The 72089-nt window shown below is 39.2% G+C and overlaps 1 protein-coding gene across 3 annotated transcripts; it reads right to left on the bottom strand.

Moving 5' to 3' along the window:
- Positions 1-14662: 14662 nt before the first annotated feature.
- On the bottom strand, positions 14663-61334 carry DKK2 (dickkopf WNT signaling pathway inhibitor 2). Of its 3 annotated transcripts, none has more exons than XM_083861972.1 (5): positions 61254-61334; positions 54431-54639; positions 19664-19814; positions 18854-19003; positions 14663-18322 (listed from the first exon to the last, which is right to left on the bottom strand). In XM_083861972.1, the coding sequence occupies exons 2-5, from the start codon at positions 54563-54565 to the stop codon at positions 18072-18074; spliced, it is 687 nt and encodes a 228-aa protein (XP_083718098.1). In that variant the 5' UTR covers positions 54566-54639; positions 61254-61334; the 3' UTR covers positions 14663-18071. The 3 variants fall into 3 exon arrangements, with proteins under 3 accessions (XP_083718098.1, XP_083718097.1, XP_083718096.1); XM_083861971.1 differs by lacking the exon at positions 61254-61334 and adding an exon at positions 56291-56356; XM_083861970.1 differs by lacking the exon at positions 61254-61334 and having other exon boundaries at positions 54431-55283.
- Between the last annotated feature and the right edge of the window lie 10755 nt (positions 61335-72089).

The following is a 72089-nucleotide window of genomic DNA, read 5'->3' as shown; positions in this document are numbered from 1 at the left end:
CCAAAAAATCTGTTTTCACAGAATCATATGTTTGAAAAATTATTTTGTAAAGAAACTTAAATTAATTTTATAATACTGCATACAAATTTCAAATTAGTAAATACAAATTCTCAGTAAAATCAGGTTCATAATCTGTTACACATGGTTAAGGAAAAACTTGTTTTCCTTAGACCACAGATTTATGTCTTAAGCACTCTTTCTGATTTGTCCATATATACTTCCTGGTGTTCATTGTTTTATAACTATATTTGAATGCCTGTGGCAAAAACAAAAGCCAAGCATTTCAGTATGTAAGAATATATTTAGTCTATATTTATATATGGACCAAAGTTCCTGGAAGAAAAAGTTGATAGGTTCAAGCATGAGTCCAGTATAATGATAAATTTTGACTCCCTGCAGATTGCTTAGTGCTGACAGAAAAAATACCTTGGAATTCTGCTGACCTTTTTCCCAAAGGACCTGGCCCCAGTTACTCCTAGTTACTGGCTTCATATAGTACTGTCAGTAAGAATAACTGCTCTTCATTCTGTGCAAAACTTTGTAACTTTTCCGAAGCACAGTATTTGTGCATTAGGTACAAGCAGGTAGGTAGGGAGAGGGAGGGAAGAGGAGAGGCAGGACTTGTACTTTGAGAAATTGTTTATTTTACTTTTTGACAATCACTTCTTCTTCGATTATTCTTCTAGCATTCCTTTCCCCACAATCATTAATGCTTTTTGCTGTACTGTAAGATGAGCAGTGTACAAAACAGAAGATGGACAATGCAGTAGCCCAAGTGTGATTCTTTGAAAAAAAATGTAAAGTGTCTCTGAGAAGAAGTTTTTTTGTTAGAAGCACTGTTCAGTGGGGCCTTCCTTCAGGTGAATGGGCTGACAGACAAGAAGGAAAAAACAATAGAGAAAGCAGTTAATAAAGCCTATAATTCTTAGGACATACGTGTCTGAATCTTCAGAGACAGTTTGGGTGTGGTGGACATTTCTGGCTTCATTCTCGCTGGACGCGGCGTTGGGTGTCAATAGCACGCAGAGCAGCACATCTGCATTTTCTGGCCTGAGACAGCTTATTTCATTACTACATCCGTTTGTGGGGAGCAGAGAAAGAGAGTGAATCTGCTCCTTAGGGAAGCAAATCCAGTGAAACGCTTGTGCCAGAGCTGTTCTGTGCTCCATGCACAAACTATGTAAGCCTCAAACTGTGTAACTGAGAGCTGACTGCAGTTCTATTCATATTAACCTATGTAGGTTTCTTCATTAATATGTTTAAACTTTATTGTGTGAGAGTGAGAAAGTAATCTTCAGAGGAAAAGTGAAGCATTCAGTAAAACCTGAGGATCTGTGCAATGCTCTGCTACCTCTTTATCTGGACAAAGAGCATTCCAAGGATGTGGCAGAAGGGCTGCCAAGCCTCAGGGTTGGTGCTTCCTGCAGTGGAGGAGACCTGCCAGGTGATGATTCAGACCACCTGAATTAAGAACTTAGCCTCCCCCCAGTGCTGTCAGGAGCCCAGCTTCCTCGTGTAAGCACTTGATTTAGATGCTTTACAGGAATTACGTGTTCCTCTACTATTTCTGAGCTGAAGGTTTGTTTCTGAAAATTTTGGATCTACACATGCTATAAATCAGCATAGCTCAGTATCAAGTTTGATTCTGGATGACATTTCCTCGTGTGGACTGCAGTTTAGCACCAAGGCTAAATGTATTCTTATGCTTGTGATGCATTGAAATAAGTGGAAATCCTGACAGTGCTGAAGCTAAGGGCAAAATTATTTGGCTTCAGTCTATATTCCAGCTACACAAAGATGAATTTAATCTCTTGTTAACTTCTAGGGGCTTGGGGTGCGCATCCCCAGAGAGCACTTATTTGCTCTTCTCTGCTGACCACCAGTAACTTCTTTCTGATTTTATTATTTCCTCTCTGTCATAGCTTAACATCTTTATGATGCTGTCCCACTTTCGATTTGTCAAACACCAAGGATCTGTCTTTATGTTTGGAACAACTTTTCTCTGTGTAAATCTCTCATAGTAAAACTGTTTTTGTCTGTGATCTTATGTTCCTACTTCTTTGGGAACAGGGAGAGATTGCATGTTTTGTCTGGTGAGTGAGATGTGACAGTAGTTTAGACCATAGAGTCTTGAGGCATACGTCGTTATCTTCCCTCTTGTTGAGATGTTAGATACAGGTACAGTTCTCAGCTCTTTTTAATTCTTGTTTCTTTGATTTTCCATAAATATTTCATACTCTCCAGTGTCAAATCATGATTCAAATGAGCACATAGTCTATAAAAATATTACTCCAAGAAAGGATTGATTTCCATTGCATTCAAGGCCAATTTTTTGCATGTCGTATGGGCACAAATCAAGATACAGTGCTTTTATGATTTATACCTTTTTAATAGCAATAGATTGTGTCAAAACTACCATTTCATCCTTTATAACATTTTTCTTTTTGTTTCTTTACCAGTAAATGATGAAAATTGCAACATTGAAAACAATGTAAGCATAAAACTGAAAAAAAAATTATGCTTTTGTACAATTTCTTTACTGGTCTTTCCCCAGCCTGCTTGGGTAAGAGCCTTATCCTTTATCCTAAGGCAAAAAATGAGGTATTTGTTATAACATGCAGTGGAAGATACATGATCTGTTTCATCGTTGTTGACCATGCAAATAACTATTTCTACTCTGTAAATTGGTCTTCTTGATTATGGTAGTTAGGAAAACATCTGTTTCCATTTTCACATGTTCACTAATTTTTATGGTGAAGAGCACCATTAATGTTTATCAGAATTTGATTAGGTATTGCACTGATGAAAACAAATCAGTTTGCATGGACATAAGTCTCACTGGCACTTGTTGAGGACCAGGATTTATTATTATAATAAAGACAGTGGGTGGGTCTGTTAGGTGAACAGATGTGAGTACAAGAGCCCCTAAAACTTTGGTTTGGATATTTATTAAGATTTATGTAATTTGACCGGTTTATATTTTAACATAATCTGTTAAACTACAGTATATTTTATGCAAGTTCTGTAGCATAAATGTAAGCACATTTTAAAAGCTGATCTTCAATAACAGTTAATACTGGCAAGCAAAGAGAAGTTAAAATGAAGAAAAACATTGTAACTTGCATATATAGAAGTGAAGTGATTTGTTAAATGATCAGAGAAATAAAGGACATTTTAGGAAAGGGTTGTTGCCAAAAGAAAATTTGAGCAAACCAATAGACCTAAATAGTCTCATGCCTGAGACTGAAGGAGAACTGCAGATTTCCTTCAGGTTTTCTCTGACTGTCTCTGTCTTCTACAAGCTGCCATGCCTTCTGTCCTTTCCACAAGCTGGGAATTAGTAAGCACAGTATTATCTCACCCAAGGGAGAAGCAACTGACATTACCTAAAATGAAGAAGAGGGGAGCCTGAATGAATTAACAGTGATGAGCTGAAGGCACGGTGGTTGCAGATGAGTTTTACAGTTGGGCTTCTTCACAGCATGGATGTTATTTATAGCAATGCAGGTAGAGGCATGATCACCTGGGGATTTCATGGGGTTTAACTCAGGGAAGCTTGCTCTCACCACAGGTTGGTCTGGATCAAGCATTTGTTTTGCAGGTAATTCAGACTGTCACAGTTAGAGTGACAATGACCCGGATTGCTAATTGGAGATAAAGTTCAGAATATGGTAAAGTGTGTGAAGGCACAAGTCGGCTATCCTCCCACCTTAGAGTACCCAATCTCCATGCTCTGTGGTGACTTGCTGTGCTCCACCTAATATCCAGGAAATGGCTATTAGCTGACCATTATAACTAAAATTAATATGGGATGAGAATAAACAATACACTGTGGGACTCATTATTTGTCTTCCAGATGGAGGGGGTGAGGAAAATATGGGAGTTACTGTTTACCTTACAGTACTCGTATTCTGATGGCCACAGTCCAGGCCCTGACTAATGGTTTTGAAATGCTGAGGACAGAAGTTAAACAGGCATCTACATCCCAGACCTCACTAGGGAACCTCTGATTAGTGTGTGGAGGGTGAGAAGCAAGGGAAGCGCTGGAACTTGAAGCCTGGCCAAGAGCATAAAACCCACAGGGCTTGTGGCTATTGCAGGTAATAACAAAGGGACAGTGTCCATAGGAGGGTAAGAGAGACGGTTCAGGGAAGGGCAAGTCAAGAAGGCAGAAGGCTGAGGAGTCAGAAGGTCTCTGCTGCACGTTTCAGCCATGGCTTGGGGAAGGCACAGTGCCTGAGCAATGGATCTGCAGTGAGATGTGCCCACAGGGGTGTCCCTGTCCCCGCTGCGCAGGACCCTGCACAGGAGCGATGGTCGGGGCAAATGGAAGCTCTGAAGAGCCCTAAGTGCCTCTTGAGAAAGCTGATGGGTAAGAACATTAGGAAACCTGGCAGACACTGCTGGCAGTTTATTTTTATAGCTTTGTTGAAACAAGTTTCACAGGTTTCCAGAATGCTGCACTCTTCTCATACTGTCTGATTTCTCACTGTGTTACATAGATTATCTGGTTCTTGGTGTAATTATTCTGTTTAAAAATGTCATAGAAAAACGACATGCAGAGTTTGGGACAAATGCAGGTCCGGGTTGGTTTAGGTTTTAGATTTTCAAGAAACAAAGTATTGTAGCTGTACTATCTGAGTAGTGAAGACAAATTCAAAGAGAAAATGTGGTAAACTTCAGAAACTGAAGTATTTTATTAGGCCATGAGCAAAGAACTATAGCCTGTGCTGAGAGTACAGACAACTCTTCCATTTAAGACAAATGACTAAAAATATAATTTTCTACTTAGTGAGACCATGGTACCTTCTGTCAGAGTACAACTTGAGAAAATATCTCATCACCATCAAAAATCCTGGTGAGGAAATTTCCTGGATTTTTTTCTTGCAGAGATTTTACTGATTGTCTTATTTATGAGGGACCAACCAAAACCAGGCACAGTTCGCTGGACATTATACAAAAGGTAGGGTAAGGGGCAATCTTCCTGCCTTGAAGAGTATAGGAATGGATAAAAGGGGAAGGGAGAGTGGTAATGTATAGCTATTAATGTGATAATAAATGGCATGTTAATTCTCTCTTTTTGACAGAAGAATATTGTTTAGGGATTAGAAAACCAAGGAATAGGGGAAATCTGTAGTAAATAGGGAAAGAGAAGAAGATAAGAAGGGCTGTAGAGCACTGCAGAGTTGGAGAGACTGAGGCTGGAACAAGCTTGGATCAAGCATTAAGAATGGCTTAAACCCAATCTGAATAGAGGGAATATTTTCAGTTTCTGCTTTAGCTTTTTCTACAGCTTCTCTGCTGGTGTCAGTGCCTGGTTGTTGACTCCATGCAGTTTCTTTGGCAAAGCTTCTGTGGCTTAAGCCAGAGGAAATCCTGTCTGAAGGGAACACATTGCCCTTGAGGGTGACAATTGACAGAGGGCATCCAAGCCCCTGGCATGGAATGCTGCAGGTGGGGAATGGGCTGTGCCACCAGGACTCCCCCATCTCCTCCAGACTGAGCCCTTGAGAAGCTGCTCTCCCAACCTGAGTCAGGCTTTTAAGCATGCAGAGTGTATCTTGCACTTGAGTAAGAAGTGTGGCATGATATGCAGGATTTGTAAATTTTACAAAAGTAAATGGCCTCTTTTTATACCCGGGTTGTTAGAAGTTTATCAATAGGATATAAATTCAAGTTGCAATTCTGAAGGTATGTCTGCTAATGATATGACAGGTACAAGGGTTGTAACAGCAATGTAACCATTACATAAGTCATTAAAATATATTTAATCTAAATTCTTTAAAAATTCAACTTATAGCCAGGAGAATTACTAACAATAATGTTTCTGAAAAGTCTCACTTAATTCAACATCATCAGATATCTTAGACAAATCAAAAATGTCCCCCATTTTAGAACTGGTATCATAGGTCTTATGAATACTAAATTAATTGTTTTCTCTCTGTCTCTACTTATCTTGTAAAAAAAAGTACTGGAAAGTTTCTTTTCCTGGAATTGTAAATTCAATTAAATCATTATAACAATTTTAAATGTGATCTCATTCAAAGACAAGATTGGTTGAACTTACTGCATACACAGGAAAAAAACACAGTAGAAATCTAGCCCTTGAAATTTTTTAGGTAAGATTAAAGTAATTTAAAAGCTTAAGCCTTTTTTATTAAGCTCAAAATACGTATATTAGATTGTTGGATCTGTGGTTTTAAACCCTGGCTAAGAACATGCCTTGCTTTAGAACAGCTAACTAGTGTTTTCCTCACCCTGTTTATTGTCTAGTATATTCCAAACCCATTTTTACGTATTGTATTAAAGTGGCTGTCTTTACTTTCACCAATCAAAAACATTTCCAAAATATTGTTTCCCAATTTGTGTCTCTAAATACAGATTTTTTAAAATTTGTCCTTGGTTTTCCTGGATCAGATGTGTTTGAAATACAACAAAAAGGTCTCTGAGGGACAAAACTAATACGAGTAGAATTATACTTCTTTTGTTAGAAACATGATGTCAGTGTTTGAAAATATTTAAAAGAGGTTGAAATTTTTTTTTAATTATGTGGAAATATGGTCTTTAAGGCTTTTTTTTTTTTTTTTCTAATGAAACCACAGGTGCACATGGCTTCTTCTTTTCCTGAGGAGACCCCTCCCCATGTGCTGTGATGGCTGGGTTGTGTCACTTTTCTCATCCAGGGTGGCTGAAGCTGATGGCTCAGCTCCCATGGCCACACCAGCATGCGAGCAGCTCCTCTGAGACACACTTGTCAGGAGGAAAGTAGGAATGCACCTCTCCAGCTTATTTCCACCTTGGGTCTCATTATAAGAAAATTGAGATTGCCAGTTGGACCGAAGCTGAGAACTTGACTTCTCTTGGAATAGGTTCAAGACCCCCGGCCCTCGGGTGTGCAAAACCCTTTACCAGCACATCATCAGGAAAAGGTCATGGTCCCTTGGTCATGGCTGGACTGAGACCAGGTGAAAGGTTAGGGGGTTTGAAACTGGCTACACAAGGCACCCTGTTCTTATCACCCTCATAATTAGTGAATCTGTCTGGACTCTTCCTTCTTACAATCAACTCCTCCACCTGCTTAGCTGGCCAAAGCCGGCACCTGTCCTCACTTCTCCAAGCAGGCTGTTTTTAATTCACAGCCCTGAAGTCTCCCTTCCATCTGTCCAGGCTTTTGTTGCTGTATTTTCCAGGCAATAGATAAAAAAATAAGATTGACGAATGAGTTTAGCATATGACCATCATGCATCAGTTATTAAAAAGAAAGAATAGCTGGAAGGTCCATCTACAGCTTGTTTGCCTTGTCCATATGGGAAATGGAATTTAAATTACCACATTGCTTTAGGAGCAGTTTGTAATCCCAGTATAGTGAAGTCATGCTTTTCATGGGATGGGAACAGCAGATAGTAAGAGTTTCTCCAGCTAGCATGATATCAAGTGTGACGGCAGGATACTTTAAAGTATTTTTGTTGTAGATGGAAATGTTCAGTTGCAGAACCAGCAGTTCTACTTCCCTGGGACAACACACTGAGGAGCTGCCATCAGCTTGCTTGTGGTGTTTGCAGCATGTCTTCCAGGATACCCACAACTTGGTTCACATTCTTACTGGAAAGGTGGAACAACTTCCTAGAGCCTGTAATGGGATCACCTTTATGCAGAGTATGAAGTTGTTTTTTCTGGTTTTTTTTTGTTTGTTTGTTTGTTTGTTTTTTGTTGTTGTTGTTTTTTGTTTGTTTGGTTGGTTTTTTGTTGGTTTTTTTTTTTTTTTTTTTGTGGTTTGGTTTGTTTTGTTTTGTTACAGTACTTTTCTAGCCTTTTTTCATGTGGAAGCTCCTCATTCTTCTCATTCTTTTCCAGCTCACCGACAACAGGCATACTTCCTAGTTTAAGGTCTCTGAACATGGAGGTTTCATGGACCACAGCTTGAAAACTGTTGTAGTGTGAGGCAGGACAATGCTATGTATTATTTGGCCTTAGGAATTGTTAACAGAATAATCCTACTTGAAATTCCTGTTTCAAATCATATATAGTAATAAAAATAGGAATGATAATAGACCATTAGCTGTGAATTTGCATGTTCATATACAGTACAAATACAGAAGAAAAATACAGTCCCAGCACCAAGGGGTGCAAAGACTTCAGAGAGGTGGCTGCAGACTGGTGGGGGAATAAGTAAAACAAAACAACAGGGCCATGCTGGTGGTTCAGCTGATGTCAAAGGTGCTTGTGGGTGTCCTGGTTGTCTACAGGGAGTCTCTTCCAGACACAAAGGGTTAATGAGAGTCAAAACCCTGGCTGAAAAATTAATGATTAATTAGTGAAGGGGGCATCATCAGGCAGAGCCAGAAAGAGGGAGGGATGCTCAGGAGGGCATGATAGATGTCTCTCAAGCGTCAAGACAGCATGGTACTCTGCTGGAGGTTTCTAGAACAGATCAAGAACCAGATGCAAAGAGAGACAGTTTATAAAATTTCATTAGGTGCAAAAACTGCACCATGCTAGCAAGAGACGGGAAGGTTAAAATATAAATAGTGATAGATCTTCAGATATTGATCTTAAGCAGTATTTGACCCACTCTTCCTGCTGTGCATACACTGCTTAAAGCTTTCCCATCTATGCACAAAGCATACTATTTGTATTCTCTGAAAGCTACAGATGTGGTATGAACTCAGTGTTGAACTGAGTTCAGGTGTGGTATGAACCCTCCCTCTACTCAGTGGAGAAACAGAGGCAAGCACCAAGCACCAGGCAGTCTTCTACAGAGGCAGGCTCTGACATGGGGCAAGTGAATTATTTTTTCAGTCTCTCGTCTGTATAATCTTGTCATAACACTTAGCTTTCAGACAGCTAAAATTTGTTGTGCCAAGTCTTCTCTTTGACTAAATCTTTTATTAAGTCCTGTATTATTTTTCAGCCTTTAAAATAACAAATTTAAAAATGTAGTAAAAAAATTCCAGAAAACTAGAAAAATATCCTTATTACTGTTGTTGTTATTATTGTTAATTTTTTTGTTATTATTGTTATTGTTAATTCATAATACAAAAGTTTTCTGGTAGAGTTTTTTCAATAAAGTTCCCAGGGATAATCCAAACTACTTTTTCTAGAGAAAATGTGGTTTTCAATCCATATATCAAACAGAAAGGAAGTTACAATCCATTTCTCATTGCTAATATTTCCCTGCTAAGAACTGGAAACCATTCCTGTGACTTAGACAGGGAGGCATGAAGTCTACATTTCTTGTTATCATGTAAGGAAATTTTCCAAATGTCAGTGTTGTAGTGAGATGTTTGTTTGTTTGTTTGTTTGTTTGTTTTTTACAAAAAAAATACAACGCCAATATTGAACACTTGGTTAAGGATAAAATAAAAAATATTGTTTACTTGGAAGTGGCTTTAAAGATCATCTAGTTCCAACTCCCCTGCCACAGACAGGGACACTTCCATGAATTCTGTTTGCTCAAAGCCCCATCCAACCTGGCCCTGAACACCTCCAGGGATGGGGCGTCCACAGCTTCCCTGGGCAACCTGTTCCAGTGCTTCACCATCCTCACAAGAAGGACTTTCTTCCTAATATCTAAACTAAACCTGCCCTCTTTCAGTTTAAAGCCATTCTCCCTTGTCCTATTACTACATGTCCTTGTTAAAAATTCCTCTCCATTTTTCTTGTAGGCCCCCTTTAGGTACTGGAAAGTGCTGTAAGGTCTCCCCAGAGTCTTCTCTTTTTCCAGCTAAACAGTTCCAGCTCTCCCAGCCTGTCTGCAGAAGAGAGGTGTTCCAGCCCTCTGAGAATCTTCATGGTCTCCACTGGACTCACTCCAACAGGTCCATGGGCTTCTTATGTTGAGGAGACAGAGCTGGACGGAGTACCCAAAACAAAAGGAATTTTTATCTAGAGCTGTCCAAAACCAAAAATCTTTTCCATAGATTTTGCCACTAGTTCTAGCTCTGATGAGCTTTAAACTACAGTAATTGAGTGTGTCCACAGTTATTAATTTAAGTGTCAATGAAGCTGATTTGAGCTGTTGATCACCTTAGCAGTTTCTGTGAATGTTTCAGTCTCAACAATTTCCCTAGATGCATTGGAATGTGAGGGGCTTAGATGTGTCTTCTTCATCTAGACAGAAAAAAAATCCAGTTAAAACCAGATGGGGATAAAACAGATGTATTTAAACACGAAACAAGCAACCTTCTATCTTAGTGATTTCAAAGTGAAATGACTTTAAAATCAATATTATTTGATACCATGTGCGAGCTGTGTTTTAGGACAGTATGCTTGACTGTTTAAATGGGATATGCAGGTAAGATACAGTAGCCTGTTATGTACATGAATATTATGATGATCTACTGCTTCTTTCTAAAATGAAGAATTTTTAATTCCTGCATTTATTTCAAACTGTTGCAAAATTCATCTGACATTTCCCTGACAGTCTGTCTACTTGATTTTTTTAGTGCTCAGTAGATATTAGAAATGATCGTTCAGTTCTACTTACTTCTACATTCCATGCAATTACTTTGATTTAAATTCTGAAACTGGGCTAGAGGTAGAATAAACCTGAAACAGTCTGAAAATTATAACAGTTTATATTTTTTAAAAAATGTAGATATGTGAATTAATAATCAAAAATAAAACAGATTTGAACTCAAAGAAGAAAATTAATTTCCTATGTTGTTTTTAGGACATGTAAAATTGCCCTGATAACATAGCTGAGAAGCTCATTAAATATGGTTGGTCATATAAAAATGAACCTCTTTGTCCAGATGGGAAAGGCAACACCAGGGAAGTTGACCCTTGTTATAGGTAAGTAATTCCATCTATTGTTAAAATGAATGTATGCAAAGCAACATTTCTTCATATGAGTGTCTTCCTGTTTCCCTAATTTAGAGAGATTGTCACTAATGATAGTAATGACTATCAACACACAAACTGTATGGACAGGTTTATGGCACCATGATGGGAATTGCCTGTTTACAATCAAATATTTTCAATAACTAATTTTCACCTGGGTGAAATCCTGTTGCTGTAAATACTCACAGGTATATAGCAGTGCAATGATTAGGACATGATGATTATTTATTACATATATATTTATATATTTATACTTTTATATTTTTATATTATATTACATGTAATATTACATTTTTGTAATCAATCTAGCATTCAGGTGACTTGTACTAACACACTTCTCTATTTTTGGTTTGAATTATTAATATAGTCTCTGTACAATACAAGCTGAGTGCTAAATAATTGCACTCTGGCATGGGTAACTTTTAGTTTTCAGTATCAAATTTGGAAAGAGAATTTCTTAATTTGATCTTTTCTGCTTTTTGAGTATGTACTTTGTGCATTGCACAATATGGTATTCAATTGCAATGACATAAGGATACATTTCTACAAGAGCTTTAACATGGGAATCTCAATATATTTCAGAGTTGGTAATTGAATAAACATAAAGAATTCTGTAATCTGCTTCAAAGCTTCTGAACATTTTGGATTTATGTTTTGAGCTGGAAATATCATGGAAACAAGTTCTGCAATGGCATTTATTATTGTGAGATTCTAATTGTTGTCAGGCTGGAGACAGCATGAGAATTCTATTTTGGCATTTTCACATCTGACTCTCCTAAAATTAAAAATCCAGAGATGCAGAGAAATCAAAATTAATGTGATGAATTCACAAGTTTTGATACATTTTGAGTTCTCACTGGAAGCTGTGGTAGCAGAGGAAAGGCCTCTTGCTTCAGTTACTTACAGCCATCCTGACAAATTTCTAATGTAGGCCAACTATGATCTGCAGAATGATCCCTCCATAACCATTGATATCTACACAGGTTGGAAGGAAGCTCCAGGAAAAAGAGCACTGGCTTTAAAGTAATTAAATTTTTTTATAACTTAATCCAATAGGACTCCAAATTTACAGTATTACCAGCTAGCAGTGCGCTGCATTGGCAAGGACAGTTATCCCCCTCTTCTGAACTTCACAGAAGAGTTAAATGTTTTTTGAAACAGAAGAGTTAACTGTCCTTTGAGACCACATATATTAGGATTTTCTTTTAAGCACTGTTGCAATATCTGAAACTGCTCAGATATTGAGAAAAAGACATTGCCCAAGTAACTTTGAGGTGGATTTTTCTAAAGCTTTGGGTGGTCATTGGATTCATTTGTGTGCTGCATTCCAAAATTCCTGGCAAATTTCTTCCAGAACCCTTTGTGAAATTCAGTACTTTCAATGTATCTATATACTTTGATGGCTTCATAAAAATTACTATCACTAAGGAAAGAAACAATACTTGTGAGCCCTACAATTAAAATTGTACTAAATAATTAAATGTTTAATACTTGATTACAAAGAAAAAAAAAAAAGATTTGCAAGTTTTGAGTGAATATTGCTGAATAAGATAGTCTCAGAAATAAATAGTTTATGAGGAATAGAAAATTGGAACAACCATATAACAGCAACCACACTGATATACATTTCTGATTTGTTAACTGCTCTAGGGCCAACTTTGATAACAGCAGTGGAGAATTACAGTAAAAGCTTTGCCAAAGATCCTAAAACTATAATTTGTGTCAAGAAATCTTTGTGTGTTGATGGTGTTTTCTTCTTTTTTTCTATTTTTTTTCCTAAAAAGGAAAGAAAAAAACCAACCAAACAAACAAACAACAAAAAAAAACACCTCACCCTTGTGCTTATGAAAATTTTAGTTTCCTCTAAAAGATTATTTCCTCTGCTTCAGGAAGTTGACAGGCAGCAAACCACTTCTAAATCAAGCTGCAAGCTGGTACTGCAAAAAGCAGAGTTTATTGGTACCAGACATTTGCAAATAAGTAATTGACACTCATGCTATAACAATAAGCAATTCCAAAAAAAAAAAAAATCCCAGGGAGCTGCCAGAACAAACAAATTTGCAGTGAGCTCTATCCAATGCTATATCCATGAGGGTCAGCGGCATCAGTGGTGGTCAAAATAACAGCTCTGAGACCAGCTGGAGTTCTGTAAAGAGCAGTCATCTCCTGCTTTTGCCTCTTCCTTCCTTCTGCACTGACTTTCAGTGGGATCCCTAGGCACAGGCAGGCTCTGACTTTTAGCAACGTTATCCAAACAATGTGCCTGAGTCCAAAGCCTCTGGAATTACCGGGATTTGGATGCACAGAGGACCAAGGTGAGAGGCATACTGCTTCCAGGGGAAATAGGCTCAACACCTCAGTCTTTAAAGCACCTGGGTCACTAAAACATGCCTCTCTTTGGGTCAGTATTGTCAGGTCATGGCTCAGGAGCAAAGAGAAGGCATTTGCCCTTCCCCTGCTCTTAATTATTGTATGGGTTACCATTAATGTTCACAGTGTTTCCAATAGCATCTAACTACATTTTGAGGTAGGTTGCCCCCTGTACCCACTGTTTCAAGCTTTGGGCTTGTTCCCACCCTTGCCACCTTCAGCTTTTTTCGTGCTTTCCCCTTACCTCCTGCATTTTTGCCACAAGCAGGGCTGTATAAAACTGGCAGAGCCATGAGAGGGCTGCAGCTGACATCTGGGGCTTCTCAGTAACTCATAGAAGCCATGTAAAGTTGAACCTAAACAAATGGTAAGAATGGATACAGGGTCTGTGTTGTACTGGTAGTGGTGGCCATGCAAAAAACTGTATTAGCTGGTAAGGCACTTGAGCTGGAAGTCTTTATCTCAGTGAAACACTAGGATTTAAATGAGGGAGAACAGACCTTGAAGCTAACTCTGTTTCTCCACCCCTGTCTACTGCAGCAAAAGAGAAATATCATACTTCAGACTGGTGAACAAGGTAAGAAACCATAACTTTATTATTAGTGTGATTTAAAACCAAACTGAATGATTCCTTTGTGTACACTGTGTCCAGAGCAAAAGAAACCCAAAACAACTACTTTCCCTTTATCAGGAACTACAGGTAAGGTTGCCTGGGTGAAGACGAAGTGTTTGTTTTTTCTCCCTCACTGTGGGCAGTTATTTTCAGAACAGATGACTGACAATCCAAAGAACTAGATTTCTTTATTTTTTAGAAACGTGGTCTTGGTATTACATAATTTTCTTAGCAATTAAGTTTTTGAAACTTAGAGGATGATCTCAAAATTCCTAAAAGCCAGAGCTTAGACCCTCTGTTATATGAGTTTTTCCTGGTTTTGACCTTCAGGATCTCTTTCTTAAATGGCTTTCCTAGAAGGAAAGCAAATTGGAAGGGACAAAAAATACAAATTTTCTTTGATACCACTTACTATTGCTAGTGGGGGTGGTGATGTGGGGCTCTAAAGTGAAAGGAGAGAGGGCTGGTGACAAGGAATTGTTTAGGAATGTCTATTCTCAGCCTCTGCCCAAGACCTTTATGGTGTTTGGTGAGGGTGTTTTTGCTGTTGCTGAGACAATGACCTGGAAAGTCAGAATATGCAGAAGATGGCTTAAATTTCAGTGAATTTCTGGCTTAGGTGTCAGATGCTGGATGTATGCTGTTGAAAGTGTTGTTATAGAAATAGATAAATCTATTTTAGTTGTTTTCATTAAAAAATGTTTAAAATCATAAATACTATAGGTTGCAAACAACATGAGACAAAGCAAATAGTACAGTAATAGATACACACCCACATTTATAATGTAAATCAAATATATGTAGTTATAGTGTAGAAATCTATTATTTTTAGAAAAGTAAATAAGTATTTCCAAAGAGATGTTGCATTGTTGAGGCTATTCTAGGCTAATAGGAAAATTATTTGAATTGTTCAGCAATAACATCTTGTGTACTTGTGTCATGACAGCAGATTTCTGAAACCAAACTCATTCTCGTTACTGAACCAAACTCATTCTTAATTCCCATGATGAGTGACACAGTGAGTGAGAGCAATTATTCCCAAATTTAGCTGTTCTTTTATTCTCAAACTGATGTATATTTCCACAAAACACTGTCTGACTGTCTTCTAGGCAACCAAAGTTCAGTCTTACGAAACTGCTTGCATGCTACTCTGTTCTGCTGTGTGGCTCAGTATTTGTGATGGGCAAGGAACTGCCTGCGCCTATTGTTTTTGTTCCCAGATTAAATCTCTGAAGGCTTTTTCAGTCTCTGTTGAAGTCATTGGGCCCTGAAAATGCTCACAACTTTATTATGTTGAGGTTAAAAGTGTTGGAATTTTCAAAGGCCTACCAACCAAATATTGCAAATGGCAGTAGCTAAACTTTTTCATTTTATACAATCACTCGTGTGACTTGAAGAGCATTCCATCCATCAAATGCTCCATCTGTTGGAGCAAAAGTTTGCCAGAAACAACTACCAGGGGTATCAAGACCATTGCTCAATAACCACAGCCATTATTTTGCAATATTTATTGTGCTCTGCAGGAGTTTTCCTGGGATCAAAACTTGGCTGGTTTTATGAACAGTATTTGCAGTTATGCCACATGGATTGTTTCATGTTATTAGAGCTGAATGCTGTAAGTTGCCATTTCGGAATTGCTAGTTATAGATTTTGCAGGAGTGCACTTGCATGCTGTAGCCTCTACCAAAATCCTGTGTAATTTGAATACCATCTTTATCCATCGTGAGTCCCTCTGGTAAGTATCATTATCCAGGAAATGTGTCTGGATATCTTTCCTAGTTAATCTGGTTGATTTTATATTACACAACCAGGTGCATTATTTTCAAAAGGTATTCTTGAGTGGTTTTAGGTGTAAACTGACCCAAGAGAAGCATACAGGTAGTTGTCACTTAAACCAGTTTTGTAGAAATGATGTAGGGGGATTTTAAGATGACCTCCATGTTTTTTACCAAAACTCAGCCTACACACAGACACAAGTACAATCAGATGTTTTTACTTGGATAGCTAAGATATACAAGGGTTTTTTTCAATTGATTTGCATGTCCTTCTGTAAAGAACTACTCTTAAGCAGCAGGTAAGGAAACGAATATGGGTAAAATATTTGAGGAGGAATGTGAAAGGAAATTTAATATATTTAATCTTATTATACATTTTTCTACATTAAAGTCAACAGGCTGCAAATATATTTTGCTACAAAGATTTGTGTAAGAAATATCTCTATAAGAAAATACATCTCATTAAACATTTCCTGTAAATAAATTATCCCAAATAACTGTGTTTTGAAGAGCAAAATGGTGGGTAGGCCAATAAGAAGAGTTTAAAAATGCTGGGGCCCCATTTCTGCAACCCCTCTGCTCATGCTGGTTATCATTTTCTTTTATATGTAGTGACAATAAGAGCACTTGAGTTCTTCTTCTGAATATGTGCTGTGTCAGTGTAAATAAAACTTGAAAAATTGGTTCCTGAACTTTTTTAGTATCTTGAAATTTCTGAGCCTTAGTCCTGTTCCAGTGACATTGGAAAATGCTGGAGTAAGAAGACTTGTTTCCAGTGGGGGAAGAGGTGTCTTCTGCTTTAGACTCTAATGAAAGACATGGGCAATGAAGCTGAGGTCTGTGTTCTAATAAGAAAGGCTGAATCAAGTGGTGTAGCTAAGCTAAAGCTTTAAAGCATCCCATTGTTGGAAAAATGTGTCAGGTAATGGTGACGTGGTCTTCAAAGTTAAACTACATACTGGCTTACCCATGTTGTGAAGAACTGAGTAAACAGAAAAGTCTCTTGTATTACAGAACATGAAAATGGGTAATTATAAATGGGTAATTACAACTTAGCAGTAGGTCAATTATAGAATCAGACTTCTTTAAAGTAATATCAGTCTCTTTACCAAAGTTTATACATAGGAATATTTGCAAATAAGTAAAATTTAAAAAGTTTGAAAAGACCTGGAAGACAAGTCAAGGGACAGAGGCTGTCCATTTTTTTAACCAGTACACAAACAACATAGGGTTGGCAGCTGTTTCCACAGTCTATATATTTCTATCATCCCTGGCAGAACACTCCAGAGTGAGAGGACATCAGTTTCAGGCTGAATACATGCTGGAGGCTGGTATGCTATGACATCACATGATGTTTACAAGTGGTCATGCCATCTTCTTACATCCTCTTCTGTAGGAAAGAAGGTGCTCACAAGACCCAACTTCTCTTTCTTTGCTGTCTTGAGAACAAATCCATTATACTGCTGCAGAGTGCCATAAAATGGAAAAAATTGAGTTTGTAGCAGTATGCTCAAAACACCTCAACAAATGCTGAGGCGTTATATGTATTATATTAAAACAGCAACAGAGAAACAACTTCAAAGCTCTTCATGTTAAGCACTTCAAGACTGCTGTTTCTTTCAGAAATGTCTATAATGCAAGAATGCTTATGCAAGGAAAGTATATTTAAGACTAATGAGGAACTGCCTGTATATAATTCTGGATTCAGCATGCACACATTTGCTTCATCTGTTCAACTCAACATATCTTAGCAGTGAACTGAGGCAAATATAAGTGATTAGGTGCCTTACTATGACTTTGAACTATATAAAGCATTTCAATTTACCCACATATAGGAAACAAAACCCTGTTAAAATGTCTCCTCTTAGATAAACTGCTGCTCTCTTGAAATTTTGAGATGGACAATTTTCATTTTCTTCATAAGGGCCTGCAAAATATAGCACTCTTGTCCTGCAGGAGTGCTTCCTTGCTGAAGTGTCAGCCCTGAATGATGAGGGCATGTGGACATTCACAGTAACTTTATTTCCATTTCTCACACCTGCAATGTGGCCAATAATGTGTTGACAGATGAGTCTTCCTGGCATGCACTGCTTCCTATAGGAGTAAAATGTATACAATTTCTGTAGAAAATCCTTACTGTGCTGCAGACCCACTGTAGCCCTAACACTGAACCCCTGAAACATCATGGGACAGCACAGCAAGGTAAGTGACATTCATTTCCACTCTACTTGTTTGCATACTAGTATTTCCACAAACTGTAGAATTATTTACAGGAGAACTGCGTGGTAGGTGAACTCCAGCTACACTTTTGTTTACCAGCAGCTCAAAAAGAAATGCATTTGGTGTACTTCTACTCATGCTCTGTTACTTTAGCCATTCCACTTTCATTTCCAGTCCCCTTTTTCCACCATGCCATAATGCATTAAACACATAAAGCCACAGTCACTTCTTACTGTCTTTCCAATTTTAATTCAGATCTTCTGGCACACATGAAGTCTTGACTTAGAAGAGGAGGTTGCATCTTTCCATACTTTACAAGACAAACCCTTGGCACAGTCACATCGTTGGAAAATCTCCAGTCCATGGGACCCTTTCTTGCGCTGTTTGGTGCACACCTCCCCCTGATGCAACACAGGCTTGCAAATTTTGGTCCAGAAATGGCGAGCACAGCAGTGTCCCTCAATACAGTCTGATGACCGTAGGCAGGGGTCGCCTTCGTGCCCTAAAAAGAGCAACCAAATTATTTTATCTCATGGAAAAACATGAAAGTACAGATTCAGTGCAGACTTATGCAAATGAAACTGAGAAAAAGGAGAAGTGATATTTTCACCTGTGGCTATTCGAAGGATGTAAACACAAGATACTAATTAGGGAGGTTCAAAGCAAGGGGTAATGCACGAGACTTGCCGTAAGATTTAGTGAGGAGAAATTCTGCTACAGGATTGTAAGCAGAATTACAAGTGTTCAATTACATGGCTGTTACAAGAGGAGGATGTCTGCAGTCTTGCACAACTGATAAAATGATTGTCAGTCCACATCTGATACAGAGAAGAAAGCAGATGCTGTTTCAATCACAGGAACTGTCAGTTGACATTACATCACTTTCTCTGAGTCATGCTGTGAACTCTCACAATAGACATTCACTCCCTGTGAAATTACTGCCTATTTCTGGTTTCCACTGCTGTATCTTAACAGCACTGACATGATTCATGACATGAAGGAACAGAGCAGTCCAGTCCAAATGTGATCTTACCTTTTATGTGTGACAGCTTGGATCGGGACCTCCCCATGTTGTGCCATCCCAAATCCTTGCTTGCATAATGACCATTCTTCTTGTTGCGTGGCCCTTCTAGCGCAGGGATGTGAGGAGTAAGGATGCTTTCAGTAACTGGTATGCAAATACCTGCAAGGAAAAGACAGCCATGCAAAGATTCGAATAAGAGGAAAAGCAGCTGAGAGATGCACTGACCAGGTCAGAACAATGAAAGCACTGGGGTTTGGCCTCAGTGATGCTCAGCTCACACAGAGCTGAATCACACATTCACCTCTGGTTTCTGGCACTTAGCCTCACCACAGCTCTGCTTCACTAACTGTCAGACGATCTCTGTCACTTTGGCTTTATGGTCTGAGCCCCTAGAGAGCTCCTTACAGACATCTCTCTCCAGTCTCCATGGGAATGCAAACAGGATGGTTATAACCCTCCCCAGGCAGAGTAGATTCAGGATTCATTAAGTCTCTGTTAGTTCCTTAAAATATGACTTCTGTGCAGTCTTCCAGTGAATCAAACCACACTGAATGTAGAGCTGCGATTTTAGGCAGCAACATTTTTTTTTTCTCAACCACAAACTATAAGAAAAGACTGACAGTATCTGTGCCCTAAACATAGAAATACTATTAGAGGAAATCAGGCAGAGTAGAATGAAGTCGACAACTAAGTTTTCTTGGCTTAGAAAAATAAGTGCTACCACCCAGAGGAAAAGATACAGTTGCTAGGCACACTCATAGAAACAGGTGATGTCAACAGACTGATTTTCTGCAGAGCAGCCCAGAGGCGCAGCCGTACCGTTGTTGCAGCGGTTCCCGGGGCAGCACATCCCGTCCCGGTGGCAGCGCTTCTTCTTCCTGCGGCACATCATGCACGCAGACGTGGCCTGGTGAGGGCTGTGGCAGTACCGCCCAACTTCACACTCCTTGTCGTTAGTGCAAGGATAGGCCTGGGGGGGAACAGAAAGGTTTACAGTGAGGCACTCCTTTGCACAAGGAATGGATGCAGCCCATAGGAAAATAAAAAAAAAAACAAACAAACAAACAAAAAAAAACAACACACCACCAACAAAAAACAAACCCAAACAAAAAACAGGAAAACAAACTACCACCAAAACCTTGAAAATAAAACAACAGCTGAGGTAACGATTCACAGAGCTAGGGATGCAACTAGGGATGTGCTACTGCAGCCATACAGCAATCTTCAAGCTCACACAACTACTGGTCATTGCTTAAAAAATAAGGGATAGAACTTGCTTGCTCATGGTTTCATCTTTCCTTACCTCAAATGTATGCAGGGACAAGAGATTCCATATTTTCATGGATTCAGGGATCTGATTCATAGGCAAGAACTTAAAACTCCACAATGAACAATCAACACAGCCCTGAATGCCAGTAAAAATACTGAAAACATACCCTCCAATAGGTAACATTTCATTTTAAAGTGGGATGAGGCATTTTTACTTTGAGAGCAGTCAGACACACTGGTTTATTATCAATACGCTCAGTGTTGTCACAGTGAGTATCTGCATCACACTCATTCAAATGTCCGTAACTGCACCACTCACCCCTGGCCCACACCAGTGGGACTCCTTGGAAATGAACAAGCATCCACTGGTCAGCATTTCACTTTGATAACCTTTCATTCACTTATGGTCTTACTATACTCCTTAAACTTGCCACCTGCTAAACAACACCCTATGGTATGCAGCATGGAATATATTAGAGAGCACAAAATATCTTGCATATATAATTCCCTGCAAGCAGATACACGGGTATGCAATTCTTCTTTATTCATCCAACACAGGAAAACAGACTTTAAAAAAAAAAAAAAAAAAAAAGGCACTGCATTCTTCTATAAAGATATAGAAAATTTTGTTCTTACAAAAGGAAAAGAGAGGATCCTTGAAGAGACAAAATAACATGCACTGCCACATTCCAGGATGCTTTTTGCTGACTCCCACACAGCTACAACTATGCTATCTGTTTGAATCTAATTTTACTGCCTATTAAATTAATTACAGATTTTCTTTTCCATTCCTCAAAATTATTCTTGAGGAATTTGTTTAAATAAAAAAAGATGACAATAAATTTTGTGAACTTTCTGGGAAATTACGTTTATACTTCCTCAACTAATTTTCTCCAGTATTTCAAATAAATCAAACTATTGCTTTTCAAAACAATTTTGCAATTAGTTGTTTACCCCAAACAAAAAGCTCAACTGACTAATTTCCAGTGTAGAATGATTAGCTTTCTGTAATCATATTTGAAATCAAGACTTATAATCCTCTCAGAAAAGAAAAACTTGGAGGCCTTTGACAATTCATTTTGAAAATTGTTTCTTTAGATGGAGGAAACTCTTATCTATCTTCATGTCATTCTGTTGAGAATCACATAAGAAACGAGGTCTAAGGAAACCAAGCAATTTCTCTCATATCAGAAGTGGGAGGGGAAACAATGCCATTTCTCATATGACTTCATGAGTTGGTTTCTTTGTCAAAATTTACTTTACAGTACCAAAAGTGCCAGCTGGATATTTCCCAAATTTGGAGTAATCTGAAATATGTGGAAGTGTTTTAGCCTTAAGAATGAACATTTCCTCAAGAGGATGAAATCAAAGAAGGCCAGGACTTTTAAGCTAGAAGTACCAAAAAGAGACAAATAGAAATACCTTTTTGGTACTTTTAAGGCACAAACAGATTCTACTTATTCTAGCAAAGTGGAGCTAAAGTGCTCTTCCCTCAATCTCATCACTCCTGTCCCTCATTTTTCCAAAAATAATAAATGAAACTGACTTAAAAATTATTATATAGTGACCATAAAAGTAAGACTTCCCTGATTTAAGTGATATCTTACTAACCTAAGGTTCTTAGCTTCCAAAAATGAAAAAAGCAATTTTACATAGACTTGTGCTTGGTTATACTGCGTTTGGAAAATACTAACTCTGCCAGCTGGAGGAAATGCAAATGAAAAACAGATAGTCTAGCTAAAACCTGGAGATGAAGGCATTTTAGACCCTTGTCTGTCATCAAGACCTTCATAACCGCATCTTTTTTCCAATATGGGCATGTGGCATACACCTGCAACTTGTCAGCAAGAAGCCTACTTGCAGTTTTATTTTGGTTCCTCAAATAGCTTCTTAAAAAAAAAAGTTGCCTGATCCTGAATGGTGCTAATGAATGCTCTTACATACCATATCTAGAGATTGTTTTACTTTTGGCTTTTAAGCTGAGTGACATGGAAAAGATATTTTAAGATACACATCTAATTGTCAGCTCTTAGCTCTTTCCTTGAGAATGGTAAAAGTAACAAAAGACAACTTCAAAAATTGCCAGGGAAATCAAAAGAACTCAGCCTTTCTTCCCAGTCTAGAGCCCATTTCTAAATAAAAATGATACTTTTGAATCACAATAGGCCACAACTGACCTACCTAAGGCAAACAACTGCAGCACATCAAAAAATAAGTCTGTTACATGTAGTTTAGACAATAACTAGCAGGTCCACTCAAAAGACCAGCTAACAGCCAGTCATACAAGAAAGCCTCTTGCAAATGCCTGCTACCATAAACTGTTTCGATCTGCTAAAAATCACTATCCATTTATAGCTTGGCTATCAATCACAGGGACCTTGAAACAAAAATGCCTATATAGCCTTGCGTCTGTTTCTTAGTCACTAAAAATTCATTAGAATAGACATAATTCCTGCTCTCAGCAGAGTAATTTCTGTTGCTGTGTAGCATTCATTATAGAAACATATAAATAAAACAAAGTAATATATTGTGTACTTAGCCTTGGCTAGCAGTAGGGAAATGCATCCATAATTATTCCTGTGTTGTCAGTTGACTCAATCTAGGTATACTTCTTCTTTAAAATACAGGGTAAAGGAAACATACTTGCAAAAATGTGCATGTTAACTATTATCTATACATAAGTCAAGGTTTTCAAAATCTCCTACACCACAGTGCCTGGACAGAGTCTTTACGTTCAGAGAATTGTAGGGAACATTTCCTATATACAACACAAAGACACAGATCAGTCCCAGATGGAGAGGGAAGAAGCAAGCTGTAAACCAGCTCTACTTCTCCAGAAATGATAACTAATTCTATTCTATTCTATTCTACATCATCCCTCCACATTCTTCAGCTATACATATCATTTTCTGGTTGTAAATCTCCATCCACTAAACACAGCTTTGATATCATGGGAAACCAGATGAAACTGAGATAAAATATGTAGCACTCCCTGAAGCTGCATTTAAACAATCTTATTTTTTAATCCCAGTTACAGGCAATCAAGTCACCCATAGCATGACATAAACTAGATTTGCCTGTGATAATGAATCACATTTTTAGAATGTGCTGTCTGATTAAGGTCATTGTTTGCTGACATGTTTTTTCCTGAGCCATTCCAAATTGTTTTTTATCCTTGTATAAAAGATACTGTTGAATCCAAAACTGTACAGCAAAGGGATTTTTGCAATGTTGGAGGATTCAGGATAGATGTTGAAATGGGTGTTGCTTGTGCTGTGCCAAAATGTCACCCGCATCACCACCAAGACTAACCTTTACCAGTCAGGTCACAAAAACACAGAGATGTTAAACTTTTCTCTTGGAGAGAGAGACTATTCCTTCCCTTCTGAATTTATATTCAAAATTCCATTAATATGTGATAGAAATACTCAAAGAAAATTATGCAGAGGATAGAGGAGAAAGTTGAGGATTTTTATGAACAAGTCCTTCCAAGCACTGAAGATCATCTTTTTTAAATTAACTTCCCAGGAAGGCTGCATAAAAACTGCCTACATTTTGCGACTTAGTGGGTAATGTCATTCTCATGATTTGAGAATCATGTAGCAGCGAGGTTTATGTTTACCTTTGCCTGCCCCTGTTGACAGAGGAGCTCTTACCCCTTTTCTCAGGACAATGACACTTTCTTGATATTTTTGCTGGAGTCATTTGCTATCACACATATTTTATAGGCACCACAGAGTTTCACTGCAAGCTGTAGCAATATTAAGTGGTGAGACTGTTGTGCTAAGAAGTCAAACAGTTTGAGTGTCTCTGTCTAGTACTGTAAAACGTAATGGAGAAGCACTCCAGGGGGAGAGTAAGACAGACACTGTAATGTGCTGAAGGGTGATGAGACTGATGGCAAACATACTTTACTGAGCTTTGGGAGATAAGGTCTTGAATTTCAGCATAGCCTCCAGCAAATATTTGAAGACAATATTCCCAGCCAGTGTCTTGTTCACCAGGCTCTCATCTGTTCATATTATGATGTTTCATTTGTTTTTATGCTGAAGTAGCCCACACTGTACTATCTAACCAAGTCAGTGAAAGACAAGAAGAGTCACTGGCATTTTTACCTAGGCTGTGTCATCACTTATCCAGCACAAGCAGTTGAGACACTGCTGACTTCAGACCCACCTTCAACACTGAGAGGAGCTGTGCCTAAATATGTGTTTTGATGGAACAGATATCAGTAGTGATTCCCCCAGAAGCAATTAACTCTTTTTTTTAAACACATCATAAAGTCCAAGTGCAGAGTCAGTCCCGGCAGAAAATCATGGCTACTACCACTCCCAGCAGGAGAAACAGCACGGAGGTTGTCCATTAACATTTCACTGTGGATGCCAAGCAGGACTCAGCAAGACAGATGAAGTTTCATGTACCACAGAAATGACAATACCACTGCACTTATTGTTCTGCACACTTCCAGATTTGGTCCATACAATCATCCCCTGGTGATAGTGGGGACTGAGTAGAGGAAGGGGAGAAAAGCCACAACCAATTGTACAGCCAGAAAGCGAGAGCTCTCCAGACCTACCAGGTCAGTCCTTCATCATCCTCTCTCACTTGGCAAAGAGGCAATAGCTATATTGCAAAGGTGAGACAAGGGAATCAAGGAAATGGATGCACACATTATCCCAGGAATGCCCTTGCTTCCTGGGTTCCCATATGTTAGACAACAGATTTAGGCTCTTAGTCTGGTACATACTATCCCTATTTATTAATATCCTGTGCAAATACCTCTGCTACCAGGCTGTGCTCCCCCATGCTACAGACCTCTTCTTCTGCTGTCAAAATCTCTTCTATATCACATCTACACAATCTTTTATATTCATACAATGTCTGTGAGACAGGTTACCACAAATGAATTGGTATTGCAACGCAGTTTATTACTCATTTGTTACTTAAGGAAGAAAGGTTATTTTCTCTATTTCAATTTATCATACTTCTGTAAATTTTAAAATAATGACTGTGAGGGAGGAGGAAGCTGACCTCTCTATAGCCAGTATGCTGACTGGATGATCAAAACTGTCCTGGACTATAAGCAAGAAGACAGAGTTTCCAACCTCCTCTTGAGAGATGAACAAAAGTGTTTGTTTGCCTTTAGTCTTGGGCATATTGCATAATATTCCAAAGCCATCAGGCACAATGAAGCAACCAACTGGCTCAATCATGGTGAGAGTCTCTCCTTCCCATCCTGCTTTGGACAGGACAGAACTATCTTTCAGAGCAAGGACTTGATCCCCACGGAGCAAACATATGAAATAGCCACAGGGGTGCCATGTTTTCTTTTTCTTCTCTCTTTCTCTGAAGAATTAGTAATCCAAATTAAAAGCATGCCAATAAATTAGGAAATGCAAACATATGCTTTAACCAAATAGCCTGCTGTCAAGACTAACTACAAAGAATGCAAGTCATTGTTTGGCTCCCCAGTTGGGCCTGATTCTGAGATGGGATCTCAAATTTATTTTGGCTTTTAACAGATCAACATTGGTGGGACAGTTGTATGCAACATGTGCCCTGTAGAGCTAAATGAATACATCACATGTGGGATTCGTCCCACTCGCCTCTTTGGAGACAGAGTGAAGATCCTCTCTATGAAGTCTGAGAGAAATCCTAACATGATCTCACAGGATACAAACCTTAGTAACAATGGAAATAAAAGCTCTTTGTTCAGCACCACATGAATGTGATAAAGCAGAAAGGAGGGGGTAAGAGGGGAATTCAAAGTTTTTTAATAACCAACAAACAAAGCAAACTCCCAGCTCTTTGTGGGTTGTCTTTTTCCCTGAAAGTCAACTAAACTACTTACTGATAGCTTCTCAGGTATATCCAGAAAAATCCACCTTTGACAGACTTCAGCCTAACTATCTTCTAGCTGCTAAGCTAAGCAGACATGTAGGTTAAGATGCAGATGAGAAATGACCATTATTTACTACTATTTTATTATTAATCTCAAACAAGAATCAACAGCCATCTGGACTGATGTTGTTTTCCCACAGCACTGCTGATGTTGCTTTTTTCTATTCTTAGCTCAACATAGGCATAGATGATAGCGAGGGATCTCGCTGTGTGCAAGCACAAAGCCATGGTTAATTTATCCCACAGAGGAAATCATGCTGTGCTCTCAGACAGCTCCAGACATGGATCCTGTCTCAGACTGAGAAACCAGAAACTCTCAACTCTCAATGACTGCTGTGGCACAGATTCTTTCTAAAAGAAAAACTTACAGTAGTTGCAATGAAACAAATTTACTTCTTTCAGTTGCCGTAGCAAGTTTAATGATTCAATTTTTCTTACCAAACCTCCTTCTCGTTAAAATAATGTAACTCTCACCTATTTCTCTGCCAGACGTAAAGAGAAAAGCACCATCTTCAGCCTCTAGATAAAGTACAAGCACTTTCTTCTAGAGATAATTTATTTTTAACTCTTCAATTTAACACAACACTGCTGTTACATGAGGTCTGATTCACAGAGTGCTACATCATGAATACATATAGTGTAGCTTCCAAAGATCATTTCTCCAAACTGTGTGGAGAAGGGTCCCAGAAGCCTGCATTATTAAACAATAAATATTCATGTTTCAAAGGAATCCTCAATCTACTGCTAGACCACCAGGGAAAGAACATTTCTATGACCTGCAGTAGTCCAGCTCTCATGATTTGCTAGAGCCAAAGAAAACTCAGGTCTTAACAACCAGAAAACAAACCTCACTGAGGTCCCTCTGAACCAACAGGCAAGACTCACTGGGGTCCTCTCATAAGTTTTCCTTGTCCAAACAATAATGCCATGGAAAACAACATCCTGTTCTGCAAGCACTAGGCAGTTGTTCAGGGAGCTGTGCTCAGGGGGATTGTGTAGCTGCATCTGGTGGAAAGAGAGTCAAACTCCTCCAAATAAACAGGGGAGCTGTGTTGCCCTATTTCACACAGCACTAGTAAGTGTGAGTGGTGACTCTCCCAGTGCAGACAGAACAAAACCTCCAAAGACTCTTCCTGAATAAGATCTCACTCCCACTGTGACCCTATGGGTGTCTCAGCCCACATAATGAATTTCAACAAGCATTTTAGGTCTAGACTATCTAGATCATTCCAACATGTTACTCCACAACTTATAAATTCCACTACACTTTCTCTCACAGAAATTTCCTTAACTACATTTGTGTCCTACTGGGAGAAGGTAGTGTCTGTTTAAAGCTGGCCTTGGCTTCAGAAGGACACGTGGAGGAAGGTAATCTGAAAGACTGCAAGTGGATCAGCAAAATTTCTGTGAGGATACTATAATCTCAGTTAAATCTGCCTTTATTTAGTGCATTTTACATGTGTCACAAAAGTATAAACCCAAATGTTTAATGCACTTAGGATAATCCACCTTAAAATTTTATTCAACCTAATTCACTTTCAATTCCTCATCTAGGTAAAACCAGAAATGAGTTACATTTCCACATAACTTAAAGGGCAGCACAATATGCCCAAAATGTGCACAGATGTACATGGTTTATCACAGAACAGCATCAAACTTGCTACAGAATACAGCATATACATTGTTGTCCGTAAGGCAGCACAGCTATTCTATCCTGTCTTTAGGACAAATTAACACCCTTACGTCAATATTGGCATCACTCTGCTGAATCCTGTCTTCTCAAAGGAAGCAAACTGTTTCCTGCCTCATGCATAACATACATACAGAGGTGCTTGGGTTTTCCCTGTCTACCTCATATTGTGACCATGATATTTCATAGCAGTGTTTCATCCTCAACATTTGGAGAGATCACGAGCCAACTACTCTTCTTGATTTTGAAGGCAGCTTCCTGCTTTGTAGAACTGGGACCTTACAGAAGACATGAATTAAGAAGACACAAAAATTTGGGGAACATTCATTTTGACCCCAAATTTTACAGACTGTCTCAAGGTGTCTGATTCATAATGTCTGGCGAAATACCAGCAGGAGCATCACAACAGAGCGTCAAAACAATGTTAGGTAATCTTTGAAGCCAACAGTGTAATTCTAAATCAACATGTCAGGAAGCCTCCAGGTCTTGATTTTATGTCATTTTCAAATGCATCACTAAAGGCTGCTCAAAGAATGAAGGTTTGTTAACATGCGCTTTGTTCTATGTCCAGTCTTTTCAGCAGAAAAGTTCAGCAAGCATAGTTCTTGCCCTTTTTTCTCTGCCTTTTCCCCACCCCTTTTCTGATAGTTTTGCTTTTTAGTTTTGTCTCTAATTGGCTATTTATCATCCATTTCAGCATGAGACTCTCCTGGCTTTTTCATCAAGATGTTTCCTGCAATGGATGAGCAGTTGGAATACTAAGAATATTATCCAGATGAAAACAGCTAGCAGACTCTATGGTTCCTGAAGTACCAGGCATTAAACCAGAAGGAAACACTCAGATGATGTGGTTGGGTGTAGAATAACACTGCTGGGAACTGGCAGCAAGTTACTGTTCAACACCTGGGTCTGAACATGCACAAATCATGGCGCACTGTCAAGGTGGAGCTTTCATTGGGAGCCATCTCTGCAAGCATGTATACAGAACAAGAAAAATAAGATGACAGCTTTGCCTTCGGTAGTATTTCTGCTAAGCAAGTAAACTGCCTTTGCTTTCAAACATTCACAATTCTAGAAAAACCAGGGGGAAAACCTCTCCTTTGTCTGCTACACTGCCTGGATAGAGAATTCTTTCAGGTTATAAACATTTGTGCAGCATCTGCAATCCCCACCCTGGAAATGGCTCTTTAGCATTCCTTACAGAATATACTTTACACTGCAGAATACAAAGCATTTAAGACACCATTTTTCAAAATGCACTTTCTGTGGTTCTCATATTTAAAAGGACAGCCCCGAAAACATGAGTTTGTGGCAGCTGGAGAGAGAGCCAGTTGACATATGTCTGAGAAGGATGAACTGCAATCTTCACTTCAGACTGCTGGCCACAAGCTGACACCATTACCGAATGTCAGCATTATCGTCTCCTTCCCTGATGGTCCTTTATGTGAGAGCACCTGGCTCATATGCCTCTTTCAATCCCCAGTTCTTTCTCTATGTGCCAGAAATCACCATTGTTATCTGATATTCCAAACACATTCCCTCTTTTCCTGTTCTACATAAGCCCCTCTGTAACATGATGGCTGTGACTGCTCCATTGTGGGGGAACTGAGAATGCCAAAGCACCTACAGAGAATTGAAATCAGACATCAAAAATCCATCAGCCCAGCTTTAATGTCAGAGCAACCAATCAACTTTGGGGCACCTGCACCAGCTCCCACTTTCCAGTCTCTTGTACCACAGATGATTCAGAGGCATTGCCACGGAAGTCCATGAGTTTTAAGGAAAAAGAAAGAAACTAATGAAGTTAGTATTTCTTCAGTTTTTTGCAATTAGTCTGCATGAGTGAGACTTGTGATAGAAACAGGACAAGTCAATAATGCAGCTTGGGGCTTTCCTTTTCATAGCAACAGGAAGAATTAGAGTATGACATTGCAACTCCTCATCCTGATCATTCTTAGGAGCAGTTGTGCTTGCATGAGGAGCCAGCAGCGCTTATGCAGTGGGACTACCTGCAAAAAAACAGCTGTCCTGGGAAGACACTTGGTCAAAACCCCTTGAGGGCACAGCCAACCTCTGTGAACTGCTTAGGTTCATACTGCTCAGCTGACTCCTCAGTAAGAGTAAAATGAAAAATTGTAGTACTAGGCTATTAAGACAAATTATCACAGTTTACTCAAAGAAGGCCAAAGATGACAAAGGGAAAGGATCCCTAAAAGCTTCATTAAAAATGCCATTGTATTCTTATTATATGATTAAGTTAGAACTGCCTACTAAACTTCAGCCTGTGGTAAATAACGTACCAATCAAGGTTTCAACACTATTCACCCTTTTCCCCCCTTTTCTTTTCAAATGCTCCTGGTTAATTTTGCACAAACAAGAAAATAGGAACAGCATAGAAAGGCAAGAATAGCTTGTGAGTAAAACCAGATGAAGACTGACATATTTACATAGTGTAATGACTTCACTATTAATTCAAACAAACCCAGACCCCAATTCTCAGAAGAGAGAGTGAGCACATGCAGTCCAGGAGGCAAGAACAGGGTGGCTTCAGACTACATTTATGTCTGCAGCCCCTGAGTTAGGAGAGATTGCTCTTAGTTTCAGTCTGCAATAGTCTCTGGGGGACTATCTTTTATTCCAGACACTGTACTCTGACTACACCCTCTCCTCAATCTTATGGGCCCCTTTCCATTTTCAAGCAAGACTTCCTTCAGTGCTAGGGACCATAACACAAAAAAGACAGAACAATAGGATTTCAGAAAATATCTAATTTGTAGGAAAAAAACCCACACCTAATCTGAGAGAAAGGAAAGAAAAAAGAGAGAGGAAAGAAAGAAGAAGAATGCTACAAAATTTCTGAATCAAGCCAAAATGGACATTGTCCTATTCTAGTCATTGGCAGCAAGGAATTACCTAGAATTCTGGCATTTAACATAGAATAAGGTCTAAATCTGTTCTCCACCCTCAAAATAAACTGTTCTGCTGCTGAGACATGCATTTATCCTCTTCCCTGCTACCTTTTATCCTATCTTCTGAACTTATGTTTTCAAGTACCCTCTTCTTGTCTGAAAATAATATTCTTTATGTGGAATTACCGAATCTCTTTTGTTCCTAGATGTCTTGGACGTTGGTCAACAAAAAGTCATTAAAAAGTTTAATCCCCTATGTTTGGCACTACATCAGACTAAGAGCAATTTCTTTGTAACAGCTTTTGGAATAAATAAGCATTAAGGGGCAGGGGGTGATTTTTCCTTATACTGGTCACCCACACTTTATAGTGGGTGGCCCTTTCGTTTATCCTATTACTATATTTCCACTTCTAAAGCTAAGCCAGATGCAGAAACCTGATACTACTTTTTAGTCCTCGCAACTTTATTGTAGTGAAAACTTCCCTGTATATCTGATTCTTGTTAGGAAAGGCAAAGAAGCAGCAACCATGGTAATATTGCACCACCTTCTTGACAACTTCTATTCTGCATGAGCTGCATTCCCCAGGGTACTGCACGCTTTGTTAGCAGGCATTTTTCACATTTATATGCCCTGTATTGCAAACACAGAGTCATCCTATATCTGAACTCCTCTTGTTGGCATTGTTACCTTGCCCAGAGGTAGCATCTAGGTGATATGCTTTCTTAAAATTGCACATGATCAGTTCTTTACCTGCTAGATAAAACAAAACCAACAAGGGCAGAAAAGATTTCAAGTATTTTACTTCATTGGTTTTGTCTGCCTTTTTCTTTATTTTAAGCAGAGGGACCCAAGCTAGTGAGGTATAAATGGCTTTAACTGGATAACGGTTTCTTTTTTTCTGAATTTGTACCTTTTTTCAGATGTGCTAAATGCAAGCAATAGCGACTGTAACAATTCTCTCCTTTACAGAGAGACACAAACACAAATCAAGATGGCCACATTTACCAGCCAAATAGGAAAAAATGTATCCTACTTTCCAGTGATATCCATGGAAGCATATTTTAGAGAAATAACTTGATTTTTTTAAAGTATATTTTACAGACAAGCTTAGTCTGTTTAACGACTGGCAAAAATCTTTTAGAGTATGGCTATGTGCAGAGTTCTCCTTAAACTTCATGCTGAAACCAAACATTGACCATGGCTATGTGATTATAACAAAAGAAGATTTCCTTCCTACTTTTTACTACAGTGCTTGCTGGAAGATATGGAGATATGACTTATTTTTTCTCTATACTTCACATGACATTAAGAGGGAAAAAAATAATTTTAATTAGACAGATAAAAATATTTATAACTAAGTCTCAGGTTAGAGTAGTAGTGAATTAGCAGTAGTGAAATTATTCAGATGCTTGATATTATTCACATGTTTATATTTCTGATAAGGTATGCATGTTTGTAAAAGTTTACTGTACACAAAGTGTGATTCACCTATTGGGCAACAGATTATTTTCCTACATGACAAGGAGGCAGAAAAAGACTAGACTGACATTAATTAAAATACTTCATCACAGAGAAGTAATGGTGGTTTTCCTTAGTCATGAGAAGGGTATTTCCCAAGTCAAGCAATTCCCTTTCAGTTTCCTGCTCTTCTAAATCTCCAGGAGACAGGACTGCTCAGAATACATTGGAATTAAAACAACAAGACAGCACATTTCCCTTTGGGCCGTTTCTTTAGCTCTGATGAACACTTGACCCTGAGGATCTCTCTCCACCTGCACTGAACCAGCTCTTACATCAGTGGTGGTTACGCACCTGCTCTGCTGAAAGAGCTGCAAAACCCACTAGGCAGCTCTTTGCATACCCAAGTGACTACATTCACCTGAGTGTTTACATGTTTTGTGAAAAAACATGGGGGGAAAAATCCCCAAAACAAAACAGGAAATTCCCCTTTTTCCACAGACCACTCATTCTCAAAACAGGCACAATTCTCATTGTCTTAAGAAGTTTCTCTCAAGTAGGAAAATCAGCCCATAAAGTAATTAAGTTCCACTGTTTAAGTTAGAGTGTTTTTTAAATCAAGTGGATTTTCCTTGAAACCAACTCAGAGGTTCATGTGAGATAAGAGCAACCAGCACTTTGCCTCCTCAGAGCATCTCACTAAACTGAGGCACTGGGGCACAGCCTTGCTGCTACTTTCTGCCTGAAAACCCATAATTGGTCATTTTGGTGCACTGTTCTCATTTTAATCAAAAGAGCCTCACTTAAGCATGCCACTTCAGGACTTGGTCTGAAGGCAAGTCAGTGCTTAACTTAAAGGGCTAACAGCCAGGAGACAATATATTTTAGAGAGGTAAAGTTTTTCAGTATAAATAAATGATCCGTCAAAATTCTTGATTTGAGAATGTCAGGCTATCTTCAGCTGCAACAACAGGATATATTAACTACTCAATACTTAGCTCAAGTTTTAGATAGCACATAGTGTACTAGCAAAGATTTAATCTAATGCAAGTATATTTGTCCAAGTTTATTCAATAAAAGCCTTTTTTTCCCCTCAGTCAAAGCAATGCAATAAGGCTGAAGCCTACAGGCAGACTGTGTGAAAGAGCATGAGCATGGATACTGAGAAGTCCCTCAGTAAAACATGTCATAAGTGTACTGTCCATCAGTTAGGCCCGTGTATACTCCAGAATATCTCTTGAACATAACATATAACTACATTGCTATTTTGATGGTTTTCTAACACATTCTGAGAGAATATAATAATTCTCCTCCAAAACATCCCTTTTCAAATATTTTCTTATTTTTCCTTCTCTTGTATTAACACGACTTACCATGCTTGATCATGAGATCAGGGAAAAAAAAAGTAAGAAGAACATCCTAGTGCAGTTAGTCCATTTTTCTTTAAACAGAGGACAAAGTTGGTCTACACACACACACCCTTGCAATCACTGACCTATTCCTCTGCTGTAGTTTTAAGTTTTCCTTATAAAACTTAGTGAAGGGAGATGGAAGGCACTGAAAAACACCAGCATTAGCAGCAGGGAAACAATTTGTCACACCACTAAGACCCAGCCATCTGTAGAGCGATGGCCAGTAGGGAGTGCACGCTAAGAGCAAAATACAAATGCCTGGATCCTCCCCAGCACCTCTTTCAGCTATTTATACAAACATTTGCTGACTTTCTTTCCTCATTTTTTTTTCAGTGTCAGCTGCTTTTTACTCACAGCTAAGCCACAGTTGTTTATAATACACCAAAAATCAAAGTTAATGATCTTAGAGTCTTCAAGTCAAAGTACATCTGGTCTAGAAACAAGGCTATGTCTTAGGCCCAACTTCCATGTAAATACACACACATCTAAATGGAAAAACACCCTGTGTGTTACAGATCTGCTGAGGAACGTGCAGTAGTACCCTTATCATTCCTATCGAGTGTAACTCAAGAAAGACTTTTGAGAAGTTCAAAAGAAAAGCAGCAAGCTGTGGTTTAAATGAGACCCATTAGGCAGAACTCTGCCCATGACTCTCCCAGATCACTGTTTTTATTAGCAAGCTACATGAATAAAAGTAAAGCTATTAATAATAAGCTGGGTGCAGGCACCCATCCTGCCAGAGAGCTTTCAGATGTTGAAACCAGCACTGCTGTTATCTGCTCTGTCAGAAAAAACCTGATGTAAACACGCGGAAATTTTGTGTCTGCCAACAAAGAGGCTTTCCCAGCCAAAATCAGAATGAAGTTTTAAAGTTATTTGGTAAATCAAAAGGCTAAAAAGCCATGATCTTGTAATCTCTCCCTAATGTGAGTAGTCCTCACAGTGATCACATGGTTTCACTGAGCTTTACAATAGATTTACTCATAACAGACTTAGCTCATGAGAAAATATTTAAGAGCTGGTCATCAATATATAATAGAAGAAAAATTATGAAATGTAAATTTTCTGCTGGTTGGAAGCATTCACTTTTAGTTATTTTAAAACAGCTTGGACACACTTTTGAAAAGAGATATAGAAATGCTTTGTTTTGATCACAGAAAAGCTAAGATCAGTCTATCAATTTTTCTGAAACTCCACATCCACTCATCTATGTACTGAGTAATGTCATGGTCTGCCAATGTCCCTCAAAATCCATTTGGTACATCTGAAATGAAACTCTTACAAAGCTTAAATAATCTGATTTGCAGACAAACCTAGTCCCTGAATATATGTCATTAGAGCAGTACTTCATTCAGAAAAAAGCAGCTATAGAGCACTCCATAAATCTACTTCTGCTTCCTCTGTGCAAAACCTCAGTTTCAGAGTTAAGATTCCAGTCCAATACTACAGAACAAACACATCTGAGAGAATAAACCTGATCAAAGGCTTAATCCCAAGTCTTTCTCCATTGGTAATTATGGCTGAGACAGTACTTCCATTTAGGCTGCCTCATACAGCCACCAAACCTACTCCACAAAAATGAATTTAAGTAGTTAAAAAGCATCCCACACATGTGACCCCATTCATTCTGATGGGATTGCTGATTGAAGGGACTGTTCTCCCAAGCATGAACACAGCAAAGAAACACTGCAAATAACACCTCATCTCCCCAAAGGTGCAAGAAGTGGGTAAAGTCACCCTTAATTTTCTGCCATTCAATTAACTGCTGAGCCTTATTTGCAAAAATCAGGAAGTAACATGCCTCAAAAAGTATGTTATCTCAAAAAACTTTTTGCTCAAGAGTTTGCAAGAAGCAGGGCTATTGAAAGGCTACCAACAGTCTGACACAGATTCTCAGAGAAAAATCACCAAGTAACACAAGCAGGAAAACACTTCTTATAAAAAAAAAAAAAAAACAAACCAACCACACCCGCTTTTTTTAGAATGGTCTTGGGAATAAGATATTAGCAAAAGCAAAAACAGTAACAAGAAGTGCTATATTGATATATAAATTGATATATTGATACAATTTAGAGGCTGATCTGCACCCAAAACCAGGACTGGTGAGTACCCTGAGCAGGCCAGGCTATCACAGGCTCTGTGTGAATGCTGGTGTGTTCAGGATTCCAGGGGAGGGAGACATACACAGGCGCCCATGCTTGAAAAATGCACTGCCCACATGCACATGCTAACACCTGTTAGAAAAGCAGTGATGAGTTCATTTTAAACATTCCTTCACTCTAGACATATGTCACATGACTATATAGCAGAGATATAACATAGGACCATACTGGTGTATGGTAAATGATACCAGAATATAACAAATAACTACTTAATTTGCAAGTATCATAACTGTGCTATATCTGCTTATAATTTTTTCTAATGAAGGGCAGTGGAGAAACCTTGGTTAGAGATGAGACCTGTACTGTTTTAAGCAAAGCTGAAATAGGAATTCAGTGCAAATGCCAAAAAAGTTCAAATCTAGCTCTATAGTAGATTTATAAAGAGATGAATGAAGTCCAAAGCCTTTTAGGATACGTCAACAAATCAAATTGAAAACACAGCGATTCCAACAAGCAATCTGTATGTACTTACACATTGCATATTGGTATACCTGCCGTGGAAGAATTTGGTTTAGCTATCCTAGTTAGGAAACTCTTAATTTAAATTTTATTTGCTTCTCCTTTTTGAAAACAGCACACTATTTTCCTCTTTTTCTTTTATGGGCCACCAAATAACATGTGACCAAATGTACCTATTTAGTGAAAATGGGTTCCATTAGTATGTAATCTTATACTTGCATTGTTTTCTTCTGAAGGAAAATAATGGGGAACAGGTGGTGATGCTTAGCATCAGGCTCCTGTTTCTAGAATTACAATCTACTGGGAGCCACCAGCAACCTCTGAAAGCTGTCATAAGTGCTCGGAACTAGTAAGATCCAGAGCACACTCAATACATTAAAGCTTCTTTTTGAAAATTTAAGTAGGTGTGACAGGAGAAAACTGGCTGAAGGGTGCAGGGATTCTAACGTGTCCCTGCAAAGGGTCGTGATTTCCTTCTGCATCCCACAATAAATAACTCAAGCTGGCTTCCATTTCCACAGCAGAAATTAGACATTTAAAAAATTCAAATAGGTACCATATGCACTATAAACCTTTCTGGTTTAGCATTCAAATGCAGACTCATTCCAATTGTTGGAAAATATGGGATTTAAATTCTGCTAGAAGAACTTCAAACAGCTTTTCCTTTACACTTATTTATTCTTTTCTCAGTGCCACAAAAACAGCGGTGCCAATAAATATCTCCTTGATGTTGTTTGAAAACCTACTGGAGTCACACAGCATAAATAGTTTTATGCAGTGAGTCACAAAACCGCACATCAAATGAACACTTCTTTGTTTTATCAATCCCATCCTTACCTTACCAAGTAGGAAGTGGTTTACAAATAATTTGAAATAACTGAGTTTTCCAACGAGTTTTTGTGAAAAACGCAAGACAGAAAAACCAGCTAACAGATCTATCTATACAAACAAACAAGCATCATAGCCCTGTTTTAAAATGTGGCTCTGAAGCTGAGGGGTAGGAAAAAGACAACATATATTTGTAGGGCAGTTTCAACTGACATACAACTTTATAGAAACAAACCTTGAAGATGGACTGACATTCCTAACTACTGCTAGATGTCAGATATGCCAAGATGCACACTTACAAGAGGAAAGAATTAATGCAGGTTTGTCTTGTGCCATAGTGGTTTAAAATTATAGGAGTTAAAAGAATATAAAGTTATTTGCAGGGTCAGATTTGCTGTTTGTAGAAATTTGTAATTTCCCACTAATTCCCACAGGAAGATGACAAGTAGTACCAAGGAATCAGATTGTACTTGTACAATTCAGATTTCTTGCATAGTTATAGGAGATCAATGTTACAATGTTATTTTACTGTGGTTATTTTTGGGGGGGACCTTAGTCAAAGCAGTCCCTTCAAGCTGAAATTAGTTTATGCTTCAACAATGCTTCTTTAACCAAAGAAACACTAGCTTTGTGCTTCAAATGTCTTAATTAGTCTTTCCACCTGAAATCAGGTTGCTGAAGTAAGGGATAATGCTAAATTGTGCCATCAGATCCATCTTAAATCAGCTGTTTTCTGAATTTCCTTAACACAGTAAATATTTCCCCTCATTTATCACACCTATTAACATGAATCCAGACAGTAATCTTCTTTAGTATGTGCATAAACAGCAAAGTTCTTGACCAAAAGGCAATCACAAAATTATTACTATTGGTAATGAGCGAACCAGAAAAAGTGTACAGCCTGATCCCAGGAAAGGTTTAATCTCCAAGAGATAGAATAATTCTCATCCTGTTTGTGAACTGACTAAATTTAAACTTTGGAAAATAATACACATGAAACCACTTTATGCCATTTTCAAAGCAACCTGTTTTACAATAATTTTACTTTATTTTCAAACTCCAACCTTACCTTCAAAACTATTTAGAAAAGGAAATTTTCTATGCTTTGAGCATTAAATAGGATGGAATAATCAATTTTAAAATCATGAATAATTTAGTTTTCAAAAGACCTGATTTCAAAAAAAAGGAATGTTTTTCCCTAACAAGAACTGAAGGTTTTGGATCTTTATCAATATTTCTTGAACTTCTTTTATGGTGTTTTCCCTTTTCCTGACTAGAGATTGCAAAAGCAGTTCTAATAACAACACAATATCAGTAAAAAATCCCCCAGAAAATAAATTATAAACTTCCTGCTTAATTCACATGTGATAAATGGTCTTAGTATATATATATGCACATATGTACAGATATAGAAGTCATATTAAAATAATCAAATTAGCATATGCTATTACAGATAGATATTGTCTTTACTACACCACCCTTAAAATTATGTCCTTGGCTAAAATTTTTTAAGTATTTTAAAGTTAGAAATGCTTTACTTATGTTCTTAAAAACTTTTTCTGACTGATCACTTTCTAAATCAATTTAAGCAAAATTCACCTCAGCCTGAAGTACAAAGATACTGGATTCAGCTCTTCTAAGTATCACAAATTTACAACTATTGTATTGTTGAAATTTCTTTTCAATTCAGATGACTTCCACAGGTGGAAAAGAAACAGTGCAACTCAGGAAAAATTATATTTTTCAAGTTCTAATAGCTTTCAGTGATTTTTCTTTTCAGAAAAGAACCCTTGGATGTCAAATTCACATGGTTGCTTGAAGAGGCAGCTGAGTAAAAACACTGCATTTTGACAGGATAACTGGCCCTTAAGTCCTTACACTACTTTTCCTCCCTCCATCCTCAATAAGATACTACTACTACTAAAGAAAGCTCCATGGAAGAAGTGAATTCTTTTCCTTGCAAAATACAAGGCAGCAATGATTAATTTACCAAGAAACTACAATATTAGAGCAAAATATAAACATGGAACTATGTGTCTGACATTCCTAACAGACTAATTTTTGTTTGCCTTTCAGACATAATGATTTTACCATCTTTCTTCAAAGAACAGAAATCTACATTTTCAAAACAAAGTGTTGAAAGATGAACCTGTCCTGAATCATTCTGAACTAGCTGGTGGATGGTCCATATGCATTAATAAACTCACCATTTATAATTCAAGCGGGATAATGTTTCATGGTACCATGATTTCAAAAGTTTGCTGACAAAAAAACTGTTTAATTTTTGCCCAGACTGCATTTCCCCATAAGCAGAATACCAGTACCTTGTGGCAGCACACTTTGCAGACAAACTGCATTGTATCACATATGACACAGTTACTCACCCTTCTCGGTTTGTAGAGTCTGGATCCAATTTTCAAATGAAAGATCACTTTGCTGAACATTTATTTTTCCTGTGGAATTACTGTTTGGTGAATAGGCTGCTTTCAGCCTTGGGGGTTATTTATTTAGATTTTCATTCTCTTCAAAACGTTAGTGGAAAATGTTTGTCTGCTGGAGGGGTATCATATGCTTCTGATCTGAAGATTGACTGATTCCTACTGCGTAAAAAGTGAGTGAGCAAGTAGAAACACAGACAGAAGATTGAATGATCATTAAGTATCTAAATGAACTGGGAATTACAGTCCCAGTTTGAAAGGTCTGTCAGCTGAATCAAGTTCCAGTCTAATTCAGAGTCCTGGGAACCTAAATTTCTATACACTCAAAAGTTTAATATAATATCAGAAAGAGATGGATGAGAAAGCATGAAAGCTGAGAAGGATACAAAACGAATGCAGCATAACCTGCTGATTCAAGAGCAAATGCAGGTTCCCAAAACAAATAATCTTCTTTTCTGCAATAAATTATGACATTGTTCTGTTTAGAATCTTATCAATTGTGAAAAGAGTATATTTTTCACATTGTACAATTAAAAAGAAAAACCCAGATTCTTTTTATTCCAAGACTTTTTATGTTAGATATGCATCTTTAAAGATAAAAATATTCCAAGGCAAGTTTAGTACAACTACTCTTTAAAGGCATAATGACTTAAGCAGGATCATATTCAGCCTGTGTACTTCCTATTAAACTTTACAACATTTAACTTCTGTGTTTCTCTTCTCTAAAAATACTCCCCATTATGTAAATGTTTGGATTGGTCATCTATGTTATCAACTTCCAAACGTTTTTTTAGTTCCTTAAAATGTCTTTTTTTTTCTTTTTTTTTTTTTTTCAAAGAGGAGCATTTTACATGATGGGGAATTCAGATGGCATACACAGACAGGTTTTTGGAACCTGCGCCATAGAAATGGCGCATAACTGATGACTGAGCCAACCAAATATTATGCTTGAAGTCCAACCAACAAAGCATTGTAAATACTATTTTACACAGCCATTGAAAATGCTCTGCTCAGATAGCTAACACTCCATATGCACAAAAACAGCAGAATGAAAAAATACACACCATTAACTGAGATTTTTTTTTTTTTCACCAGCAAAAAAAGGTGTCAGAGATTTTAGCAAGCAGACAAGTTCAGGATAGCAAGTTCCTTTCCACATCTGCTTTAGAGAAGGGAGCAGACTGGACTTGGTCAAAAATTCATGTACTGCATTAGCCATAAATGCGTCAAGTATCTTCACATCAATCAACTGGTCACAAGCTGTCACACCTTGCTCTCAAGCACAGTGGAGAGGCAGCAGCTCTGCCAAGTTTTTAACTGAACCTGGATGGTTGGAATCCAAGTTTGAATGCCAAAGTATTTAAACATGTGTGTTAACCATGACTTTTAACTCTTTTAGAGTTTGCAGGTGGAAGAGAAGATCAAAGGAGGGTTTAAAAAAAATTTTTTTAATACTATTAATACCGATTAAGTCAGAAATGGTGACCAGAGACTGCTGCAAGGGGAAAACAACAGAGGGAACACAATATTTTGTGAACTCCAACTTTTGCCTGACAGAGAGAAGGATCTGGTGAAAGCAGGGAAAGACATGCACACAAACATACATATACCAGCACTTATAACACTGTGAATTCTATTTAGGCTCCTAAAATCCCTGGTCAAATTGTCTTCAAAGATAAAACAGGAGATTATTGGAGTTTGACTGTAATCCTGAGTTGCTCTTTGTCCTCAGCTTTTTGTATCTATTTGTAGACAGAGCCAACCAACCCTGTACTGCCTCAGCAACAGAATAGTTTCCATCAAAACCATAACAACTTTGGAAACATTAGACTTTTCAAAAATGTGAAGATACACAGTCCTGTGTATAATGACAATTTGCAAGGGAAGGATTTACTCAGTAGCAAAATTCTTGAGGAAATTAGAAAGAAAAGCAAAAAGGTTGCCCCCCCTCAAATCTTCATTCTGAGTAATGAATGACTTGAAAACCTTACCCTTTTTGGAAAGTATTTACTTCTGTAGTTGATTAAATTTCAGCAAAAATCTTTGTTAAAAACGTCTCCCCTGACTTGTGTATCCTACATACTTTGTAAATCTGTTCTAAGCCTCTTTGTCTCTTTCTTCTTCTTTTTTCCATTTCCTTTTCATTGCAGTCATGTTTTCCATTTGCTGCAGCAACCTCTTTGGACTATTCAACATTTTTGACTAAAAATGTGGATAACAAAGCCACACTGGCATTCATGGGAGTGTTAACACTGATGTCCATAGGCATTGAAGAGGATATGAAAATCAGTGCCCACAGGATTGGGTTCAGCTCAGTAGTTAAGTTTTTGCACAATATTTGTACATGCACATCCTAGCAGTACACAGAACACAAATGCTTACATTGAACCAGATGTGCCTAAGTTTCCTGATAAATTGAGGCAACAAGCTGGGCTACTTATGATACTGATTAAAAAATAAAGTTATTTTTATGTTGGTTAAAAATTATTAACTGCGTAAGTACATAAAAGTACTTACTAACCTATCAGAGAAAAGTGGCCAGGCCAGCATCCAGCTAGATGAAAATACTCAGAGGAATAAGATCATAGGCAAGCACAGGACTTCTCCCAGTTGCATTGTCCCAGCTTCAGCCAGCACTCACAACATCTGAGGCTGGAAGTTCAGTACCTACCAGTGCAATCTCTCCTCTCTGTGTCTGTCTCCTCTCCATCTGAGCAGTTCCCACATATGGCTCCCACAACATCATGTGGCAATGAGCTCCACAACATGAAAAAGTAGTTCCTGACTGTCTGATAATTTCACACTGTCTGCTCTTGGCTGTTCTTCTACAGCAAACATTGAATGATTGCTCCCCACTCACCTTCTTCTGACTCTTCACTACTTTATTTGTCTCCATCCTGTTCTCCTATAAGCATCCCTTTTCCATATTGGGTCTGTGCATTCTATTTACCTTCTGTATTTAAGCAGTTCTGGTGTTATGATCATCCCTGATATCCTCCTTCTCCACTTAATCCTGACTGTTTCTATATCTTTTAACAGTTACTCAGCACCACGAGATTAGAACCAGTTTAAAAAGTCTGTCTGGTGGTTCTTTTTCACTTCCCGATATTTCACTTGGATTTTATTTTTATGTGGTTTTAGTATTCAATTTTTGTCTCTCTGCTGGTGCTTCACTGTGAAAGATAACTAAATTGAATCTAAATTACAGGTTATCACTGTATGTGCCAAATTGCTATCACATGATGTCACATACCTTGTTTTACACGATTAGAAATGGAATTTTACCCATGGGATTTATCTCTCAGGTGGTCAGTATACTGGCATTTACTGTAACTCTTTAAGTGGTCCACTTAAATTTTTATTGTTGTGAATAAATTTTTTGTAGAAATTTCTGTGCTCATTTTCCAGAACATTTGCCAACAAGTTGAACAAAATCAGTCCTGAAAGATTAATGTGAAGCTTTGCTCATAGCTTCCCTGTACAGTGAAATGTGGCAGTAATCCTGCTTATTTTTTGATCAATTATCAGTTATTCTAATCAGTTATGAAATGGGTTATACCTTGGCAATTCCATTTCTATAAAGTTTTTGTACTTGAGCTATGGCTCCATTGCCACAAGTACTTGAAGAGAGAAGATGGAGTAATTTGATTTTGATCTGTCATTAGTCTGGTAAAAAAAATAAGTCTTTTTGAAAGAATAATTTTGATATTGTACTAGCAAATACAATTAAGGCTGTGTATTGAGAGTGTTTTCTGAGGTAGGCTGGGAAGCTTTAGCCTCACACATGTTGTCAGGACAGAAGAGCATGAGAGATTCTTTTGTTCTGAGAATATTGGAACATACAGTTAAAATGAACTTTAGAAGAGTCAAACATTCACAAAATGTGCTCTAGCAGCTACTCTTTAAATTGATTTCCCAACAATAGGGTCATTTAGGGCAGAAGGGGATCAAAAGTTAAAGCCGTGACCATTTTACTCACAAATGGTCAAAACATACAAGAACAAACACTTCCAGTGAAGTCAAGAGCATCAGGAGCAGCTGAGCTCCCTGTACTGCAGGGATAGAGACTGGCCTTATACCACTGACAGGGCATGAACTTTGTCCATGGCTGCTCTTGTCTGCTCAGACTATTCAGCAGTGTGGATCATCCTGCCTGAATTTCACCCCTGTGCCACCTCAGCATCCCATATGCATCTCCAGCTGTTGTCTCACAGAAACTCGCCTGCCCTTTTATCAAGGGGTAAAATTCAAATTTAAAGGTCTACATTGCAAAAGTAAAACAACAACCCCACAAAACAACTGGAACAAAAATTCCCATTCACACATACACACAAACTCTATAACTTCAGAACCAAATACTGACCAGCTGACAGAAGAAGCACTGGAGGTCAAACCAAGGAAAGAGAGAAAATCAAATACAGAAACTGTCAGTCTGTGTTGTGCAATGTTTTCACAGAATCAGCTAAATCTGAACTCATGAATTCCACTTCAGCTTCTGCTCCATCAGTCCTATATCCATGCTATCTGGGAAATGACTTAAACACAACTCTGGAGAACAGCATGGGACCGGTGCTTCCAAAAGGCCAGAGTCAATGAGTTCGCATATCAGAGACATGTGCCAGGGTAGCTGTCCCAGCTGCACAACACATGATGTGTCAACTGCTTTACATAGGGTGGGTCAGGAAGAGGCTCATTAAAGACAAGCACTACAGCTCTCCTTGCAACATATCTGCATCCTTGTCCAGCTTTACAGAAGAAAAAAGAAAAAGAAAAAGAAAAAGAAAAAGAAAAAGAAAAAGAAAAAGAAAAAGAAAAAGAAAAAGAAAAAGAAAAAAAGAAAGATGCTGGTTTAAGAAAAAAGTTACTCTGGATGAAGATGGTAACCCAGAGAGAAGCGCCAGTGTAACTGTGTCTGCTACATTAGCTATAATCTGTAACTGACCTTTTATATAATTACTTCATCATTGAGGGAACAGCATAAATTATTCTGTTTTAATTTTTCAGTAATAATAATTACAACAAATCGTTCTGATGACTGAATTTGGACTACCTTACATAGGTAATGATAGGGAAGAGAGGTCCTCATCTCTGAGCATTCCTTACACTGAGTCTCAGACAGAGAACTTTCTCTGAATTTCTCTTGTGCATGGAAAAGACCATGACCCCACTCCCTAAATGCATGCAGAACCTAATTCCCACTGAAAACATTCAGGGAGTTTGATACATTTCAGACTCATCCTGTTGGTAAACAGGGCCAAAGCTTTGAGACGGCTTTCTGTGCAGACATGTGTGGCACTTCTTGGAAAAGAAGGGCAATAAAGCAGCACATTTTGCAGAGCAAAGAGTTGAAGTGTAGTATTTCTGGGCAGCATGAACTTGTGTCTATGGCCAAATTTCTTTGGTGCATCTGCTGGAAAACAGTGCAGAAAGAGAATGAGTTACATCACTTTTGTTTGGGTACTGAATTGTCATCACCATTATGGATGCTCCCTTCAGTGTACCCGAAAGCTGTTCCAAACAAATTAAGATATCCTCACATGGCTGTTAAAGGAAGTAATGTGTTTTCTCTCATTTTAGTGATCCTTGACCATTCTGACCCTTTAACAGTAAAACAGACTTCAATCCTACCTAAATTAAAAGTGACAAGGGCACCTCGAATCTGGTACTCACACCCCACTATCACACCCGTTTGTGTCAATGTCAATGTTTCCATTGACTTCTAGTCATCTAAAACCCTTAAAACAGAGTTAAGGCAGTGCTATCCTCCTCACCTGTGTGTGTCCCTATTGGAAGAGCATTTTGTGGGTAACTCTCCAATACAAGAGCCTGACAGTAGATACACCCTCCATTGCCAAATGGCACCTTGGCTAACCAGAACTGTCTGTGGCACAAGCTTGTTCAGAAAAATCAGAGATTTTCAGGGTGCTAATCCCTCTTACACAGACAATCTGCAGCCCATTTGCTGTTCTGTTTCGGCTTTACTTTTTAACAGGGCCTTAAAACATATTTTTTGTTAAAATGACAACGTTCTTTTCTGCCCTCTTTGTTCATGGGGCTTTGTGCACTCATAAACAGTTTAAGAGTTCCCTTCACACCTGCAGTGCACATGTATGCCTAAAATAAAGATTCTCTTATCTATTCTTCACTGATAACTTGAGAGGATAGTGCTTAAGAAAAGGCATCATCCTTGTAACTGTAATGGACAAAACCAAACCCAAGTCTTGAGCCCACAGCAGTGACAGTGAGGCCAGCATGTCTGGGAAAGTAGAAATCCTCAAAGTTAGAGCAGAGAGGCTGAGAGAAGGGCAAGGAGATCCTTTCCAGGTGGCAAATCCTGCTCAAAGGCACAAGTACCTCTCCTGTACTATCTCGTGGTTTTGCTCAATCTTTTATTGACCTTCCTGGGCTCTGTGTTGCTTATTTGAAAAATCATGCCAAAAACGCTTCTCAGCATAATCTGAGCTATACTGAAGCTGTGCTGCTACTCAAAACCCTCTTGCTCAGGAAATGCTCCCCATGGACTTGTTTCCACAGCAGGAGGTGGACAAACATGCAAATGGATTGTGGTGCCGTGACTTCTCAGCTTCCTCATGCTGTTATAGCTCTGCTTGTGCTGACATCACTGACCAGCCCCAGAAGAGGAAAACCCTAAGCCAGCCTAATCACAGAACAGTTTGGGACTGGCAGAACTTTCCCTCTTGCAGCTTAAGCATCGGTACAAAGTCTGAGAGAAATTTTTCTGTGCAGAGAAAACCTTAATCTCCTGGTTACACAACATCACACACTACAATTTGATATTTAATAAACCATTGTGAAGCTATAATACAAGTATTCACTTGGTCACTTATCCTTTTAGCAATAAAAAACAATTGAGACTGAAGTTCAGTGGCAATTTGTTGCAGCTGCTGTGGCCAGGACCCCCTCAGAAAGTAATTTCCAGAGGATTCTTCTTGTTAAAAAGCCATTTTCCTGGCGAGGAGTGGGATGTCTGCAAGATAGCAATGGGGACAAATCCAAGCACAGAAGTTTACAAGCATTCCTAAGGAGCATTTTAAAAACTCTGTATTTATTTAAACAATTACAAAAACATTGTATGCAGCTAAGCAGCTTAGTACTACCACCAAACTGTAAGTAGACTTTTAAGCCTAGGCAGTTTTCCTCTTTACCTATAAGATGACATGAGGCAGCATCAAGATTTGGCTCCTAATGGAGAAAGTGTGGAGAGTGGATGGCAACCTCCTGTTTTTATGGTCCTTCCTTGATTCCCAAAATTTCCATTCTTCAATTCTGACCTACACCAGCTCTCCCACCCTACCACAGGAATTGGTTGTGAAAAATAAACAAATGGAAATTTAGTTTTGTTGGGAGTAACAGCAACTGGTTTGAAAGAACAACTTTCAGTCTTGTGGGGCAACCCCACAGTGTTCAGCTTACACAGAGTGGTTGGTTATGTGAGCCAGATGATGTCATTATTGCTACCTGAGTGGATGATAAACTGAAATTTAAGAATGGCAGATCTGGCAAAACATGACCATTGATATGTCCTGTCTTCCCTCCCTCCTCAAGAATGACAGGGAGATGATGTTTTAAAAAGAAAGAAAGGAAGCACACAACCTACTGCTCTCCTACCAAAGGGAGAGTAAAAGAGTCATAGCTCAGTCTCTGTGTGGGCAACCTAAAACCCCAAAAGATAGAGAGAAACACAAACTTATATTTTTTGAGATAGAAAACAGCATCCTGAATCCATAACAAACTGGGTAGGAGGGTACTGTGCTCTCATTTTCAATCCAAAAGAAAAGAAACAAAGAACTATGGCAAGTACACTGCAGTATGTACTAATCCCGACAGGTCAAGCCACAGCAGAATGCTAGTATCTTTTCAGACTGTCTAGAAGAGGTGCACCATTTTCTGTAGGAACATATAGTAAAAAACCCCAAAACCGAACCAAATTCAGGAAGCTACCTCACTCCATGCAAAAGGAAAAGTAAAGGAGATCTTCCCCCATCAGATGCACTACTTTCCCTGATGCTGCTCCAGTTAAGAATGAGATTCCAAGAATAAAAGTTTCCTGCTGCAACATCAACGTATTGTGTTCGCAGTTCCTTTAAGAGATCTCCACTGTATTCATTTCAGATTGCAGAGAGGAGATCATGCTGACAGCAAGTCACTGCTTTACTCAAGGCAAGCTGCCAAAACACGTAGAACTGAACCCTGTCCTCTCATTCACTGGACCGATAAATATGCTTTTAAAAGCATGCACAGCCTGGTTCACACTTACATGATGCACAGAGAATGAGGCAGAGGGCTTGCAGAGTGAAGCAACACCTCATTCCCAAGCATGTGCAGAGCAGTCTGCCTTTGCTTACTGCTAAAAATGCTAAACCAGTGCCATTTGCACTACACATGTGCAACATGCATGTCTCAAAGATTCATTACTATGCATATGAAAATTCAATCATATCAAAGCTTAGCTTTAAGAAAGTCCCAAGGGGCTGAACTGTGTGCTTATGTGCTTTGAGGGGGGAAAACCCAACAACTTTTAAGCTTTTTTTTTCTTTTTTGTAGCATTGCTCTCCTCTTTCCGTTAGTAAGAACAAAATAGCTGCTGAATGAGTGAACTCCATGTTCCCACTGTGTGTTTATACCCATTTATTTTCATAATTCAAGTTCTGTTTGTGTGAACACAAATGTATAAATCATAGATGGATTTAAGGCCGATCCCAAAAAAAACTGTAACCAAGATGAACAAAACTCATTATTTTATTTGAAGATTGCTGTGATTTAGTATTATGCTGTCCTTTAGTATGAACATATGTATCCTTTTAAGCCATCTCACTCTCTCTCTCTTACACTACTTTCTGTAGCCCATTCTAGAGCAAAGGATTCTGCAATTAGCTTGGAAGTACCATAAATCATCTATTTTCACATTTTGTTACAATTTGAAAATTACTTGATGTTCATTACAATTTCCATTAGAATAAATTTGACCTTCAAGCAAAAAGGAAAAAATTCTCACTGAAGAAAAGCGACGGTTTGGGGACACATACTGCCAATGCACATCCTATACTTGGCGAAAAAAAAGACAAAGTTCATGGTCTCTAATGAAAATAAAAACTTTTGCAGGAAAAATTCATTTTAAAAGAGTAGCAAAGCAAACCTTCTCATCTTCTTGGCTTTTGTATTGGCCTTCCATATCCGTGGACATGAAGCTCATAGTAGCTTCCTATAGGTTTCAACCTAAAAGTACCAGAAACACTGCCTAGAACACAGCAGTAAAAGACAACAATTTCAAAAGGATTATCTTCAGTTCACTAAAAAAAAAGAATAAATAAAAAATTCTTAATACAACTGGAATTTTACCAGTGCAGGAAAAGCAGAATGGTGGCTTCTAGCTTTCTCCACCATGTCTGTGGTGTCATACAAACTTCAGCTCCTTAAATCCATCATAAACATTTCATGGCTGCAGTGCCAAAACCAACACAAAGCTCTGCAGCATCATGACAGGACACGGTGACAAGCCCCATGGCAATGACAGGCCAAGCAGGGGCTGCTGGCTCCAGGTGTGTCCCACCACACCGTGATTCCTGCCAGCTACAACCAGTGTGTGCACATAGACAGTAGCAAGAACTTGGTAGGGACCTTGGCAAGCACATGCAGGAGGAGATCTCTGCTTTGAACGTGTTCTCCAAATTAGCATTTTTACATATATATATATATATATAACTTGTTTGGACATACTTTTAAAAATTAGCAGATATACAAAACCTGGAGAGGAAAGCCGTACTGGAAAACCAAACAGAAGCAGAAGCTTCATGGGCCTCCTCCTCTGCAGAGCTAAATTCCTCCCGAATGACATTTCCAGGGTGAGGCATTTGTAAGTACAAGTGTAAAAGGACCAAAGGCTCTATTGACAAGCCATGAGATACGAAGTGCTTGCAAGATACATCCGGTGTTGAGATAATTAAGATCAAAATTAAACTTGTGCTATATTTGCATCTGCAAAGCATCAATTAATCAAACATAATGAGTTAATCAGACTTGCTTTTCTGAGGGGAAAATGTAATCATGCTTCATCATCTTCTGTGTTGTCATTAAGCTTTGACAGACTTTCCATACAGAAACAGACTCTTCCTAAGTACTTGCACACCCAGCAGTACATCAGAGTTCTAGAAATTTTCTAGGTGTTCTTGCAAAGCCAACAGGAAATACTTGTAGTAAATCTACTTTATAGGAGCTTTTGCTCTATATTATGACATCAGTTAATAATAACAATTTGAAGGGGACAGGAAGCATGACCCAGGAAGGAGATAATACTCTGCACCCCATTTTTTGCAATTAAGAGAGAAGCCAGTAAGTTATTTAGCAAGACTGCTGCCAGTAAACCAGAATGTCACCCAGATTCCTAACTCCAAACAGCAAGAGCAAAGAATTAATTCTCTGGTGGCCTCTGCAGATTCAGCAGTTCTGTATTTTTTTAATAAAAATAAAATTTAAAAAAAAAAAAAAAATTAAAAAAAAAAGGCAGCTATTGATGGATGTAATTTCTAGTTATTTTAATTAATTTATTTTTAATCCCATGAAGAAATTATTTTTACTGTCTTGGTTGCTAGCTATTTAAGATATTGTGGTTACATTTTTGGTGTCTTTAGTACATTTTATTGTAACATTGTCAGGACACTGCATTCAATTACTACATCTCATGCTGTTTTACTCACTACAAAGCATCATCCAAACATTTTCTAGCAAGTCCTTGTGGGTAACTATGTCCTGTTCAAGAAACACATGTCCATGCATTAATAGGTATGAGATCAGTATCAAATTAGTTATTTGAATTCTTCTTTGGTTTGGCTTCTGTGGTCTCAAACCTCTTAGCTCAAGCTGCAATAGAATTTAAACAAACAAACAAACAAACAAACAAACAACATATCTTTAACATTAAACTGAATGCATTTGGAATACTAAGGCTTATCTGATAGCTGTCTGCTGTGCCTCTGCAGCGTTAAAACTTCTCCCAGCTTTTCACTCCTTTCTCCCTTTTCCAGACCTCATCTCTTAGGCCCACAGATGTGCCAGTTCCCTCTGCTGGATGTCCCAGTTCTTCCCTTCATTGTTACTGCTCCCATCATGTTCATGGGGAAGGGGCAGTCTTCGATAAGGAAGCACAAACCCAAACAGCTATGCAGGAGCAAAGAGACAAAGGGAATGAGAGATACATCTTGCTGGGAAATGAGCTGAAACAACAGCTTGCGGCCAGGAGGCGGGAAGGGGAGAAGATAATAGCACCCATAGACTAAAGAAGGAAAACAGCTGGAAATAAAGCTTGGTAGGTCACAGTCTACCAGATCATTAAAGGTTGTCAAATGTGAAGGTGTGAAAACCCCAGCATTGGCGGAGGCGACGTGTCTCAGAGGAGAGAGGGGACTAAAACCCAGAGGCAAGATGTCTAAAAGATGGTGAAGTGAATTAAAGAGGCTACAAAATGATCAACCAGGAATCTGTGCAATGGCTTTGCTTTTCATGCACGGTACAATACGTTCTATTTTGCCTTTCAGGTTCCATCTCTATAGTTGAGCTAGAGCACTCCCACTCACGTGGGAGACATTGCACAAACACAGTAGAAGCTATAGCTAACACAGAGAAAAATTAATCTCTCTTCACTGTCAGTTATGACCCTGTTCACTGGATCATTTTACTTGGAGAGGGGATATATCCAGAACACTTTCATGGACAGGTCACAGAACCGAGGTGTTGAATATCTCTAGAAGCATTTCTCTAAATCAAGTTTTGAAAGGAAATAAATAGCTGACAGTATATAATCTTGATCTTCCCAAAGCAACCTAGATTAGCATGCCCTGTACAGCACTATTTTGAGCATATTTTTCCCTTGTGCAAATGTTGTAGATACTTTCTGATTCTCTGTGAAATTGGGGAAACATTAACAGTTCGCAGAAAAGGAAAAGCTGCAGTGACAGTAAAGAACAGTGAAGAGAATGAAATCTCACCGATTTAGCACATCAGTGCTTCTCATTCTCTGCTGATCCAAGGCAGTAAAGGGAATAGGAACAGAAAATAAATAATATTCCTCAGAAAGACATAAAAATGTTAAGTCTTACTAAAATCCACATTTGCCCCGCCAGTCCCTCTTCAAGCTGGATCAACTTGCTTTGCTCATGTGAGTATTTTCATTAATTTAAACTGGAACTTTGCCTGACAAAAGAGTGCTGGATCTTCCCTTTCTGGGCAGAAGCACTGTAACTACCAGCTGAAAAACATCAACACTCCAGATAAGCCATGAACTATTGTATCAGTTGATTTATTGCTGATTAAACACTCCCAAGTTGCTCCTAGTCCTGAGAATTAACATAATTGAAAAGCAAATAGGTTGGAGGCTGATGGTCCTTTCATCAGTTTTGGTGATTTCCACCATGTGTATGTGCAGAGCTGAAAGCACAGCTCAGAGCTCTCACAACAGCAAAATTCTATTAATTTTTCTTTAACTTGCATATCTTTGGTCCTTACTAAAACTATTTCCTAGTTGTAAACAAGACACTCAACTCACCATCTAATGTTGCCAAGATATAAAAGATACTCTTACTTTTGAGACATTACAAATTCCACTAATTCAACAGATTGTTTTAGAAAGAAAAGCATAGGCCCGCTATTTTACAACTGGCATGGTAAACTTCAGTGCAAAGTCCTATAATCTAAACAAATTAGGCACTAACCTAATAAGAGAGTACTTTAAAAAAGATTATGAAAATGACATGTCTTAATTGGTTGATATGCGTGACACCGCTGTTAAAAACACAGCGGTTTACCAGCCCTACAGCTGGAAGTATCACCAAAGAGAAAACATTTTCACAGACGATACTCCTTTTTCTCTTTTCTTCCCTTTTCTTTTCTTTTTTCTTTTCTTTTCTTTTTTTTTTTTCTCTCTTTTCTTCTCTCTTTTCTTTTCCCCTCTTTCATTTTTCTTCCTTGTCTTTTCCCTTCTTTTCTTCTTTTTATAGCAATTCTACATTAACTGTGTTGCTTCAGACAGATGGCCAAAAGTAGCATCTAGAATTATTGGGAGCAAATCTGTGTCATTTTCACATACATCTGTGTGAGGCCATGCAGGATCTGGGGACAGAATCTCAGGGAGAGAGAGTAAATTCAGCGCTGACAGCCCTTGATGGGAGGTCAGGCTTCACTCCCTGGGAGTCACAGCCACCAATTCTCCGGGGGTCTTTCCTTCTGCTACAAACATGAAATCTTAGCATGCATGATGTATCTTCTACCACTACAGATACTTACAATGCTTTCTTTTGCTTGAAGTGTGCCTTGTGAGTTCATGCCAGTAACTAGAAGTGCCCAGAAATCCCAATCCAGGCTGGCAAGTTAGGGGCAAATCTTGCAAATATAACTGGTGGGTAGCACGAGTTGTTTTTCAGGAACTGGGTGGATTATTAATCAGTTATTCTCAACATTGCGCTGAATACACAGCGAAGCGCTGAGGATGTTGTACACAGGGGATGGGGGCAAGATTTCCCCAAAAGGCAAAGGCTGGGCAGCACAGAATCACAAAACTCACAAGACTGATAACACTTAGTGGGAAAATAGGACCTGTACTTTGACATTTTGCGAATATGTTGAAAACAAAAGAAAGTCCAAGGAGAACGCAAAAGAAGGTGCACTGGGCACCTCTATCTGCTCAAGGTGATTCAACATAGTAATGTAACAGTAATTAGTAAAATTTGAGCTAGAGAAGAGCACAGCACTTTATTAATATGAAACTTCATCATGGCATCTCTTGCTAAACATTGCTTAGAGGTAAGGAGAGGCAACCAAATTCTGGGTAAATTATAAAGCAGTTGAGTGGCTAGGGAAAGAAAGCTTGGAGGAGTTTAAAAACAAATTTCTCACACACACACAAAAAAACTACCACTACTGTTACTATGCCAGCCCGCAAAACCAAATTATAACATTCAATTATTAGGAAGCTGATGTGAAACACTAGCAAATTCAGTGAATTACTTGAACTTTCAGCTTCTCTGCTGCTATAAGGAAAATTTAAGCAAATACAGACCCTTCAGGCATTGGGTATTTTGCCTTTTTAGTGCTGAACGTTGGCAGCTCTTTTGCTGCTACACTGTTGCTTACTAAAAGCAGCTGTATTTAGAGATACTAATAACACCCAATAAAAACTATATTTTCTGAAGAAGTCTACCTCTTTCAACATGACAACATGCAACATACATACCATCCAAGTTAAGACTTGAGAGGGAAGAACAGAAGCTTAAAATGCTTCTTTAGAGTTTAGCACAAAGATAGTTGAATGAAGGTTATTTTCTATCAGACTTTCAAGTTTCCAAGAAGGACAGAGACTAAAGATGACTGCACAAGCAAGTCAGGGTCTTTTTTTTCGTTTTTATTTTTTTCTCCCAACCTTCTTTTTCTTTAAGCTTTTCTATCTTCTTTACATTCAAACTCTCATAATCAAACAAACCACATCACTGGAGCATATTCTAGACAAGGAAGCCAGAATGTCTTCTGTCTTATTAAACAAATGACTGTACCTTAAACTTTATCACAGGGATAGCATACTTTTTTATTCTCACCAAGGATCAAGATACCAGAGATCAACTTGCGAGGTGTGATTTCTAAACCCAAGTTTGTTACACTGCTGTGAATTTTTACTTCACGTTCAAATTTCCCTCACCTATTTAAATTAAACTCATTTACTGTCTTGAGAGTTAATAAGAAATTTCTTAATTTGCTTCTGGCATCCTTTTGAAGGAGTCAAACAAAGAAATGCTGAAGATAATAGTTTTTTAGATTGCTCTTTCTTCCATCAGTTATTAATCCTACAGACAAAAATGAATGGTTTAAACCTCCCATTTGCACAGCTCTTAACACCTATTATGAGATGATATTGTCCCAGGCAAGCCCAATGAAGTAAATAAATTAATTTAGCACATTAAAGCTCTGAAAACAATGTGAGGGGGAGGACTAGCAATTATTTACATACAGCACACAGATGGACAGACACTCAAGCAATGAATGAAGCGATTTCCTACCTCTCCTTGCCGGTGATAGTGCTTGGGAGGTTTTCCCATCTGCTCTAGCATTTTGCCCTTCTTACTGCTAGCAAGCATCAGTCCCTGGTGGATGCCTGCAGATCTGTTGGTTGCCTGAGTTGGAGCCTCCCCCATCAGGGTGGACTTGATGGAGTTCACCTTGGAGCTGGAGCTGTCTAGCTGGGAGCTCTCCACGATCAGGACCGCGGCTAGTAAGAGGAGACAGTAGGAGCACTTATTCCACATCAGCACGATCATCTCCCCTCCCCCAAAAGGATTATCTTTTTTTTCTCCTTTCTCTTTTTTTTTTTGTTTCTCCTTTTTTTCTTTTTTTTTTTTTTCTTTCTTTTTTTTGGCAATGAAAACAGAAGAGAGGGGGGAAAAAGTTTTTTAAAATATCTCCCGAAGTTGTTAAGGAAGCATTGGATTTCAAAGCCACTCAAGGAACTGCTGAGACACGGGAGAAAAAAAAATTTAAAAAAGAATCCCCTAGGCAAAAAAACAAAACAAAACAAAAGTGTCAAGTCTATAGGCAGTGAGCAACTGTCAGGTCTGTGATGTCTTTTTCCTCCAGGTCCTCGAGAAGTCCAGGCAGTTCTCTAGAAACAGAGCAATAAGCTGCGAGGAAAGCGCACCCGGGCAGCTCCCGCCAGCGCAGGCACCGGCACGTTTGCTGAAGTTTCAGAGGAAGAGTGAGCGAGTTACTTCCCCCCACTCCTCCTTCTCTTGCTGCTCAAGCCAGCAGAGAGGAAACTCAAACCAGATCCAATCCAAGCAGCACCGGCAAAAGCTGGGCTTAGTTTTCTTTCACTCTCTCTCCCCCCTCTTTACTTTTTATTCCCCTCCTCCTTTTTCTGTCTTTTGCCTTAGCCTCTGCAGTCAGCGGGAGTGAAAGCGCCCGGTCTCCTCCTACTCTTCCTCCCCTCCTCCTCCTCCTCCTCTCCTCCTCCTCCTGCAGCCCGGCTGGTGCGGGGCGAGGGGCTCTGGGCATCTGGCGGCGGGGGAGCCCCGGGACCGGCCCCTCTGGCCCGGGAGGGGCGGCAGAGCCCCCGTCGGGCTCCCTGCACTGCTGCCCCTCGCACTCGGTGGTCTCCAAGTCTCTCCTGGCCCCTCCGCAACCGGCAATCGCCATCCCCGGGGGGGGACGCCGTGCAAAGGCTTCCGTCCCCTCCGTCCCCCTCCCGCCTGCCCGGCGGGTTCCCCCATCTCTCCCGCTCCCGGCTGCGGCTCCTGCCGTGCCCAGCCCCGCTCGGGGGTTCAGCCCTCCCCGGCACCGGGCTGCCGCTCTGGGACGCGTGTTGAGGTGCTCCGGCTCCCCGAAACGCTCCAATGCGCAAAGTCCGTCGCTCACGCAGAGCTGGGAGGGCGCGGGGCCGGCAGGCGAATCCTGCCGTGTCCGCCGCCCAGGTCAAGGGCACGTCCTTACACTACACCCTCCCGCACCTGACCCTTCTCACTGCCACCAGCAACCCAAGACACTTTCCCCGCATCCATCTTCTCCATTTTCTCGGCATGAGCACGCATCCAATTATAGTAAAACCCCCGGTACCATGAACTACGCCCACACCGTCCAATGTATCATCATCACCTCGCTGCAGCACCAGAACAGTGCATTTCAGAAACAGCAAGGCATACAGAAACACAGAGCATAAAATTAGCAGAACAGTACAGCTGTTAACTTTTCCCTGCAAAAGATCTAGAAGGAAGCAGAGAACATCACCATGAGACACTCAGTTACTGCCATGGAGCAGCTACAAGCACTTGTCCTTCCCCTGGGCATGTCAAAGTGGGCTGGAGGGAACATAAGATGGTGAGGGGAACAGAGTTCTTGCTGTCCCAGTGTTCTTGTATGAACATTACCTTCTCTGGCAGCAGTGGAGAGTATGTTCATGCTTTTCCCCCTCTTCCAGAGAGTCTCTTCTCTAATCTATCAATCATTTCCTCTTACCCGAGAGCTTTACATAGCAGAAATGGGGGAATGAGAAATGTGAACTTCAAAATTTCTTTTATTCTGAATTAACTACTTGCAAATGGCAGTTGCCAAGGCAAGAAAAAACCAGAAAGGAGCTGGGCACCGTTCAGGCCTCCAGTGCTGCTGCTCCCTCGCAGTGAGCAGAAGCCCTCCTGGGGACTTGGGAGCTCTCTGCAGGAATGACCCAGGAACCCAACCACCTTGGATAAGGTTTTTCAAATGTTGTCTAGCTAGCATCATGTAACTTCTAGCAATGTGTCCTAATCTCATGGGTTGTATTATATTAAACAGAGCATCTTGTGAAGAATGGAGTCATTTGTGTCTTTATCCACAACTCAACCATAGAGTTGTTTGAGAGGATTTAAATCCATCTCCTAGGGCAGTTTATGGGTTTTTTATCTTCCTTATCAAATGATCTCTTACTTTAGGGGATTACTACTATTTTTTTAAAGTAACAACTGAAATGACATGTCAGTGCCAAGACTGAGTTTTAAACTCTTCTACAAAGTATAGAACTTGCTCTGATTCAGGCTTCAGATGAGTTTGTGTTTACTGGGTTTGAAACAGGAAGAAATTGTATTGGACTTGATTTCAAAAACTTACGTTCAGAATTGATTTTTTTTGTTTTTTGTACTAAGCTTGGCAAAGTGCAAAGAATGAAAAAAAACCCCAAGTTTGTCTTCTTCACAGCATTTCCTTTTTTTTCTGTCCTTGTGCAGCTTCAAATAAACTAAAATTACGTTTCTGACTTCATCTTCAGTAATGTTCAAAGACGTTTTAAAATAAATACTTCTGAAAAATCAGAAAGCAATTTGCAATTTCACAGGAAAGAGTTATAAGCCAGTCTTTTCTGATTATTTTTGACTCGGCTTTTGACACCCAGCCCTCATGGTGCTTCACCCTCCTAAACCCAAAAGCAAACAGCTATCTGTGCCCACAGGAAAAGCTCTAATAGGTAATGTCATGGAAAATTCTCATCTCACCTGTGTTTCTCTTACCCAGGAGGGAACACAAATTTTTCAGTCAATGGTAGAATATTATCCACCAGAGTTTCTTGGAATAAGGGAAGATTACAAAGAGAACAAAATAATTTGATGAGACATGTAAAGAGAATTCAAGACAATAAAAACACAATACAATGACCACATGCAAATATTGTACAGCTCTTCTTGAAATAAATGGACATGAGTGGTATTAAAAGAGGCACACAGCACCTAAAGGATCAGGCAGTAAGTAGACTCTGTCTAAATTAATTAAATATATGTCTCTTAATAGCTTATTAAAAATTTTACTTACATTAATAAATGGAAAATGCAAGCCACATTACAAGTCTTTTAGATGTAAATAACAAAGTCCTTGTACATCCATAACATTTAGAAATTTGAAGCAAACTGGGAAGGAATGATCAAAGCTTTTCAGCTATCTCAGAACAGGTGCCCCAAACTCATTTTGTCAATCACTCCAGATTCAGTGAAGTTCATCAGTCAGTTGTATTCAACTAAGTTTCCAGGCATTAATTTAAATTTAGTGGGAATAGAAATGGGTAACTTTCCAACAGGGCAAGACCTATCTTGTGACTCATTGCTCTGAAGGGAAGATATTTTGCAGCATCTCTGAGAAAGTGGGAGCAGGTTTTGCTTTATTACCCTGATAGCCATTTCCCTCCAGAAGAAGCAACAACCCACTTCACTGCAGGGCAGCTGCTGCCAGACCAACAGGATGCTCAAGACCACAGAAAGCAGAAGTAGATGGGCAGGACACTAAATCTGTGTTGGGGAGGAGCTTTCATTTTTCTCCCCTTAACAAAATTGTGATACATGGGTATACTTGTAGAGAAACAAGCTATTTGGTAGTTTGACGGGGAGTTTTTTTGTTTGTTTGTTTTTCCCCCCACTTTTAACTAGCATTCAACCCATTCTACCTCAAACTGGTAAAATACAGACTTCCAAACCAATGTGTAAATTTCCTGTGCTCCTCATTGCAGCAGCCTTGATGTACCTCAGAGTCTGTACAGAGACTTATTTCACAATATCCACTTAAATAAGACAGTATGGAGGCAAAAATATCAAGAAGCATCTCTGCTTTTCAGATATATGACTGTGCCACTGCAACTTAGGTTTTGAGAAACATCAAGAACTTCTGAAACACTAAATTGCCATGGGCACATTGTGTTTCTCCATGGGGCTCCTCTACCAGAGAACCAGACACACAAAACTGTGGAAGTGCATGGAGTGCACTAATCCAAGGCGGTCACACTACAGATCATGCAGAAACACAGTTCACCTCTGAGTTCTCTGCTAAATTTGGATGCCTATTCTGAAGAAGCTAAGGCCCACCTACTTTGTATGTGGTTAGTCAAACATCCAGAGCAATTCAGTACTTTGTGCCCAAAAGGACACTTTGCAAGTAACTGTACAGAATAATGGAAGCAGCACTACCCCCAAAAAACAGAGGCAATGGCAAATCCTACATCACATGTGGGAAGCTCACAAGAAATCTCTCACCAAGTACCATCCTGCAGGGAATCTGCTCCTCACCATTGCATACATAACCACAAATCTTCCTGGGATACTCGAGAGGTGGGACTTGTCCCTCGCCTAAGGATATGTTCCACATTAACTGCTGTTTCTTCCTGAAGAATTCCAGTAGGCAGAAGGAGAAAGAGGCTGAGCTGGTTACAACCCAGGCACAGCAGCTGATAGCCAAGAGGGCCAGGCTCATTAAACACCAGTGAGACCTCCAGTGCAAACACTGAGAACTGCATCAGCGGGCCACAAGTGGCCAGCTCTCCTTCCATGATAAAAAACAACACAGAAATGTGCATTTGTATATCTTTGGAGCTAAACTAGCATGTTTTCTGTAAGAAACACAGGGTTTTTCTATTGTCTCACTTGCACCCATGGAGATGAGACACACCACAGAGATTCTCTTAATTTCTAAACCAGGTATTCATACCCTGAACAAATGTTGGAAGATTAAATGGTTCAAACACATACTTCTATTTCACGAATGCTTTGGTGTTTCTTTCAATTAAACTTGCTTATAATTCAATGAGAGAATTGAGTGGCCTTAAGCAAACAAAGGTTTTGTAGAATTTTTTCAGTTAAACATCTTATTCTTGACAAAAAAAGGCATAAAAATTATTTAATTCGGGGGTATTTCCATTCAAAAATGTCAATGTTTAATTCCTTTTCTGCTGTCTCTTGGTTTTTCTTTGTCATGGAGTTCCATTAAGTTAATTGTGGGCCTTTTTAAAATTTCTTTTCTTGGGAGGAGAATAGGATTTGGTGGGGGAAGGGTGTCAGGAGGGACATGGAAAAGAAAAGCAATCTTTTGTACTCTTGCTTCCCCCTTCTTTGACTCTGAAATTTTAAAAATCAAAATATTTGGAAAGGGCAGAATCTAACAGAAGTCAAGACAAAAGCAAGAAATGAAGGAACGCAAGAAATTAATAAACTTAATTTAAAGACAAAAGTGAAATAGGATGTAATGAGAAGGTAATATGTACATATGAGGAGGCAATAAGATGTAAATAACTTTACCTGACCTCCTCCAAGGGGGCAAAATTACACATTGTAGATGTAGAGTATTATGGGCCTGATTACAATTCGGTGTATTTTACAGCATCTATATTTTAAGACACGTGACTTTAGTTGAACCCTTTTTGATTTACACCAGCTTTAGTCAAGTCTCATGTCCTATGTTTTTCTTTCTTTTAAACAAACAAAATTACCTGTTCTTCAAATTAAATCTGGTTTTAATTCTATATAAAGCATTTAGGAATACTTGTCATATGCAAGACATTCTATTACACAGAGGTGTATTGTTTTTTGTTATTATTTTTTAGGTTTACCAGCTGCACTGAATTTCCACTGCCCCTCACATAAACTTTAACAATTTGGATATGGCCAAATCTCTCCTAGCATTGCTCCTGGGGCCTACTCTGTCTTTTATTTAATTTCTGACTAAAAAATTCAATCAGGACCATCAAACAATAATTAGTTTTTGCTAAAGCTACAGCTCAACAATTTATTTTTTTTTTTTAAGTACATTTAAGGATCTCCTCCTTTCCACTCTATCCTCCCTCTCTCCTTGGGGATGACTTTTGGTTTCATTGATTTCCTTTTTTCACCATTTTTATATTTAGCTCACTACCAAACCCTCTAACAGAAAAGGCTCAGCATAGCAGTAGAAGGGAAGAGTGTGCAGACACTGGTGTGGGATGGGGACCAAGGGCAACAGGATGCCCTCACTCCAGCACTTCTACCAAATGTCTCGTGGCCTGGGACTGTGGCCCCTGCAAAGCACTTGAAGGACAAGCTGGGGCCTGTAGCCATGACATGGGTGTCCAGAAATCCACAGTAACACAGCCACAGCCACCCCAAGCCCCTTTTCCACAGGTAACATTTCTGTATTACCATCAGGGAAACCCCTCGTTAGAGTTTATGCCATGTTGCACTGAAGTCCATAGGAGGGACTCCTGCCCCAGGAGCTGTGTCCCTGCTCCTCCTCCTCTTTCCCTCTTGACAGATGCTGTGTGAAACCCTGTGAGCCGAGAGTGCGGTGGACACCCTGCTGCAGGTGCTGGGACAGGCGGCCAGAGGGGTAATACTCCTCCTCCTCCTGTGCCTCCATCCCTTAGGACTCAGTGCGGTGGGACACGCTGTCGGTGCCCTGCAGGGAGGCGCAGGGAAGCAGATGCGGTGGCATTCCCAGCACGGAGAGCGGGCCAGCCAGCGCTCCCTGGGCTGCCACCACAACACCCTGGCAGGGGCTCGGTGCCGGCTGCGGAGAAATATCACATCCCCCCGCTGACGTCGTGCCTGGCCACATCAAGCAATTCCAGCTCACCTCTTCCTCTCCCAAGGTTCCCCTCACCCCAAAACTGTCAGCAAGCGCAGCCGCTGGTGTAATTGCCGCCCGACCCGGCTGAGTGGCGACGGGCGGCTCCAGCTGCAGCCCGAGCAGGAGGCACGACCGCAGCCTGGAGAGGGGCAGGCTCACAGCGTGTAATCCCGGGCACGGAAATATCATATCCTTTGATTTCTGGATTTTTGGGTCTAATTCCTAACACCGTGCTCCTCATGAGCAGGAAGGCAAATTATGCAATAAAACTGTTTTGAAATCCTTATTTATATTTTTTTTCTCCTGCTGATATTTTTTTGAAAAAGATGAGTACTGGATGTTACAGTTATTCCTCATAAATTACTCCTTTTCCTGATTAAAACAGTCCAGGATGGTGTCAGAGTTAATTCACAACACAGTGTGCTGTGACTAGCTTGGTTGCTCGCAGTCCAGGATTTCAATCAGCCTCACTGACCACAATTAACCCTTTGGAGTGGGAATAACCAACCTGGAAGGAGAACAAAGCAAAGGGGAGTACTCCCAGCCCATCATAATTAATAACCATTGATAAACATTGCTTCAAAAGCCAATGAAATAATAAGTCATCTTAAGTCATTGTTTCAATATATTTACTTTTTTTTTCCAAAACACCTTCACCATGCCAATGAACTAAACACCACCTGACCACACTCCCAAAGCTGCACGTATTTTAGCACTGATCAGACAAAAAAGTTCTTTCCAAAAGGCAAGTTTCAGCAAAACACAATGAAGGTGCAGGTCCCACCCCTGGGAGGCTACAACCTAAACCCCCCAACCCCCCTGACAGGGACCAGCCACATGTGCAGAGCAAGAGGAGCAGCAATGGCCGGGCAGTATTTCCCCGTGTTCCTGCCGTGTGTGTGTGAGCAGGAATGCTGCTGGCCCCACCAGAGCTTTCCCCAGCACCAGGAGCCGTGGGGAGGATGTATGTGAGCTACACTGGGAATGCTCAGCCCGTGGTTTTCCAGAGGATCACAACTCACAAACCAAAACATGAATCCGCGGTAGCTCAGAAAGACGGCTGGCTTGATATGGAAATAGCTGAAATTTCAGCCTCTCTCCCTCCTCCAGCTGCATATGTTGAAGAGTTGTTAAAACAAGAAAAATATCTATAATTAGCAAGCCTACATACACCCATTTTCTTTGCAATATTTTTAGCAATATTCAGCCAAGTTACTCAAACTTTCCAAAGAAAAATAACCGTAAGGAAAATTCCCTTCTCTGGAATGAAAGCACTAGAAAATTATGAGGTTGAAAAGGGTTAGAATGGAAACCATTGTGCAACCTTAGCTATAATAAAGACTGAAAAAACTGATTGTTGTTTATTACATTTATTTCATGTTGTCTGATAAACAGATTTCATGTTGTGTTCAGCAGCCACAGCTGAAGACTGTATAAAATATCAAATGTAAAAATATCTTTGTTCATGTTGAAAGCTTTGGCTTTCAAACCTACCTTAAATAAATTGTTTCAGAGCTAGGATGGTGTATCTAGGGGCTGTAATAAAGATCCCACTCTCGGGGTAACAGCAGACCCTCTGCTTTGTAAATAATTGAGATTGTTTCCTTTCCTTCTCTGTGTGACTGGTCAATTTAGGTCCTGTCTTTATTAAAAAGGAGAAAAAAAAAAAAAAAAAAAAAAAAAAAAAAAAAAAAAAAAAAAAAAAAAAACCACAACTAAAAGATAAAGAGATAGATATTTTAAAATAAGCTGCTTTACACATCCTCCTCTCCCCCCCTCCCCACCAGTTTTTGCAGCACAAGTATATTGCTTTAGAATCAGGAGATAATATGACAGGGCACAGTCCTTGTGAACAATATAAGAATTTATGCTGAATGGTTAGTTTATTAAATAGACTCAAAATATGTCCTCATAATAGGTTAATACAACTGTATTTGATTTTTCTGCTTGCATAGCAGTGAAAAAAGAGCCTCAAGGTAGCACTAAAGATATCACATCTCTTTGATCTATCTGCCACTGAAAGTGGGCAGCAATAAAATAAGTTCAGTCTGTATTGTTTTAAAGACATTGTCTATATAGCTGCTAAATAAAGTAGGAGCAAAATGCAGGATCACAGTACATTTTTCTTCCTAAAATCTTTGTAGAAGGTAAAATTAAGATAGCCATTTCATCAACTATGTAGGCTTCATTGCTGCTTAATGCACAGGTGATGGAGAGCAACTGTGAAGCTCAATGGCTACAGGCCAGAACAACCTGCTGCAGTTTTCCTCTTGCCAGCACACATTTATACTCAGCTCCCTGGCTGTAGTTATTTCCCCATTTTTCTCTCAGTGTAAGAAAAAGATAAATAAAGGTGAGAAGGAGAAGAAAAGGGAGGGTCTCCTCTTTGGTGTGCAGCCCATTTTGCTAGTGAGGATGGAGCTTGCTTCACCGCTCAAAGTACAAATAGTCCTGAGAGCATCTAAATTTACTCCCATTCTGGCATTTGGTAACCCAGTCTCACTCCGGCCTTAGTAATTCAAAGACAATGACTATGTAAACCTCAGCCTTAGCTTCCTTCCCCAGGCTTGGCTCCTTCTATCACTCTGCTCCAGAGCCTGCTCTGTCCCAGAGTTTTCTATCTGAAAAAGTTAACTCAACCTTTTCGCCAACCTTACTCAGCATAACTTTCCTGGGTCTTAGAAGAGGTTAGCACTTGAACCTCAGCGGGTGACTCAGAGACCCCTGCTAAATGAATTCCTGGTTTAAGTGCATTGACACTGATGGAGTTAGAAGAGGAACAAAACTGGTCCTTTGCCTTATTTGCTGTTATCCACAATAGGCAGCTCTATTTTTCTACATAACAAGTACCAGAATACTGAATATATTAGCTGCCAAGAAATGCAGAACAAACAGACTTACATGTTTTTCCCTTTATTTCCATCATCTGACCTTTGCTTTTTATGTCTTAGGAGCAAGCTGCAACTTTATTTACATGTATAATTTAGATGAAATGATAGTTTGTGTGTAGAAAGCTATGTGGGCTTTGGTCTTTGAATCTGACTTTCCTTTTTTGTTCAGAGCATAACATAATGAATTAATGGAAACATGGAAATGTTAGGTTTTAGAATGATTCTCATTTCAAGTTTCTGATTCTTTCAGCCCAGACTTGATCCTTTATTCTTCCCTAGAGGTTCGAAGCATTAGTTCATAGTCTAAAATATAAACTTGTGTCCTGACACAGAAGGTACTAAAATACTCATGTTTCCCAGTTCAATAATAATAGCTTTAGAATCCCCATGAAAAGATTGACTAAAGCAAAAGGTGCTACCAGCCATCTCAATCTTATTATAGTATCAGTAGAGAGAAAATTATTGAAACAGTGAAATTCAAATTATTAAGAAGAGAGCAAAACCTTATAGGAAAACAGACCAAATACTACGAGAGTCAACATGAAAAAGTAAACCAGATAATAATGTAGGTCTGACATATGGGAGGTGAGAAGAGTTTGAATAGAATCACAGACAGGTTTGGGCTAAACAATCCCAATTCTCTCATCCTTTCCTCATAGGAGAGGTGCTCCATCCCTCTGATCAACTTGGTGGCCCCTCTTTTGGACTCGCTCCAACAGGTCCACATCCTTCCTGTGGCGGGGACCCCAGAGGTGGACACAGCACTGCAGGTGGTGTCCCCAAGGTTCAAACCTGCAGCTGAACACATCGACTCTGGTTTTCTTCACCAGTCTGATCAACTTTGGATGTTTAACTTATATTTTCCAAATCTCCAATTTTTTACTTCTATGTATCTTCCTAGACTTGGCTCCGATTGCTACTGAGAAAAAATCTCTCACTTCTACCCCATACTTTATGTCTAGGCTATGCAATCTTCCCAATTTTACACACCAAATGAAAAACAATATGGTACTGATACATACTAAATCTTAGTCTTCCTTGGTTAGGAATTTTTCATAAAACAACAGTAAGTAGCCCACAACATTGAAAACAATGTCCCCCAGCGCAATTTGTGCCCTAGCCCAAAACATTGAACAAGGGGAATGATGAATAAAAAAATTAAAGTGCTAACTTCTACTTATAGTTATTAAAGCAATGCATCAATTCTGACATAAATATTTAAATTCCGTATAGCTTTACTGAAAAAAGATATATCCATGCCTCCATACATCACAAGAACACTATTGTGATAAAATCATAATACTTTATCTAAAACTGAACAAGATAAGGTTCTTCACAGGGACTCTGCACATAAACAAAGAAAAAAAATTGGTTTACTGATGTATCTGTTTTATTATTTTTTTAACATTCATATGGTTTTATATGAGTTTTTTTGTTATGTCTGTCCCCAACAGTTTACAGATGATCATCAACTCAGTATCTCTGGGGCAGGAGCAGGGAGCTTCTGTGTGGAAATAACACCCTTCCAAATTACACAGTACTATTTATTAGTTAATGGCTAAGAGACTGTTCTTTTCATTTGCTACCACACACAACCCACATGGTCAGCAACAAACCATGAAAGCAGTCCAGATGGTTACTTCCAGAGTTAGGTATTTCTTTAGAAAGGGGTGTAAAAAAATCTAACAAAGCAAAGGAGCCAGAATCTAAGGCACTTTTGAGGTGACACCATTTACAACTCAAGAGCAACAATGATATTTACTGTAAGGCAAGAGCTCAGCATGAAGAATCTGGGTGGTGGAGCTCTGCTGCTTCAATGAAAGCCACTGTCTGTTACCATGCATTCATTATCAAAGAGAGAAAAATCCCTCCTAAAAATAATAATAATAAAAAATCAAGATTATTAAAAGCTTACTCACATGCAACATCTCTCTGATTTTAACATTATTACCTCTCAGCTCCTAAACACTGAATTTACAGGTGACCAGTTAATCACAGCAGCTTTTGATAGCTTTTTCATTCTCCAGCAACAATGCCACCCCAGTTTTGACTTAGAGGCTGTATTATTTTTGATTGCATTTATTAAAATGAGAAGATACTTAATCTAGTCTAGTTCTAATTCTATATATGATCTTAGGAAATGGGATCATATTTTCAATCCTATATTTAAAAATAGCTCTATAAAACATACATTTCTACAGGCCCAGTGCTTTTCTCAAGGTGAGAAAGATGAGTAATGCTTCCAGAAGACATGTACAGTAGCTGGGGATGTGGTATAGCAAACTTGATTAAAGTCAGTTAAACTCCGAAGTTCAGAAAATTTTGTTTCAAAATGCTCCTGGGGAGGAGGAGCACAGTCTCAGAAAGCAGCACCACATGAAAACTGGCACTTACGTCTCTACATCTTTTAAAGCCTCTAGGAGCTGTCGAGCAGACCTCCCATCAGACTGTCAGATACTGAACTTCCCAAGACAAATGAAACTATCTCAGTTTTGCAAAACTTGTAAAGCAGGAACGTATGTAACCTGCTTTTTCAAAATACACATGCTGCAAGTACAGATACTGACTGTACTGACATTTCTCCATTACAGCTTAAAATAACATCCTGTGTGATGCCTATATGCTGAGCTGTTAGCTCAGTTTTGGATTTTCTAAACACTGGGTTTGCTTTCAAAGAAAAACACTTCAGTTTCTGTACAATACATGAGAGCACACTGGCTCTTCAGCTGGGAAACAAAGTTAAGAATGTGTGGGCTTTGGCTTCAAAATTAACCATGCTTTAGTAATCTAGTATACTAAACTGTTTCTTATTAATGTATCATGCAAATACTCTCCAGTCCTCCCACAAGTCTGACACTTTCCCAACATATCAATAGCAAATGTTCTGTGAAATGCAACTTTTCTGATGTAGGCCACCCTGACTTTCAGTGTGATCTCAACCCACCATCCAAATCTTCATGGCAGATGCAGAATGGGGTTCTTTAGTAAGGGAAACAATATAGAAACATAAAAAGTTTTGTTGCTACTTTGATACATCAAATTTATTTTTCTTCAGCAAAGAGACTAAGGTTTTTAACTTTTTTTTTTTCTTCATTATGGCTGAATAGCATTAGGCTTATTGTGTTCTCAAAGTCAGAATGTAAAGTAATGTCAGGAGATGGTTGGTATCAGCCCTTCATTAGTGTAACTAGCTGATTTTACATACAATTTTGAAGTACCTCAGCTTAACCCCAGCTGTTCTCTGTCTTAATGCAGATGAGATGGAGAGTATACCCAGGGACTTTTGTTACATGACAAATATGCTCTGCAGAGGCTCTGCCACCACTGCCTCATCTCCCAGAGTGGATTTTTATTTGATGTTCTGTTTCCAAACCACCTGCCAGCTTCACATCCCTTCTCCAGGTGGCAGATGTAACAAGGTGAGCACGGGGCAATGTCTCATTAACCAACAAGAGCTATTTGTGAGCAGGCTGGCTGGTGCTGGCTGCAGCAGAAACCTCCCCTGCTAGCCAAGAGGCTTTGTGCTTTGCCCCAACAGTTGCTACTGTACAACACCTCAGTAGCTACAAGCACCAGTGTGGCCCTTGTTTCAAAGCCACCTGGAGTCTAGGGGTCATCACAGGTTGTGGCCCAAACAGGAGGCCATTCAAAATGGCATATGAAGGGTGTGTGAGAGGACTATATAGCTACTGATATTTGGTTTTCATGTGTTTGTGCTTTACATCTTTTTAAGCTACAATTAAAGTCACAGTGTGATCTACTCTCCTCTGACTTGGCCACAGCACATTTCAGGAGGTTTCTGTAGGCACTGCTGAAACAGAGAACCTTGAACAATTATAAATGAGGGTATTGTATTCTAATTTTTAGCTTTTTATCTCCTTTCTGCTTTTAACAGTCTCTGTTCAGATGCACTATGGTTTTCCCCCATGAAACTCAGAGCTGCCACTTCACAAAGGCAGCTCTGCACTAACAGTGCAGGAGACAAAAGCCATGTGAGCTGTGCAAAGGCAGATGTGGGGTGACGCAGTGGCTGAGCAGAGGAGTGAGCTCAGAAAAATAGCAGTGCATACATCAGGGGTGGAAGGCAAATTAAAGAGCTTTGGAAGCTTTGGTGGGGCTGGATGCTGACCAGACACTGGTACCCAGAGCACACAAAAAACGAGCGAGCAGTGCCCTGGTAGTGACATGGGTCAGAGAGAAAAAATTAGCAGCTGTGTTTCAACTGAACTACAATTCAGAGGGGAGCTGACAGGTTCCAGTGGCCACTCATGGACCACACAGACGTTTCAACACTTGTCTCTTTAGACATGGATGGGAAATGCAACAAAAAAACCTCAGCAAACAATGAAGTTAGAGTGCCTCTGCAATGCTCTTCACTGCCTAGTCCTATAGAATTCCTGGACTGTTTGTTTGTTTTTCTTTGTTTGCTCCTTTTTAGATCCAGGTCTTATAGTTAGGAGACGATGAGAAACTGTGTTTTGGAAAAACTCAGGCCACTGCTCAACGAAGTTCTGTTTGTACTAGTAACAGTTTGAGCTAAAACAAAAGCTAAGTGAAGTAGTCCAGAATTCAGCCTGAGGTCCCAAAGCAATGTCCTCTGCCATATTTCATTCTGCATCCATGTTTAACTGATAGGTGCTATACCTGTGTCCTCTTACTTCAGCAATTGCAAACTTGCTACACTTGTAAAGGACAAAGAGCTTTGCACCCAGGCTTGATGTGAGACACAACAGAAAAATGAGGGGGAAACTGGTTTTGCTAGACTTATTTGTATTATGCCTTTTTTTTTACCCCCAAAATTGAAAACAACTGGAAATACTTCGGAAATTCAGGAGATTTAGGCGTTGTTTATACAGCAAATGAAAACAACTGACCTAAATGCCTCTATATTTTAAAGCTCCAAGGTAGGGGCACGTTAAAAAAACCCAGGTTCTCTAGTTTCTATTGCCTAAAGAAAACTTAAATCTAAAATAATTGTTTTTAAAAATTGATTTCCTTTAACATGTGTACCAGATTAAGTGGTTACAAATAGAAATGCTAGATATTCTGAAATATTTATGGCAAATATCTGAGTTGCTTATTCTGGCAGCTTCCATAAGAAGGGATCATTATGGTATCTACATTTTTTCTCCCAGAGAAACAGCAGGAAAAAACAGTAAAAAAAAGAATAGGATCAAATTAATTCAGAGTAAATTGCAGCACATACCTCTGCTTCCATTCTCTGGTAAAGGAAAGCCATTATATGCATACTGCAAGACTAATCTAAATTTCTTTTCCAAACAATGTACTCAAATGAACAATTGAAATAAGTGGGTGCAATTATTAACATTTTCTGTTCGCAATGCAGCAATATCTGGTTCATACTTTTTTTTTCTCCCCCTCCCCCCCTTATTTCTTTATCTTCAGGTTTATAAAGCACGACCACATGCCCTCTAGTGAGCTACACCACAACTGCATCTCGGTAGGTGGAGAGTGGTCACCTCATTTAAGAGATGCTTCTCTACACTACCGTGTGCCGTTTTCCTCACAAAGGTATTTGTTGTGTTTTGTGCTCAAGACTTCTGCACCTTCTAGTTTTCTGAGAGTTCCTTTTTTGAGTCCAGGAAATGAAATGTTCTGAATCAGGAAATAGAAATACTTAGTCCAGTGAGCAGCATTTAAAGCAAAGCTAGACTTGGAAACCACTGAAGCCCTGTTGCTTCAGCTAAGTATCAAAGGCACAGTGTATCAAGAAGGTTTTCCTAAGAGTTTTCATATTTCTTTGGGAAAAAAAAATTCTAACCTAAAACATAAATGCCCAGAAGCTGTGAGAAATGTACTAATATACACAGTACCATCATGTCTTGGACATGCCCCTCTCTGTTTTGGAAAGAATCTCTCCCTCCTTGCACACCGAGTGAAGTAGACCGAGGGATGTCTCTGAATGTCTTCCAGCATGAAGACCTGAGCAAGGATCTTCTGTATCATGTCCTTTTAGGAGGGCTTATCTGTCCCCTTTTAGGCAGTAGCTATTTGGTAATGGAGTCCTGCTGGTGTTGAGGAAATTGTGCTTGCAGCAAGCAGGTTTGTCCCATGCGAATACTTGACCGGAGGATACTCCGTCACCTTCTTCAGGGGACTCTCAGATATTTCTGAGAGATATTTCACAGGTCACATGTGCCTCCTATGCCAAAGACTGGCAGCTCCCCTTTAAAGCCATGCTCTTATTCTAGATAGATAACTCAGCTCTTAGCCAGCAGCTGCACCATTCATATAAGCAAAGATTCCATGTGCTTGAAAATTTTCAGGATTGGATTAAACACAGGGTCACCCAAAGTTTACTGCAGCTTCTTTTTTGCTCATTTGTGCCCCTGCAATGCTTGATTACCCACATGCTTAAAGAGTCTTACTCTGTCATAATCCATAATATTTGGCCTGATGCTAATAAAGCCTGATTCATATGAAAAGAATAAGAATTGCTGTTGCTACTGCCAATGGTAATAATGAAGTATCCTATTCCCATGATACAAATTAGAGATGCATGGAACACGGGATTCCTGCTTTATGATTACCATTCTCCATAATTATTTAAAAGTGCAGTACAGTTATACCAAAAGCAGCAACAAATAAAAAGAGAGGGAAATTTCAAACAATCCTATTTCTCTAGATGTGCTCAAAAACAATATAATGTATCAGAAAAATGAACTTCTGACTTACAGATTATATATTACATTTGGAATTCCAGTCTCATCTGAAAAGTAAAAAATGCCTTTTTGAAATGTTAATTTAATTTTTTTGTGACAAATGAGTAACTGTTGTATCCAGTTATGCAGCACAAGTAGCTGTCACTCCTTCCTTTGCCATTTTACTAGCTTCATACCAAAAAGTAGCATAGCAAATGTCTTTTCCAATTGTTATACTTTGGCATATTTTCCAGCTAGTAACTTGTGATCCATACATTTACCCCAAGTCCTCCTTCAGCTGTTAGTTCAGCTTTGCACTTAGAAAGTGGCTTGAATGTATTTCAGCCTGACATTATGGGCTCACCAACCCAAAGAGATGCATCAGTCCTAAAATTCTCTTTCCAAAGGGAATATTGGCAGATTATAAATACGATTTTAATATGACTCTATATCCTTTATGAAAGAGTTTACTTAGAAGTTACTACTGATGTCTGAAAATCTTGTGATCCCAACCGGAGCAGGAGGTGGAATTTCTCCATGTTGGGCAACAATAAATGTTCTTCATATGAGGATGTTTATCTGGATGCAGTAAGTCAGTTATTCCAGGGGAAATTATGGCTGACAACATAAAAAAGTCTGGTTAGTAATCCAAGTGACATCTTGGGATATGTAAAAGATTAAGTAACAATGTCTGGAATGGACTAGATCAAGACAAATCCAAGTTCAATGGGAACTTAAGCAACTAAAAGAGCACTAAACAATCTCAGGAATCCATCTAAAGATTCAAGATGAAAACAACCCCATTCCTTTGCTTATATTCCCTTGGTCTGGTTCAGTTTTGTTGTTGATGGATGCCTATCTCTTTAGTCAATGTCTAGCCTGTCTCTTTAGCCAATACTTTATAGCAATAAGACACATTATTTGTGTGAATAAACTTTGCTAGCAACAAAGTCTGATCCTTACCGAATATGGTCTCCTTTCTTTGTATAGCCCATCATGGTTCATAATCAAAGGGATAAAAACCCACAAAGTTTACTGTTCATATTAGAATCCTTCATAAGATGAATGTTTATTTCCAAAGCTTTCATCCAGAAGCAGAGATCAGAATGCGTTCAGGGAAAAGTACAACTACGTTTCTACCTGATAGGAAAGAAAAGCTTCTCTCCTGTATTAAAAATGGTCAATTAAATTCTCCTAACTACCATATATTCCTACGAAACTAGAAAGTTTATCCTGATATCCTGAGATAACTCAGGGACTTGAAAATCTTCTCAAGAGAGCCCTGATCT

Source organism: Zosterops lateralis, assembly GCF_965231275.1.
Source record: "Zosterops lateralis genome assembly, chromosome: 5".
Taxonomy (NCBI): domain Eukaryota; kingdom Metazoa; phylum Chordata; class Aves; order Passeriformes; family Zosteropidae; genus Zosterops; species Zosterops lateralis.
Note: the sequence above shows the minus strand (reverse complement) of the source record. Positions and strands in the feature narration are given on the sequence as shown.

Coding starts and splice junctions, on each gene's coding strand:
- DKK2 (XM_083861970.1), bottom strand. CDS start 54,688: ATGATCGTGCTGATGTGGAATAAGTGCTCCTACTGTCTCCTCTTACTA. Junction 19,815..54,430: donor ACTATCACCGGCAAGGAGAG/GTAGGAAATCGC, acceptor GTTCCCCCCCAG/GCCTATCCTTGCACTAACGA. Junction 19,004..19,663: donor CGGGAACCGCTGCAACAACG/GTACGGCTGCGC, acceptor TTTTCCTTGCAG/GTATTTGCATACCAGTTACT.